This window comes from Gymnoscopelus microlampas (assembly GCF_963454915.1).
Source record: "Gymnoscopelus microlampas genome assembly, chromosome: 5".
Taxonomy (NCBI): Eukaryota; Metazoa; Chordata; class Actinopteri; order Myctophiformes; family Myctophidae; genus Gymnoscopelus; species Gymnoscopelus microlampas.
This window is the reverse complement of record NC_139942.1, coordinates 41,654,971-41,715,918: the sequence shown is the minus strand read 5'-3', so window position 1 is coordinate 41,715,918 and position 60,948 is coordinate 41,654,971. Positions and strand designations below refer to the sequence as shown.

General features: G+C 42.7%; 2 protein-coding genes across 2 annotated transcripts in view; both read right to left on the bottom strand.

Moving 5' to 3' along the window:
- Window positions 1-6,340: 6,340 nt before the first annotated feature.
- On the bottom strand, window positions 6,341-46,891 carry rem2 (RAS (RAD and GEM)-like GTP binding 2). Its single transcript, XM_084057112.1, has 6 exons — window positions 46,501-46,891; window positions 44,516-44,557; window positions 43,385-43,762; window positions 41,222-41,308; window positions 18,447-18,624; window positions 6,341-8,250 (listed from the first exon to the last, which is right to left on the bottom strand). The coding sequence occupies exons 1-6, from the start codon at window positions 46,510-46,512 to the stop codon at window positions 7,922-7,924; spliced, it is 1,026 nt and encodes a 341-aa protein (XP_083913238.1). The 5' UTR covers window positions 46,513-46,891; the 3' UTR covers window positions 6,341-7,921.
- A 1,892-nt stretch (window positions 46,892-48,783) lies between these two features.
- LOC311045109 (uncharacterized protein) overlaps window positions 48,784-60,948 on the bottom strand; it is a gene marked incomplete at both ends in the record, with an annotated part of 13,802 nt that continues 1,637 nt past the window's right edge. Inside the window, 4 exons of the mRNA XM_084056919.1 lie at window positions 48,784-48,846; window positions 50,643-50,828; window positions 52,430-52,621; window positions 59,756-60,422. Coding sequence (XP_083913045.1) covers window positions 48,784-48,846; window positions 50,643-50,828; window positions 52,430-52,621; window positions 59,756-60,422 — 1,108 coding nt within the window. The remainder of the gene's footprint in view (window positions 48,847-50,642; window positions 50,829-52,429; window positions 52,622-59,755; window positions 60,423-60,948) is intronic.

Here is a 60,948-nt window from a genome sequence, read left to right as displayed (position 1 = left end):
CCTATGTACTGTAAGTTAAAGCCTGATAAAAGTGTCAAACTCCCAAAATCTACCAGAATACTGGAAATTACATCTACTCTGTTAAAAAAATCCTGGGGGGACCCCCCCCCCCCCCTGGAAAAACATCTCCTGTTGTCAGACGGTCTGACTGAGGTTGGCAGGTATGCAGTATTCTAGAACATTGGTACACTTGCAGTGTGCCCCTTACAAAAACCTGCAGTATCTGACCACCAGATGGTAGTGTGGTGGGAAATAAAAACTCTCCTCCCTAGAAGGCAGTCATCCCTTTAGAGAAAACTACTAAAGTAGAATCAAATGGGGAGTTTGGCAGCCATATTGACAAATAGTTGTGTAATGTTCCTTCCTTCATAGGTGTTACAAGGTTGTGTTCCAAAACAGAGTCTGGGTGCTGTTATTGAACAAGTTGGCTCACTGGAAATACACCTTCCAACGCTACATGCCCCAGTCATTATGAAATGACAAATCCCATGAAATCCATTTTTTTGGCGGGTTTTCTGCCAAACTGAGCTTACAGAACACGTGGCTTTCCTTTTGCCATCTGACCTGCTTCAAATTAGAGACGACGTGACCCTTTGGTGGGGTGATATTCAAACAATAATTAGGGCAACACAACATTTATTTCCCTTGACATTAGAGCCACTTATAACTTTTGACTATATATCAAATTATATCCCATACAAATAAAAAGTTGCATGTAGGCTATAAGCAACAAATTCCACCCTAAACCTGACTGTAGACTCTCAGGTGTTTCCCTGCAAGAGGTTTTAATTTTGTATTTGGTAGGGTACAACCAGTGGTTGGATTTAGGCTACACGAAGGGGCTATATCAGAAAATGAAACGTTTGAGAATAATAGAGAAGACCATGGTTGAATCCAAATCACACGAGTAGGCTACTACCTACTAAACAGTGTGCTATTTTCAGCCTACTGTATACTAAACAGTTGTAACTCCCATCCGACGCATGTGAGACTCAGAGTTCCTGTTACTGGTGTTTATTCTTTGAAAACAACGTAGAACTGACAATACATACAGAAAAGACAAAAAACAAAACATCAAATTGGGCATTCTGACATTCACAATAATATACATGACTTTCAACAATTACTGACCACTTTGCCTGCTTGCACACGAATGGGGGTGGGGGTCGACTTGGATACTTCAGTCTTTCTGCAAAACCTTTGCTTTTCTCTTCTTTACATTCTTTTATTTCACTTTACTTTCTTCTATTTTACTTTAATGTCTTTCTTTCTGTTAAACTCTCCTTCTCTCCTCCTGCTCTCCCACAGTGGAATGAGAATGCTGCTCTCTTCTCCAGCACAACAGGTGTCACAAACATACTTGATTACAAAAAACACACAGATGTGACAAATGACCTAATTGGAAACTTACAACACATAGAACACACTTAGAGCGCCCCCAAGAGACATGTCACTAGAAGGACAAATACACAAAATAAAACAATGACCTGATGCCAGCAGTAACAACCGTGCTTTCACTTCGTTATATGCCACGTAGTGCTAGGAAAGTAGCCTACCCCATCTGGTGGTACTATTTAGTAGCCAGCTGTCGGACATACTAAAAAGTAATTTGGCATACTAAATGGTATGTTAGTAATAGTATGCGATTTCGGAGAGGGCCTAAAATTTTGACAAACTCTTTGGTGGCTCTGCCATGTGGATTCCGGCCACTGGTCAAACCCTACCAAATAATACAGTAAAGCCTGCAGAAGAGTTTAGTTTACTGTTAAACTAAACTCTTCTGCAGGCTTCTGCAGGCTTTACTGTTAAGGCAGGGTGGGATTTGTTGCTTATAAATGCTGCATTTATGTATTTGTATTTGTAGATTTTAGCGGCCTGAAAAACCTAGTCCTATGTTGCGCAAATGAGGCACCCCCACGTTAGGGCTATTGTTGATGGGTCTCATTTTGTACCATTTTCTGGTTGCCCAGGAAACGGAACAAGTCGAGTCACAACTGACGGCTGACGTGATGATGCAAGGCGTTAACCCACGCTGTGTATAAATCTCTGTATCTCTGTTTAAGCTTCAGGAGAATATATCTGGAACCAGACTTTTCCGGGTGCAGTACACTTTTCCGACGCTTGTTGCAGCGACGGTGAACCTGTGGCAGCCAGGAGCCCCGGGTCCAACCACCCACCCACCGTCCACCCATGCACCCACCGTCGGTTGACCCTCTAGGCTATAGGCAAATTTAATATAGGATGTAACATGCTATGGTAATTCAAAAGTTTTATAGTGGTGCTTTAACTAGAGTAGACCCATTGTCTTGAACCTATAGTCTTTAATGCTGTGACAGAATGTGTTTGTATAACCTACAGTATATTTTGTTTTTAATTCAAGTTCAAGCATGATATTCAGGTCTGTCTTCTCCTTGCTTGCTTTTTTGTTTAACATAGCGGTGTGTGTGTGTGTGTGTGTGTGTGTGTGTGTGTGTGTGTGTGTGTGTGTGTGTGTGTGTGTGTGTGTGTAATCAGATTTTGTGCACCAGGGAGCTAAAGCAAAGGAACTGTGACCTTTGACCCATCACTCTATGAAAATAAATAACATGGCCATGCTCCTCTCAATGCCACTCAATGTATAGGTGCCACGTTGCACCGCCATCACTACAGCCTCCACGTGTTCAGAGCGCTGATGGCAACCCACACACGCACGCATGTACACACACACACAAAGTTTTTTATTAGCTTACGGCTATCTTGTTACAGCCAGCTTATCTTGTTTTTGCTTTTGTTAGGCTGTCCCAATCTTTGATCTGTGAATCAGTGTGAGATTCCTCCAGCAGTGTTTCCTAAACAATAATTGTTTAGGAACGTTTATTAGCACGATATGTAATTATGATGAGGTATTATCATTCTACACCTACTGTATGTTGTTGTTCTACATACAGCCACCCAGTTGAATAAATTGCAGATTGAGGCTTTAACCTTTGCTCTTATGGAATATCCGAGACCATTAAAGGTTTATGGAAGATGCTTCTTAACACCAATTTACAATTTATAATGTAAGCAATAGAACATGTATTCTATTGCTCGTTTGGCCCACTCTAATCTAATCTTATAATAATCAGAACTTTAATCCATGAGGACAGCTAAGGACGGCTGAATATATATAAAGTGGGGAGCTTTAAACCTCATCTGGTGGTTTTTCACCTCTATTAGACGGCCTGTCTCCACATCCCTATAAAAAATATTATTTTGCCTCCCGGTTTAGTCTCCCGGTGTAGGCCTATACCCCACAAATGAGTCAGTGAAAGAGAGAGAGAGAGAGATTCTGTCACAATTTTAGAGTCTGATTCAATGTAATAGACTAGAGGATTCAAATCTAATTTGTTTCTCTTCTTTGTTGTCTGAGCTTTGGCATGTAACGCGGACAGATTTGAAGCCGGTCTATTATAGTTCAGCTACTGGCTAGTGTGACCAAATCCTCTTAACCACGTGAACCCTAGTGTCCCTATTCTGGGGCAACGGCTATTTTTTGGCAAAGATGTTTGGTGTGTAGAGGGAAAAAACAGAGGTCCTAGCATACATTTTAATTGTGCATTACATTCATACATTCACACACCGACCGATGGCAGAGGAAACCATGAAAGGCCCCAACCTGCTCATCAGGAGCAGTCAAAGATGAGTAAAAATACAACATAATGTATTTTGATACAAATTACAAATAGGCTACTGGGTCAAAACTGTATCACAATACAAATACAAAATACTGGTCAGAGAAATGTATTGGAGATACGTATTTTGAAAATACATGAAATGTACATTTTATAACGCAATGATTATAGTCAATTCATAAATTGATTGCAAAATATTCCAAATATTACATGTCATTGCCTATGTAAGAGTTTCTAAGAATAAATTGATCATACAAGCAGAGTGTTTTTCATGGTGTTTGGAGCAGGCAGCAAAATGTTTACCACTGTGTGTGAGAGCGCAGGCTAGAATGACCTTATCGTCGAAAGCTAGACAAGAACCATCTCTGGAGGCAGTTAGGGGTTCAGTGTCTTGCTCAAGGACACTTCGACACTCAGGGGGAGCTGGGGATTGAACCAGGAACAGTCCAATTCCCAAAGGGAGCCGCTGCCGCCCTACAAATTACTGTGTGGAATCCTCCACTCTCTCCTGCACTTCCTGTCTCTGTTTACTATCCTATCTGAATAAAGCATAAAAAAGCACAAATTAAAAGTCTTTTAAAAAAAAAAACTAATCGAGGATGATTGAGATACCAAAGGACTCCAGGACATATTGTTTCCTTGACAACAGTCTCCAAGCAACCATCCTTCCTCCATCTCCATCTCTCTTGCCCTCTCTCACTCTCTTGCTTTCCCCACGTCTCTCTCGTCCCCTCTGCCCCTTTGCCAGTCTTCAACAGTCCACCCATCCATGTACTGTATCTCTGTACCACCTGGATTTGAACCTCGGTCTGCCGCATGAGAAAACAATGATCTACCGTGCATCCCAAGGGAATCCCCCTTTGGCCAAGGGAGATATTAGGCTTCTGGACATCACATGAGGCAGGACTACTCTGTTTGTAAATCTGCTATTTTCACAGGGTTTTTTAGGTCTTCGGGCAGGACTACTCAGCTACATCCACTTGAGATAGTCACTATGCACATCAGAGTTTTAAACACTTAAGCCTTATATATTTCATCATACGACTAATAGTAAACAACACGTTGTGAACTTGTAGATCTTACATTTTTGATATAAGAAAGTGAAGAGGTTATAATAGACCTCATGACATCACCACAACAACAAAAAATATGTCCGGGTAGATAACGCCGGTGGCGTCGCATTGGAGCAATTTTATTCATTAACCTTATTTCTGGAAGAACAGGACACGTATAATTGTTACTGACCATTGTAAATATATTATTTTGTTATTTTAATCCACAGGTTGACAAACAAGACATAGCTAATGTTTTGGACACATTATTTTAGATTGTGAAAACGTCCATAGACATTCTACCAGGAAATACCCATCTGTTACAAACATTCACACATTGGGATCTGGTCAAAGAAATCCGCCAAACAGAGCGAATCAGGATGGATCCAAGGCTAGATCTGGTCTATAAGAAACAATATACCAACGGTAGGTTTTCCCTGCAGGGATCCAGGGGAATGGACATTTGTTTTTGGCATATCATGTTGAGTTAGGGTAGTCTGTTGTTGACAATCTGAATCGACTCTCTGCAAGGTCTTGTTTTCCTTTGAGACATTTGCCAGAATATATTTGAGTTTCTTATACAGTACATTACGTTATGGCTGTCTGATACGACAATGCGAATTGACTATCTACAAGGTCTTATTCTCCTTTGAGACAGTTGTCAGGACTGTTTGAGGATCCAGTATTTTTGTTTATTGCAGCCAAAGACTTTTTATAGTAATACTTCACCCCCAAATTCCCTTTTCTATTAACACATTCCCTGCCAGAGGTCTTTTTTTTTACTTCCCCCACTGCCAATGTTAAAAACAAAAAACACAGGAGCCGAGATACAGGATTTTAAAGTAATAAGTTAACCAAGGAGTGAATGGAGCTAGAAATCTTTGGATGGCTATATCTCTGGTTCTGTGTGGATAAATTGAAAAAAAAATAAAAAAATCCAATCACGGTTATACTCGGGACTGGCAGATAACGGGGTATTTTTCCAATCACGGTTATACTCGTGATTGGCAGGTAATGTGTTAATGATTCACCCCGTGAGGCTCCGAATTCATGTTGAATTTTCTTTTGTGTTGCATTCCTTCATGTTGAATGAAGAATAAAAAATTAAAGAGAATACTTGATGAATTGAAGAAAATATGGGTCCAAGGTTAACAACAGCAAAATATTCAAAATGTGTTGATAAACTGGGTTGGGTTCTTCATTATTCACCGTGAATGAATGAAACACAAACAAAGATTATCCATGAATTCATGGCTTCATGGGGTTAGTAATTGATAGAAACATTATAATTTTGTGGGTGAATTATGACTTTTATTTATTTTTTTCTGTGCCACTGACACAGCAGGAACGACCCAGAATCAGTGCATGAAACTCAAGTCAATCCAGTAGTGAGTTGCCCCCCCCTGTTCTTTTTTCACTCCCTCTCTTTATTTTTTACATCTTTTTACGGTTTTATTATTATTATAGTTATTATTATCACCTATGTTGCTTAATTGTGTGAAGGAAGCCAAACAAAAATAAGTTTTACTCTTATGTACCTGTACACAAGATGTAACACAACCTTGCTGTAATCAAGCTAACGGACAAAATGAGACATTCATTTAAAAACATTAAGAAACAAGAACAATCAATAAGGATGTTAAACAAAGTTCATTTATTCTCCTGGGAAAGACAAGAGTGTTTAGTAGACAGTGACAATGAGCATGTGACAGTGGTACTGCCACGCTGACAAGACCAAACGTTTCCAGAACGTTCTTTTTTTTCTCAAGCCATTTTCCCCCCTGTGTGGCCAGCCCCCACAGTGCTAGTCTAGTAGAATTATTGTAGCCTACAGTATCAAAACACGTGCTAATGCCAGAGGATAAAACAAAATACAAATAAACAAAACACCAGCAACACAAAAGGAAACATGAAACAGGTAGTTTAGTTTATTCTCAAATATTTCCACCATCTCTCGTCTGTGTTCCAGTGGCAACTGGCAACCTACTGTGCTAGGACTCACAATTGTCCAGGTCAGTAGGCTATTGTCTGTCTTTCTCTAATAGCCATTATGGCCCCCTCTCCTTATGTCCCCTCCCTCTCTCTCTCTCTGTGTAAAGGGTTCTTTGTGAAGATTAATCACTGTGGATTTGGTGATGTATGGCTTCGGCTTTAATTTCCACCCTGATATTAAATTCATGGTTGAGTTCATACTGTACATGTAAATCTTAAAGCGTTAGCAGTCGCCTATGGTCACACTTTCTCAAATCCAATGAGAACAATGTCCAGAGTCAATATCCAGCAGTACAAGGGGATTATGCAGTGTCAGGAAATCAGACACCGTAGTCCTCGGTATGACACAAGTCCATAGATGGGGTGTTTATGAATAAAGGGACTTGCCTTCGAAATGACAAGGTTAGATACTAGCAAGACTGTAGTTTAGCCACTGAGGTATCATAAATCCTGTAGCGTGTAATCCTAACAGGAGCCTATAGGGTCGTATAATCTCACCTCAGATCATCTACTCACCGTGGAACAGCATGCTATAAAAAAGAAATCAAGGTCTACGTTAAGTCTAGCTTAGATCACTACCATTTTCTACATAATCAGTGTGTGCCTCCTGGGTGCTTGTTTGTTCATGACTTTACTCGCTCCCACCTCCAGCCCACCCACAGTTTCCCCCATTTCTCAACAGTAAATCCGTCCACTCACCATCTTGATGTGGCTCGCTTGTTTACCTCCCGTTTTCTCTCTTCTCTCTCTTACAGAAGGGTAATGAACGTGCTCTGATTCATCCAGGCGAGCACATCTAATCAGGCTCACCTCTGTATCTCCCTGCATCTCTGTCTGATTCTCATTTGTTCTCCTCCAATCTATCTTCCGCCCCCGGCTTACCTAAAGGTATATGGATAAATATGATAAAGGCTCAGCCTTGATCAGTCCAGGTTGATTTCAGCCCTTTCTCTCCATATCTCCTTTGCACTGACATCTCAGACTCTGATTCTCAACCCCCCCCCCCCCCTGTCACTCATCCGCCGCATGCCCTTCGTTGGTATCACCGGAATTTCTATCAACGTCTCTCTGTCCTCCCCTCCTTCTACCACCTCCATCATACCTCCACCACCTTTTTCATCTGGCATGTGTGTGTGTGTGTGTGTGTGTGTGTGTGTGTGTGTGTGTGTGTATGTGTGTGTGTGTGCGTACGTTGGAGGTGGAGGGGCGTGTCATGTGGTCAAGTCACATGGCGCTGAGGTCGTGGCAGGAGCGTGACTTCTGCCGGAGGATCTTGCTGCCCCGGTGCCTGCTCATCTCCCGGTATCGCCCCCGGTCCCGGTCGCGGTCGCGGCCGTACGAGCGAGGCACCAGCCCGGCCAGGAAGCGCTTGGCCCTGCTGGTCAGACTCTCCCTGCGGCCCGACCCCGGGTCACCGTCGGTCCAGCCGGGACCCACACAGTCCCCCCTGGCCGCTCGCACCGCCCCCTCCAGCAGCTCAGTGGTGCCGTGTTCAAGCGAGGCCGACAGCTCCAGGTAGAGGCAGTCAAACATCATGGCACTGGAGTGGGCCTCTGGTACAGAGAACACAGAGAGAGAGAGAGAGAGGGGTGAGACAGCATGGCAGAGATAGAGGATAAAAGCAACAGAAAGCGAGCGAGAGAAGCAGAGGGAGAGAATTTTTTCTCCCCGTTTTCTTTAAAAAAAATGGATTTTTCTTTTTTGAATACAATGTGGGTATAAAATAGGGCTTAAGTGGTTAAAGATGTGGAAATAAACACAAACTGAAGCAGAGAGGTTTAGGGAGAAAAAGGGGAATAGAAAGACAAGAGAGCAGAAGAGAGAGAGGGACTGACAGAAAGAGTGATGAGGGAAGAAGGGGAATTAATTCACACAGAAGTGGCCCAGGATGGGACCATCATCTAAGTGCAGATGTGATCATACTGTACTGCCTGCTGCTGTGCTCAAACTCTCTTGGCTACGGCTCAAATGGGACAATGTTTTCCACCTCAATGTGACTTTCCCAGATAAAGACAAACGACTGCAGAATGTGCTGCTGACATTGGCCCCGTTTCTCAGTGAAACGCGGCCATTTCCCTGATCAAACAACGGTTCAGCGATAAAGGGAAGCTGATAGATATACATCCATGCAAAACAAACAAGCTGTATTGTATTGACATTGTCAGCGCAAATTTTCCCAACTGCCTTCCTCCTGGTGTGGTTGTTTCAGTGCTGTTTGTACAGGTAACAATTAGGGACCTCTGAAAACTGATAGCAAATATAATGAAGTTATGAATACACAAAAGACTCACAATGCATCCATATCAATGGACGATGATACATTAACATCTGTTGTTGTGTTAGCTCCACCGGTGTGGGGCACCGGCGCGCAACAAAGTATAACTCAGGCTTAAAGCAGAACACAAAAGCATTTGCTGTAATGACTGTGACTTTCCATGATTTAAAACAGATCTATGGTATTGAGCAGGTTAAGTGCTCCCTTTGGGGGTGGTGACATTGACTTGATGGCAAAAAAAGTGGCATATTGGATTAATACTCTCCAGAGTCTATCCCCTATGGGACTAAATAAATGCTGAAACTATGTTTAATGCCACGCTCAAATCTACTGTGAAAAGAGTCTATTAGCATCTAATGGACCCAAGCCATTTGAGAGGTAAACACATAACATGCATTGTGGGTGTGGAATGTAGCTCATCTACTCTGGTGAACAGATGCAGGACAAATAGAAGATCAGCATTAAAACAATAATAGAGTCTGCACACTATTAGATCCCACTGTTTATTGCAGATTGCAGCTCAACTTTCGATCCCTAAAATAATCTTCCTCTTGATATCCTGATGAAGACATTTTTTTACGGCGTGGCTTTGCAGGAGTCTAGCTGTCTGTAAGAGGGTTGGTTGCTATTTACGATGATGTCCGTGTGTCCGGAGCTAGTCTCACAGCCCGTTTGACCCATTAGCGCCAAATGTATTGTGGACACTCACTGCCAGTAGGCTGTACATGTACATAGTGTACGTTTTATACTTTTTGAAATATTTAACCTTGCCCAGATTTGGAGTCTTAAATCATAGATGTGTCATAAACACCTGTGAAGTCACAGGCGCTGCCACATGAAGTCTGAGATCCACATTGGAGCCACGCCATTCCCATGTGGATCCGGAGATCCATATCATTAGATCATTTTAACCTCTTGAACACCATCATCCCTATTCTGGGGTAACAATCCATTCACCAAAAATAGTAGATCTGCTATCTCACAACACGTCAGATTGGCTATTTTCGGTGAAGAGGTTTGGCAAACAGGGAAAACAGCTGGCCAAATACAGAGCTGTTATAGTATAGTATAGCACAATGGTTAAATTGCGTTTCTTTGCGAGCCATGGCTCACACCACACCACCACATTAACCTTGAGTCTTATATCCTCTCCTGTCTTTGAAGTTATGGTTCTTTTTAGGGCTGGGTCCACATTAATGTATTCATTTTTTGCATGCAAAATTATTCTTACGGAATATCTTGATCAAGTTTGTTTTGCCCCATGGGCCTTCAATTGAGTGATTTAATAGTGTGTCTGTCAATAAGAATCATGATCTAATATTTATATTTTCCTAGATTATATAGCTGCAGTGTGGATTTCAATCACTAAATCACCAAAAAAGTGTTATTTTATTCAATCTGACATGCACATTCTGCAACACTATGTGCACATCTGCACATATCTGCAGTTCAAAATTTTTTATTTTGTGTTCGTTTTGATAGTTCTGGTGCAAGCTTTGCCGATGCAGTGGTAGACACATAAATACAAATACTAAATTAAATTAAAACATCAACATTTATCAATACTTCTGTCCAGATTGATAAAAAAATCATGATTTCTGTAAGGAGATATTAGAAGGCATGTTAAGTGTAAACATGTACTGTAGCATGTAGCTTGAAACATCACACAGGCACTTTGTGTTTGCAATGAACGCAATGATCTACTGACAGTGGAGTCAAACTTTGTAAGCTGTTTTTTTAAGTCTATTTTGTTTTCTGCACAGCATCTGCCTTATTTGGTATTGGATGTGCGATTGTGCGTGTTCTTCCTCATTAAGCTGCTTTTGGAGGTGCAACAGAAATTTCAAAGTAAAAAAGTGATATCCCTTAGCCAGTCAAATATCTTAAAAGTAGGCAGGTATTAGCCTGGCATGGCCAGACTAATATCACTGCGTAGATATTAGTCTGGAATCTCTGTGTGGAACCTACGTCTCCAACAGGCAAATGAAAAAAATGCCTTTATGGTGATAAACCCGCCCCATATTTGCATACTGGTCCCTGATTGGTCCTCACAACTTCAGGGGCAGCGAAATCCAATCACAACCAAGCAGGGCCAGGTTTTGTTGCAGGCTCTACATTTTTATCTGTGTTACCACGAGTAGGATAGAAAACTAGATTTCTGCTGCGTAATAATCCAGCCGCACGACAGCTGTCAATCCACTACAACGCCTCGATAGCAAGTGAGGGGAGGGTGGAGCAGAGGAGACAATGTTTAGTAGGAAAAGACAAATCCCTAACCAGATCTGCAGGTCTTAGCATAATACCAATGACAGGTGATTGAATCGCGTCTTTACGACCCCGTTAAAGGGTGGTGGGAAATTGAATTGAGTGGAGTGGCGGGGGAGGAGAGGAGGGAGGTGAAGTGAGGAGAGAGAAGAGGAGAAAGACGGTGGTGGGAAATTGAATTGAATTGAGCGGAGAGGAGAGATGAGATAAGGGGGGAGGAGATGATGAAGAAAGGAGGCAGGGGGGAGGGGGATACACATGACCTGGGTGGGAGTAACATAAAGTTACAGGACAAACATGAGATTATTTAATTAGGGGTGCAACAATTAATCAAACTAGTCGATTTAATGGATAAAAAAAAGTTCTGAAGACATACTTCTTGATTATTTGATGAATCGTAAAAGTAATCGATTCGCAAAGAAAATAATCGAAAGTTGCAGCCATGCATTTAATGAAGAAGGTTGAGGCCAGGGGAGAGAACATACAGGATGTGAGGCCTCCTGCACAATGGTTCTGAACCAGCACCACAGGGGGCTCTCTCTCCATCGCTCACAGAATAACCTCTTGGATCCTAAACAGTCATGATTCAAATGTGCCCATTCTACTGAAGCAGCCTCACACTCCTCACTCCTCAGTCCTCGTCCTTCTTGAGTCACCTGCAGCAGGTGAAGAGTGGTGGAAAAAGTACTGAAGATATTTTACGTAAATAGAAGCAGCAATACCACAATACAAAAATACTCAGTATTTTAAAAGGCCTGTGTTTGAAATGTTACTTGAGTAAAAGTACAAAAGTATTGGTATCAAAATGTACTTAAAGTACCAAAAGTAAAAGTACAAAAATGTTTGAAAATAGCAGATCTACAAGCTCACAACGCGTTTTGATTTTCAAATAGCCTAGGTATAAAATAGGGCTGAAGTGGTTAATGTATGTTTTATAACATACATTCAGTATATCTGAAAAGGAACTAGTAACTCAAATTTTCAAATAAATGTAGTGGAGTAAAAGTATAATGTTTGCCTCTGAAATGTAGTGGAGTAGAAGTAAAAGTCCTAAAAAATGGAAATACTCCAGTAAAGTAAAAATACCCCAAAACTTTACTTAAGTACAGTACTTGAGTACATGTACTTAGTTACTTTACACCACTGCAGGTGACACAGTCAAGCATTAGCTTCTCCTGGACACCCTTTCTGACCTTGGTTATCCCTGGGAAAGCACTCAAGTGGTTGCCCTCGTACCCGACTGATCGGACCTGCCAGGTTTCATTAAGATGTTTGCTATCATCCCCCTCGCCTCGTTCCCAGCCTTACTCATCTGCGAAGAGAAAAGCCTGGTCACGACTTAAAGCAGAGAGTGTCTATATGGGCGGGACTTTTGTTGTACGTATTTCACCCGGAAACAATATTTTTCGACCAATCACAACACTCGTTTCATTCACGGAGAATGTAAACAGATTTGTAAAGCGCCAACGTCATTTCCTTGGGCGGTACTTCCGCCAAATTCCGGTACTTCCTTTTAGACACTTAACCGGCTAGGTCTTGCCCAGTGTGGAGTCCCCCAGGGGTGTGTACTTGGCCCCCTTTTTTTTCCTTTACACTTTTTTTCCCCCTTTACACAAGTTCTACTATCATCGTTCACTCTTCTGATTCTTCTGAATCTGTCCTGATTAGTATCCCAACCTGAAAATTTGTTTTCTGTTTACTAAAGAGATGGAGACCCCTGGAGGAAGAAATGCCTCAAATCGGCCTTATGGTGGCGCTATAACAGGCCGATTCGCATTTTTACCTATAACTGGAGCGGATTGGCTGAAACTTTGCACGCACACTTCCTGGAGACCTTTAATAGTGCCACCTGGAGGCTGATTTTTGCGAAACACATTTCTTGATATTACTCCTAAGGATTTTGTCTAAACATCACGCAAATCTGTACACATTATCTCTATAGTCATGTGATCAACACGGATCTGTCCGATTTTTCATAATCCATCCTGATTGGCTAAGATTGGCATCTAAAGTTTGCAGGAGTGGCTTGTTTTGAACAAAATGCCTCAAATCATAAACGCAGCGTCCAATTGCCATGCAACTTTGCACGCACATTACCACTAGGCCGAGGAACACATGCCACCATTTTCACATTGTTCTGTTATAGCGCCACCAGGAGGCTGAATTTAGCTAAACAATTATTTTGATTTTTCTTCTTCATGTACTTCATTACATCCAGTATTAGTATTGTCTTATTGTATTTTTATGTTGTGTTAACACAGTCTCTGTGGGACCCAGAGATGTCCCACCAACATTTCCCTGCTTGTACCTGTATGAGTAAGCGACAAGAAAATCCCTCTTGGTCTATTGATCCGTGTCGAACACTGAAAGCCGATCAACAAGCAATGCGCAACCCTAAGTATAATAGCAACAAAGTATAAATCGCCCTTAAAGGAGTCAGAGAGAACAGAGGGGAACATGCAGAGAGAACAGAGGGGAACATGCAGAGAGAACAGAGGGGAACATGCCGAGAGAACAGAGGGGAACATGCAGAGAGAGCAGAGGGATAGAATGCAGACTATAAGCGCAAGACCCAGAGAACATATTCATCACCAGCTGTCATATTAAAGTGGGACAGTGCTAACCCAGTTAGCCAGTGAATGTGTTCTCACCAAGTGACAGTGTGTGCGTGTACGTGAAAGTGAGAGAAAGAAGTCAAGTCTGTGAGCATAATATGCATGCAAGTACGAGAGAGAGCGAGAGAGAGCGAGAGAGAGAGTGTGTGTGTGTGTGTGGGTGTCCATGCCTGTGTGTGTGAATATATAGGCATGTGAGAGCAAGTGTGTGGGAGATAGTGCAAGAGTGTGAGTGAAAGTGAGAAAAAGAACTCAAGTCTGTGAGCATAAAATACATGTGAGTACAAGAGTGTTTGTGTGCATGCGCATGCACGTGTGAGCGCGCATGAGAGAGAGAAGCGGTGCACATACAGAGATAAAGAGACGGAGAATGGCATGGTGAGTAAGACAGCAGATAAACACGGGGAGGGGTGGAGGCAGTGGGGGTGAGTGGATAAGGGAATAAAAGTGTCACTGTGCACTCCAGGAATAGACTTTATGACCCGAGTCCATTTCAGCTGGGCATGAGACTAGGCCTGTACTGATGTACACCTGAAAGCTCAGCCCCTCCACATCCGCACTTACTGTACAGGCTCAGATATCAGATGTGTGTGTGTATGAGTTGAACATCCTTGTCGTCGGGGTGTCTCCGTAACAGAGATGCACCATTTCCATATTTGCTGACCACACACGCTGCTATTTTTATTTTTTAATAATATAGAATATGCTGAGCAAAGCTGTTGCATGCCTCCTATCCCACTAGTATACTGTAGTATGTACAGTAATATGGGGTCACTGTCGGGTGGAAACATTGTATATCTAAAACTTTTACTTTTCAGGAAATGGAGGGGGGGGGGGGGGCAGTGCCTGTCTTCCACTGACTAGGATGTATTTTGGGCATGTCTTATGTTGCACATTTATCAACAAAAAAAAGGATTTACAATCACAATGCCGTGTGAGCTTGTCTACAGCTAGCTACAGTAATCTACTTGACTTTTCCCCCACTTTTTTAAGCTACAGTAATCTATTTTACCTACTTCTGTGACGTCTGCGCCGGCAACGATTATAAGATATCAATACTTCAATATCAAATGAAAAATGTTATGTCACCATTACAATCATGGAAAAGTAACTTGGTAAACACAAGCTTCCTGAAAATCGACTACCAGATGATCTGAGACTCACGGCAACTCTGAAACAAATCCAGGCTAAAAGGCTTTTATGTACTCCACGCATTAAAAACAAACAAACAAAAACACCAGCCTTTCAGTTAATCAACACATGTCTGTTCTGATGCAAAATTAGGATTTTTGTTATTATAGATTAATCGTTTCTGATGGAGTATCGTAATATAGGTAGAATGGTAGACAGAGGTTTGTGACAGAGGTTTGTTTACTACGGACAAAAGTTCAACAGAAGGACAAATGCTTCTACTTGTTCCATCCCCCATCCCCAGTCCCATATGCATATGGGACTTAGTACTTACTTATGGATTATGGCATATAATGGACCTACATTTAGGCCTGTCACAATTATTACATAATCCCCTAAATCAGAATAATTTGAGATAATCGCAATTATTTTGCAATATCGATTCCATGTTGAAAAAAATATTTCCCAAAATAGTGGAAATAGCAGACCTACAAGCTCACAACGCATCACGTTGATAGCTTGTAGATCTATCTATTGTATCTGCCCGTGCAAAACAATGAAACCGTTAATCGCAATTATTTGTGTGACAATTAATCATCAAGTAAAATGTCATGATCGTAACAGCCATGCCCACATTATGAAATCTAAGTGAGAACACCTACATCAGAATGGCGTTTCGATGAAGCGTGGTACATATTGTTTGTGATTTTGAGGTGTTAAAGAAAGATGTTTGTAGAGGCATCAGTCTTCAATAACAAACCCTGGAACCCTCTCGAGGACCCCTGGTGTGTCCCCGGACCCCACTTTGAGAGCCACTGCTCTAACTCGGGCTCCTGTTCTCACACAGTTATGCATAATTTCCTTAGAGAGAGATTCCCCAACCCACCTCCCTTTCTCTGCCCCCCTTTCCCTCTTCACTGTTTTATCCCCCTCTATCCCCTCATTTCTAATTAATTCTTCATTCCTCTCATCATAGTTCTCATAGTGTCACCTGCAGCAGCCAAGAAGTAAGAAATTGTCTAGAGTGATGTGTGTGTGTCTGTCTGTCTGTCTGTCTGTCTGTCTGTCTGTCTGTCTGTCTGTCTGTCGGTCTGTGCATGCACGTGCGTGCAGGCTGGCAGTTCTGTACATCTGGTATGCGCACACTGATCCCCTCTCTTAAAGATAGTGACCCCCTGTGAGAGGGAGATAATCCAGAAATGAGACATCCCGTCTGAAAACACAACCTTGAGAGGGCAGAGAGCACAAGAACACACTCGGATGACATTTTGTTCGGGGATTAGACGGGGGACGAGGGGCTGTAGCAACGGTATTACTGTTATGTTCACAATGGAAGATGATGTGATTTTGTATGCCGGACAGGTGTGAAGGCAGTTACTTCAACACCAAATTGCTCCTGGGGCCACTTTTACACAATCTCCACTTTAGCACTTTCATTAACACCTGCAGTGCAACAGCACTGACGCTTCAAATCAAACACATGCTGTAGCCATTTAAAGAGCGAGTCGGTATTCTTGAAAATGCAGAGTGGCTGTCAGCAACATTTTAGTTTAGGTTTTATGGATTTGTTGCAAAACCAGACTTCATGTAAAATGTTACATCAAGAGGTAAGATGCCCTAATTGTTCAGGTTTAATGGATTTGTTGCAAACCAGACTTCATGTAAGCTGCCACAACCATCAACCTGAATAAGTATGAGTACAATGGTTCAGATGCATAAATTAAGAATGATCACATGGCTTCAAATCCAGGTCTTACTCTATGCTGTGACTGTTCCACCTCTTTCTCAGCTAGCTCGACTCTAACTAGCATTCTACCGCAATATGGGCCTACCGTATTTGAAATATTAATGAAATAAACACTCTATACACCTAGATACATAACCAGACAATTCAAGTACAAGTGGAAGGGTTCACCACGACTGTGTGGGTTCGAATCACGGTCATGTTAGGCTGTGCAACTCGCTTTTCTTGCACTGCACTGTAAAGCTTATGTGGAACACGGATTACATAAAGAGAGACGGCCTAATACCAAAATGCTTTATAATGTGCACCCGTTAACTTCAAGGCCTCCATCAAGTGCTGGCTGAATAGCAGTTGAACCTAATTAAAAACACCAATCAGTGGAGTTGTAGCAGGTTTCTATAACAGTACCCATGTTTTTTGCAATCATAGTAGTATAGTTGGAAATTGTATGAAGCAAAACAAAGAACAAAAAAACTAAAAACATGGCACTCAGTTTATACATGCACTCAAAGGAAGACAATGCATATACGTTCTGGAGCTTTTTTCTGTTTTGATAGATATGTACAAATATATGTGCATGCACTGTATAGTGTATATGCATTTCTGTCAATACAAACATAATTAAAAAAAAAATCAGGTGCAGCACGTGTTTCCTTTTCAGTTGATTTTTGAAGCCAAGACCATGATTTAGTGTTGCTATGGCCTGCCAAAGAGCGTGTGGGTACACAGATCTCAAAGAACAAGCCACTCTACAGTAATGATGACACTGATAGAGAAAGTGAGCTCTGGAATCCACGAGAGCCATTCATTTCTCTGTGAACGTTAGTATCCAAACAGCGCTCGTGATACCTCTTCTGGTTTCGATAATGATAGAGGAGAAATGATTTTGCTGATGAGATTGCTGCAGGGGTATTTGTCCTCGGCTACCGTGCACACAGAAACAAGAAATCCATTCTGCTGATCAAAGACAAAGCCTCAAGAGGCTCTCTAATGGAATTTGGACTTATGAGGTGACAAATGGCAAAACAGAAAGCAGGGGAGGGGATAAACACCCAAAGAAGAAAGGAAAGACTGAACAGAGAGACGGCCAATGGAGAAAGCATTTAAGAAAAAGCCTTTCTCTGGTATTCTCTAGGGCAGTGGTGCACAAACTGTGGGTTCAGGGTTTATCCCTGAGATAAATGTTGTTTATTATTGCTCTGTTCTATTTTAAAATGTAATATATCACTGTTATTTCATTATTGAACATTGTTGATTGCTGTTTTGATTGTTCAAGCACTTTGTAACTTTTTTTAAATAAGTGCTATACAAATTAAGTTTTATTATTATTATTATTATTATTATTATTATTATACATAGGCTATTTGAAAATAGCCAATCTACAAGCTCACAACGCGTCGCATCGCGACGCGTTGTGAGCTTGTAGATCTGCTATTTTCAAACATTTTTGTACTTTTGCTTTTGGTACTTTAAGTACATTTTGCTACCAATACTTTGGTACTTTTACTCAAGTCATCTTTTTACTCCAAACTTTTACTTGTAACAGAGTACTTCTACACTGCAGTATTGATACTTTTACTTAAGTAAAACATTTGAGTACTTTTTCCGCCACTGCCGGTAGGTATGTACACCCCAAGTATTGTGTGTCCATGTGACATACGATATATGGCCTGGATGACAGGTGTTGCATTACAGACTGGCGCTCCGCCCCCGACTCACCCTCTGTGCTGATCTCCCGGGAGCGGACAAGGTCACTCTTGTTGCCCACCAGGATGATTGGCGTGTGCGGGTGTGACTCCCTGAGGAGGAGACGGAGCTGCGCTGTACGGTGGAAGCTCCGCCTGTCAGTCACTGAGAAGACCAGGATACATACATCACACTGCAGCGTGGTCAGGTCCTAAACGAGGGGACACACACGGCAAACATGTGCAAATGTTAATCAAACAACATCATCATAACACATTATGCATCTATAGCAAATAGAACATTGGTTCTCAAAGTGGGGTCCGGGGACCCCCAGGGGTCCTTGAGGGAGTTCCAGGGGGTCCCCAGCTAAATGATAGATTTGGCACCAAATGGACCCTTATGGGTCTGTAACTCTGAGAGTGTACAAATGGAACCAAATGGACCCTAACAGGTCCATTTGGTTCCATTTGTACACTCTCAGAGTTAAATTAACATTGATTTTACAATATAAATTGGGGTCCAAGTGATAGAAATGCCATTAAATGGGGGTCCGTAGCCCTAAAGCATGTCAAACTGGGGGTCCTTGAAATTAAAATGGTTGAGAATCACTGCTAGAGCCGTAACAAAATCTTCTCTCATGGGGTTCCCTGGCATATCTTTTCAAATGGGGGTCCGCGGGCTAATAAGTGTCAATTTGGGGGTCCTTGACATGACAAAGTTTGAGAACCACTGAAATAGAATACATAAGAACATGACAGAAAATGGCAGCTCATTAAACCAATCCCCTTCGCTAAGCCTCGGCACTTTGTTGATGGCCAACAGGGTCAAGTGAGTCACCGAGTATCACTATTACACATGCCCCAGGTACAACGTTTAACCATGACCAGCATTGAAATAGTCTGCGTTCAAGGGGCCAGATATAGCGATGGGTGAATCAGTGGAAAATACAGCATTACTGAGTGTTAATTTACCTACCGAGTGTTAATTTAACTGTGTAACAATGGACCTGCATGGGATCCACAATTATTGTGTTAGATCTTCAAAGCCAGGTCCTACAGACAGTCTTCTCAAGTAACTATAACTCTCTCCTTACTGGCCTCCCGGCATGTGCACTTAAGCCTCTCCAAATGATCCAGAATGCCACAGCAAGCTTGGTCTTCAACCAGCCAAAATGTTCACATGTCTCCCCCTTCTCCACTCTCTCCATTGGCGCCCACACAGAGTACAAAACACTCATGTTGGCTTAAAAAGCAACCAAAGGTGGCACAGAGCGGGAGGGGTTGTATCAGGCTTTGAAGATATGGGGATATCTTCAAAGCCTGATGCAACCCTACCACCCCTCCCTCTCACTCAGATCAGCTAACACAGGGAAGCTGTCAGAACCTTCACTAAAACATCCGGGGCAACACTCCACACGTCCCATACTCTTCTCCCTTCTGGCTCCCAAACTGTGGAATGAACTCCCCATTGCAATTGGAACTGCAGACTCAATCCCAATCTTCCGCCGTAATCTGAAGACTCACCTCTTCAGACTCCACCTTAGCCTGTAGCACTTGCCCTAGCCTTGATGACCTTGCAGGCTTATGCAAAGGCTAAATGATTTAGATAGCATGTTATGTAGACAGATGCCAGGTCATTGTTGACCTGGAATCCTATAGTGTGTATAGCTTCAATGTATAGATTATAGATCTTTTGGATATTCTACTGTTAGACTGATGATAGGTTCTTGGTTTACCTATGATCCTAGATTATTATTTCTATGCATTTAATGTATTATCTTGTGTTGTCCTTGTTTACTGTAAATCGCTCTGGATTAAGAGCGTCTGCTAAATGCCTAAATTGTAAATGGCCTTTTATTGTGGCAGAACCCGAGGCTGCATTTACGGCAGCAAAACCAGAGCCAGAAGACCCCTAATATGTCATTCTACCCCATCAGAGGCCTTGAAATGGCCTCCAAAATTAACACTTGGCTTTGAACTTCATTAGCCTTTTAACAGTGGTTACCGGCATCGTGGCAGGGTGTCCTGTCACAGGCATTCAATCAGACAGTGCCGGTCTGCCAGGAGGTAAGAGCAGGGTTCCTTATCTCTCTATTAGTAATACACTCTCCCTCCATTTCTCAATCTCTCCCTATCTGCATTGCTCGCTACCGGTCTCCGTCCGCCCCTCTCTCTACACCTGACTCACTCTCTCTCTCTCTCGCACACGCGCACGCACGCACGCACGCACGCACGCACGCACGCACACACACACACACACACACACACACACACACACACACACACACACACACACACACACACACACACACACACACACACACACACACACACACACACACACACACACACACACACACACACACACACACACTCTTCCCTATCTCACTTTGTTACCCATTTGTCCTTTCTCTCTCTCCTCTCTTCCTTATCATCATTTTCCCTCTCATCCTTCCTCTCTCTCTCTCTCCTGATTTAGTAGGGGAACTATATGGTGGATGGTGAATGTCAAATGTGGGATTACATTTAGATTTTTCAAGTGGTCTTTCTCCTTTGGGAGGATTAGGTCTAGTATGTTTGTGTTGTGTGTATTTTTTTTGGAAACTACCTTAAAACTGTGTATATTTTGTACACTATCACAAGGTCCAGTCAATAATAGACACGATACAACTCTCTCCCAATACCAGAAACCAGAGTATCGAGACTCGCGGACACAGCAATGTCGTCAGGCGACATTTCATCTGTCTGACAGTAAATACGAGACTAACCAAGGACAAATGAATGTTTGTATTACTGCCATTCACTGACTGGAAACAACTGATATTCACTGACTGTATAACAACTGATATTCACTGACTGGATAACAACTGATATTCACTGACTGTAAAACAACTGACATTCACTGACTGTCTAAGAACTGATATTTGACTGACTGTATAACAACTGACATTCACTGACTGTCTAAGAACTGACATTCACTATCCTGGCTAAGTAGGTTGTTTCTGTATATTCTGTTACAACTAAAAGTCCTGTATTCAACTTTACTTGAGCAAAAGTACAAAAGTAAAAGGTACTTAAAGTACCAAAAGTAAAAGTAAAAGTACTCATTATGCAGAATTTCCTACGTCACAAGTGTTCAAAATGTAAACAAATCTTTTGAAAATAGCAGATCTACAAGCTCACACCGTGTCGCTTTGCGGCTCGTGATATATAGGGATAAAGTGGTTAATGCATGTTTTGTAATAAAAATCTACAAAGTAACTAGTAACTAAGGTTTTCAAGTTGTAGTGGAGTAATAAGTACAGTATTTGCCTCTGATATGTTGTGGAGTAGAAGTAAACGTACAGATTTTTTTAAATAATCCACTAAAGTAAAAATTCCTAAAATGTGTACTTAGTTACTTTCCACCACTGATAACAACTGACATTCACTGTCCTGGCTAAGTAAGTTGGAGAGGCTTATTGCCAGAGTGCGGGAGTCTATCTCTGTTTCACAATGCGCTAGACACCTGGCAGATGGATTGCTGAGGTGGAGCACAACACCTGCCATCAGCTCCCAGTACTTACCGCACAACTTGCCGCACCCAAGCCATGCTACTCATACGCTCAGTTGGCGGTGTCCGGGATCGAACCCATGACCTTGTGGTCCAAAGGCTCAGTGCTCTACCGACTGAACAACCCGGACAAATAACTGATATTCACTGACTGGATAACAACTGATATTCACTGACTGGACGACAGTTGAGTACAAAAAAATTAAATTGTGGTCCCTGAAAGTCACAAAATAAATCTACTGGTTATTGTCAATGAGGCAGCGTCAAAGAGCCAATAGAATACCGTAGATCACACTTGTTATGAAGACTACATTTCATGTTTTGGGAGTTCAACGCGTTCAAATCAGTGGGAATAACAGATACAACATCCCATGGTAATAATTTCTATTTCGTGGGCAGTTTTATCATTTAGACAGGACAACGGCAAGATGGGAAGCTGAGGGCAGCGAGGAGGAAGGACATGGAACACAGGTCTCCACAAGGAATCGAAGGGGACGTTGTAATTATGTCACTATCCAGTCTAGCAGAACACACCCCAAACCCCATTGGCCATATTCACAAGGCGGCCATTCATTCATTTATGTGTGATTAATCTCAATACTGGAAGCCAACTAAAAAGACAGAATTAAATCAAATACTCTTGGGCCGAATTCCAATTGAAAGACATTTTTATTGACTGAAAACTGTATTTTCTCCAAACAATGAACAATAGAGCCAGCCGTGATGAGCGATGAGTTGACAGAAATGGTATGGCAGCAATATAAACCGCTATAAGACCAGCAGTTTCACTATCCGCATGTAGGGCTTTTGAGACTGGGCTACGCCTAAATGTGTGTGCCGCATATGTCCTACATCCATGACACTGAAGGTGAATTCCAACCCTCCGGAGAGCTTTAGACATGTACAAATTTCACACATATCCTGTCTGGTGGCCAGCGGGGACCAGCCCAGCCCCCGAGAGCAGGAAATGCATGATGAGCCCCTGGCACTCTATCTCTCTGACAGAGTGCAGGGGGAAAACACAAAGAGCCAAGAAGAGACTAGAGGAGAGGGGCTACTGGCGCGGAAATGAGCTCGGCCACCTGTCACTGTCTGATCGAGTGATGGGAGGAGGAGTAGAAGGTGGAGGGGGAGAGAAACAACAAGAGAGAGAGAGAGAGTGCGAGAGAGGGACGCTATAAGCTTTGTAGGCATGAAGAGGAGGAACACAGAGTGAACATCGATTGTAGGCGTTGTGATGGAGGGCTCTTGGGAGGAAAACTGTAATAAAGTAACAAAGTGGCTTTTCGTCAAGCCGAGACACAGTAGTCTCTCAGGCCAGCCTTTCTCTTCCATAATAATTTAGCTCCAGACACAGTCTGTAATTCAGCCCTTTAAAATTTGAGAAGAGGAAGCCACCGGAAAAGCTCTTCAGACCGGAAGGTATTTAACAAATCATGACAAACGAAAATGTATTCCCCTCTGGAACATAACCGTGGCAGATGATTGCAACGCTAGCTGTGCATGGCTATTTTAAACCCGGCGATAGCTAGCATGGAAGATATGGCGACCACACCAATTAAAGGAGACACCGATGGACATAATCGATGTCTCTGCGGCAAGAAGGATCGCCATGCTTGGCATGGACTTTTTTCACAGCTAAACAAAAGAGCAAATGACGGGGTTGGTCATGTCTGATAAATGAGGCTTTTATAATGATTGTATTTAATCACCACTCCTTTGGGGTATTTTTGTCACTGTACATTTGTACATAATGTGAAATTCGTCCTCTGCTTTTACGCATCCTAACTATTAGGAACAGTGGGCACTATTAATACAGCACCCAGAGAGCAGTTGGTGGTTAATCGTGGACCTTCTGATTCTCAGACGGCCTCTAAACCCATTCAGCTATGGCCGACCCTACAACCTTTTACCACAAAAGGTAGGCAGACAGGCAAACATTGCGATGGTTTATCAAATACAGCAAACACAGGCCCTGTATTTTACATTTGTCACAGAATTCATTTAGCAAAGTTCCAAAACAGCTGAATCAAAAATATTTCCATTTCTGCTCAGCAGCTACTGTAGCTAGCCAATTAGTTTTCGAGTAGGAGTTATTTAAGAGACTGCACAGAGGATACTGAAGTGGGTAAATATTTAACTACAGATGGGTAGGTGGAGGCATTTGGGAATTGCCAAAGTGTCTATCTAGAAAGGCTTGAGACACAGTAACTCAAGGAGGAGGTCCATTCCCTCACTCTTCCCCCACTCGCTCTCCCTCTCTCTCTTGGCAGCTTCCCTCTGTTCACTGAGCAGGCCATCTGTTAATACCCACCCCACCCCTTATCCTCTCACACACACACACACACACACACACACACACACACACACACACACACACACACACACACACACACACACACACACACACACACACACACACACACACACACACACACACACACACACACACACACACACACACACACACACACACACACAATATATAAACAAATCATGTGCAATATTATAGTATCATACAAACAGACACTTCAGCAATGCAGCATATATATAAAATAAATAATTTAAGCTCAATGAATGAAATGCAAATAATAATAACATATGCACTTGGGGGGGCATTATTTGTAAACATGTATGCTCAGAATATTGGTCGCCATCACCGGTTAACTGTAGCACCATATCTATACAAATTTAATTGAATAACGTACAGGCAGACGCTCAGAGCAGAGATCTAAAGCCTGGTAAATCCAACTCAGTCAATGGTCATGTCTTTATTGATCATTTCTGCAATCAGGCTGGCAGATGTTATTGGTTCTCTGCGAAGTGCACTGGTTGATGAAATAACTGATTGACATGCTGACGGCAAAAGCGTAATTTTGTGTCCTTTGTTGACAACGATGGAATGTGGACGTTGTCGACTCAATAAGGTTCAACAAATTGAATTGTATGCCGACAGCCTTGAGAACCGCGATGCTTGCCCGAGTCAGTGCCCGCACCGAGCAATGCAATGGCCATGGCTGTTGACGGAGTGCCTGAGACTCAGTTGCATAGGTAGGGAATCCGTTATAATCCAGGTTGAAATTACACATGGTCAATTTCCAAGTTGATAACTTCATCAGCATACAGTAGAATGCAACAGGTCGCTTTTGGCATCAGCATGTGGATGCCAAAGGTATCTGACCAACCATCTAATGTCAGCCACCATGCATACTTGATTGTCCAAATCAACATTTCCATGTTTTATGTGGAGATGGTTATTCACAGATCCCTTATCTAACTTCCCTAACACACAGCACCTTCAAGCGCCTGAAGAGCTACAGTAGAACCAATAGACAAACTGTTGTGATACTGCTGCTCTCTGATTCTTGATTATTCCTTGTTTATTCATCTATTACTATTCTCATTGTTATGTTTACTATTATTACTATTGTTGCTGCCTGCAACACTGTCTGAGGAACAATACAATTATTTTACTCTTATGTAACTGTACACAAGATGTAACGATAAAGAAACCTTGAATGCTTTAACCTTAATACCTCCCCTCATTTTCATCCTGATAAATCATATACAGTATGTGCTTGTGCATGTGAATGCAACCATTAGTAAACACTAATTTAAAAGCTTCTGTGCACATACATTCACATACATGTTTTGATTTCCCTGTAGTTACTACAGCTTTCGTTTTTAAATGCTTTTTCATTTCAAGGAACAATTATGTTTATTAATTTCATTAGCTATTTTCACATTTCTGTCCAAGCTCAGAAGCAGGTCACTTCCGTTCACTTATAAATGCTCACCTAAACCTCTTCCCCCTTTTTATATCTCAAATTCTGCAGAGCCTCCCACCCACCCTGCTACTCTCCCTGTATACTCTCTCTAGCCTTTCCTCTCCGTAGGGCCCTGTAGGGGTTTGTCATACCCAGGAGCTATGGTAGGCCATCTTCGAAGCTTGCCCAACTCATCATCAAGTTCATCATCGAAGACTCCGCTTTGAAGACTCAGCTGAAGTCCCTGGCCCTTACTTTGGCTTCATTCATTTTGTTTTGTTTGTTTCATTCATTTTATGTTTTCTTCAATCAAATCCTAGTGTGGTCCTTGCTAGTGAAATCTGTCCTAAACAGACAGTTATTCATTTGTGTACACGGTTAAAGTGTACCCACCCAATCCTTAAAATGTACACAATTACACAGTATACGCTGACGCACACATGCGTATTTTACACCCACACACCTAGCACAGACATTATGCACACGCCACACACACAAACATGTTGTCCTGTTCACTCCGTCTTTGTCTTTGTATATATCTGTGTGCATGTCTTCCTTTGAGGCTGTCTGTGAATGTCTACTTTGTCCATGTGCATGCATGCAAGTATGCCTTTGTATGTGTGTGTGTGTGTGTGTGTGTGTGTGTGTGTGTGTGTGTGTGTGTGTGTGTGTGTGTGTGTGTGTGCGCGCATCCCACATCGCACAACTTATTCCCCAATGACTGGAACACCATCCCTGCTCTATTAAAATACTTCACAGCGGTTGATGCAGCAAGGTCAGCACAAAGCAGCTTAAAAGGTTCACATGGAAATGCGCCCTCGTCTACCCCCTCCCCACACACACAATGCAGGGCATGCTCAAAAATATGCAAACATATACAGACATAAATTATATCCAGTACATGGAAACACTATTAAGCAACCATGTTCCTTCTAGTCCTAGAGAATTCTATAATATAGAGCTCTCTACATACCAATCGTGTAGGAATTTTTAAATGCAAAGTAATAATAAATAAATGTGTACCTTTTAGTTAAAGTATTGCCAAGTACTGTATATTTGCACATACCTGGAATTCCCCCCTGTATTTAACCATCCTAACTATTAGGAGCAGTGGTCAACTATTGAACAGCGGTCAAGAGGTGCACGCACATCCATAAGTCGTCTATTTCAACGGGTGCTAGGTCAGAATAGATAACGTTGTAGAGAGGGAGAAGGTCCGCACGCCGTCTTAATGCTCCCAACTATATTTATTTAATGAGCGGTAAAAAAACGTTCTCGGCTTCTGCAGCCTTCGTCAGGTGTACTCTAACTATTGAACAGCGGCATGGGAAAAGTTGAAGTTCAGTGTCCTGCTCAAAGATACTTTAAGCCAGGAGTAGCCTGGGATCAAACGGCCGCCACACAAATATGAAGGGCTGCCCCAGAGCTTGGATTGGTTCTACAGATTTGTTTTTACTCTCTAATTGTTTCCACACAGGTTAAACATTGAACACTGGGAGATTGTCCTCAGTCTCGAATTGAGTGAATCATTTAGTGACTGACTTGTGAGTCTAAATTTCCTATAGAAAACAGATACTACAGACAGGAGCCTCTGTCTGCCTCCCATCACGTTACTCTTCTTGGCTATGGTTACACTGGTCTTTTCATGCGACTTCTGGAATCAGTGGCAATGCAATGAAAGCTCTGTGATCAGATAGCAGTTCGGATATCATTCATGATCCCGTGCAATATAAAAAGCTGAAGATAAAATCTCTGGAAAATGGCATTTAGTTTTCCGTCATACTTCAGTTCTTGTGTAAATATATCTAACCCTTATAAGTCATGCTGCTCCTTACACCACACAAGTGACCAAAGTGGTTTGAATGACCGAATAAAATCCGCTCTCACACTACAGTGGGACTAAAAAATCTAATCTACGGTAATCTAAAACTAGGAAATGTGCTCAGCAAAGTGCAGACTAAGAAGGTAGCTTGTCCACAAAGTCTTATGGTGCCATGGACACTGCCACATCGCCTTTTGGGAAAAGGCAAAGTTTTGTATTTTTATATTAAAAACAATATCATAGCAAAGCATGCCATGTATTCTCTATGTGACCAGCATAAAAAAACAAAGTGTAGACCAGCTGAGTCTGAGGAGACAAACCAATGGTTGGCATGACCTGGGGAGGTCGACCGCAATCTCTCTAGTTTTCAAGATATCTTGTTTGGAACCGAAGTGTTGGATAGGCAGATGGACGGATGGATGGAGAGACCAACAGCTATCGTCATCCTTAGAGCCCCGTCGCTAGTTGGTCTATAAACAGTAAAATACTATGTATTCCGGTACAATGTCAAAATAAAACCAAACAAAAAAAACATAGTATACCAGTAGAAGAGCAACGTGGTTATCATTGCTTATTTACTGGTGTAGAATGTGTACTTAATGGTTTTGTTACTGTGTACTAACTAACAGCAAGTGGTAGTGTGCTCTGGTGCCTGGCAGAGTTCCTGCCTTGCCAGGGAGGAAGGCACCCCATAGAGTATAATATAGCACTATGGCTCATTCCCCGTATCTGGGAGGGTCAACAATATCCAGCACCTCGTCGAGAAAGAAATGCTTCAGCCTGACCTATCCATCCTCTGCGGCACACACTGAAAAGGCATCCGCCCTCCGTTGGTGCTCTCTTACCAGCAAGCGAGCACGATATGGGCAGGAGGCTCTGTGGGTGAATGTCAGACCTGTCCTGCGTGCACTGGAACAAGACAAGCCTCATAAAGAGCATGGACTCAAAATCTGACAGAGGTTCACTCCTCCCGGGGTCCAGAACAATAGAGGGTAAAGGAAAGCGAGTCGGTGTCTGGCACCAGTAATAATCAGTGTGTCAATAGCGGCTCACAGGGTACCGACGGCACCACAGCAATAGGCTGTTGCCTATATTGAATAAATGGAGCAGTCCAGGTGCAGTGCAGCATTAAACGATTTGAGGAGTGCAGACCAACAAGGAGCTGAAAACAGCAGAGCCTACAGGCTCACAACGCGTCGCATTATGTTCCAAAGAGATTTGGTGTGAATTTGGCAAAAACTGTGCTGTTAAGATACCTTATTAAAACTATGTAGTGTGCATATCAAAAAACAAGTTATCGCATAACATGTGATATGTCTTACTTTTATTTTCCGGAACCAATTTTCTGACAAAGGTCACAGTCATTAAGAAATAATGTTTTTTCCAACGCTGTTCTACCCGGCTCTCATTGGGCCTGATTCATTAAGTGGTTCGTAGTGCCTAAATAATAGTAACTAATGGGTTGTGTAGATTCTTTGAGCACAATCTTACGTGCGATTCATGAAAGCAAGTGTACAGCCTTGATTTGTGTGCATCGCAGGTGTTCCTCATTTTTGTCTGAAAGTCAGAGGCACGTCCATGTGGAGAATCATTTGCATTGCTCCACGCCCCATTCAAGACCATAAAAGGCAGCCGGAAACATCCTGTCAGAATAAAACGTCACCACTCCTCAAAAAACGCAGCGGGACGCACCCGCAACTTGTAGATCAGTGCAAGCAACGTTAATAAAGTAAATAGCCGACTCTCACGTGTAATGAGAGTTAAGTTTACAAAGTTTAACCTCACGACCAGAGGCTAATAAAACTATGCTGAGGTATTAAGATGATGCCGATTTTTTTTTATCAGAGCTTTATTGATTACTGAGGGGAATCTGTCCTTTGGACGAACCGTCCACTGTCCTACATCGGAATAATGGACAGATTTCATCCATACTGTATCGTCATCAGATGGTAAGACTCATGTGATGCGATCAATATCATAAATTAATAGGAGTTGGAGTTGGCATGAAAGCCCAATAGGTGAAACTGTGGCCACACGGCAAACACGCAGAGGGATCTAACAATTCGTGTTCTAAATGAGTCAACTGAAAATAAATACAAATCGGTTGAATTTGCATCATGTCTATAATAAGCATAAAAGCAATTGATCGTTTGACACATTTTTTGTTTGTTTTTTTATATGTGACTAATGTTGGACACATACATATTTTATTTGACGTTTGGCACTATAGTAAGTGATTTTGCATGAAGAATAAGGCCTTCTAATGACGTACGCATTTGGTCCCAGATTTATGAATCAGACTCATCAGAATCAGAAATTCCTATACGTGTAAAATCTGGGCGTAAACAGCTTAGTGAATCAGGCCCATTGACTTCAATGTGTCAGTGGTTCTCAAACATGTTCATGTCAAGGACCCCCAAAATGATATGTATTTGGCTGCGGACCCCCATCTCCAAAAAATATTTTGTGCCAGGGATTTTGCAAGAATAGCAGATCTACAAGCTCATAGCGTGGCACTCTGTGTACTATGAGCTTGTACAAGACGCTATATTAACTGATTTCGCTGAGGACCCCCTGGTACCCCCCAAGGACCCCTGTGCTCTGTGTGACCATGTTCAATATTTCTTGTTCTCCCCAGAAGAGCAGGAAGGGTCATCAGCTGACATGGCACAACTGGGCCTTATTGCCTATATAGTCTAGTCACAGCACTCTCGCTCTTTCCCCGGAGGACGTCCGCCACCTTTTGCGTTGCTGGGTTACTTCAGTTCACACGCTTCAGCACATTACTCACTCACTCATACATTACACTGACCAGACTTTAACCCATTAAAACTGGGAAAGCATCTCTTTTACACTTTGGGTGTTCACAAATAGCAGATATACAAGCTCATAGCGCGTCACTTCGTGAGCTGCTATTTTTGAAGAATAGTGAACATTTTTGCAAATCTTTGAATATATATATATTTTTGAGCAAACATTTTTAAGTCAAATCTTTGCTTCTGGGGGTCCCCGGTACAAAATATTTTGAGATGGGGGTCGGCATCCAAATACATATACTTTTGGGGGTCCTTGACATGAAAAAGTTTGAACAACACTGATATAGCAACATACGTTTTTCAGAAAACTGTTAGGATTTAGAAGACATTTTTTAGAATGGGCCTCAGGTCCTAATGGGTTAATGCAGCCCAGCATTATCAGATGTTATTTGTATCGCTGTACTCTTATCTGTACTCTACCTATCATGTGTGTCGCCCTCGTTGCTAAAATAAATGTTTATCTTTTCGTATATTAGAATAGAGGTTTAGCAAAGAAGTCACATTTATGTGATAGTTATCTTTTCTGATCTCTTGTTCAGTCTCTCTACTAATGGAGATGGGTAGATTTTAGGACAGTCCAGCAGCTCCAGAGAATGCAGGCCAGGAGTGATCAATAAGGTAATAAATGAAGAAGATGAAGGAAATAAAATTGGTGTGTGCAGCAACTGAGGCCCAGACCACCATGCTCTGAAAGTCACAATAAAGTGTTGTTGGGTTCTCTCTGTCTCTCTCTCTCTCTCTCTGGATTGCATATTACTGAGGCCATCTCTCGGCTCCAACCTGTACTGTCCCCATCCTGTGTGTCAAGCTTGCTGCTGGTGCTGCTACACCCAATAAAGGTTTACTCTTATCTTAGAAGTCGCATAGACGTCACATTTGCATTATCTTTTCTTATCTCTTGTCCAGTCTCCATCTCTCTCTCTCTCTACACTCCCCTAAGGATGCATATTACTGAGGCCATCTGGCTTGCACTGGGCAGCCCGCACCCCCCCCCCACACACACACACACACAGCCAGCCGGCAAGTTGACCTCACATGCAGCAAGTGACTGCATCTGTGGACACCTGACCTCAGAGCACAGCCGAACAAACACAGATGATGTTGACTGGCCTTAATCCTCCATTAACATACATGATTACACGTGTAGTCCGCATTCACAACAAAGCACACCAAACACACATTCTAGATTGATCTGATGATGTCCTGCGTTATTCACGGACTGTCGTCTAGTCTATACTCTGTACACAGACAAACCTAGACAAATAAAAAAAGACTCCTCCTCGCCCTTTCCTATGTAATCCACCTCACAGAGATGGACAAACACCGGCCTGAATGGGTAGCAGCAGGTCACAGGGTCGATCACAGGTTCAACACTTAACCCCTAACTGACCCCCCCCCTCCCCCTCCTTGTGCTCCTCTGTGAGCAGCACTCCGCTGGGTGAAGCTGAAAAACTGAATTTCTCCCGAGGGATAAAGTAGGTCTAATTATTTTTATTACCCTAATGTACAGCAGCCTCACAATACCTGAATGCTACAGCAACCAGCATGGTTTAGGGCTGAAAACAGGTGACAACTAGATAAAGTGCTCCTCGGAGCACAGGTCTCCGCCAGGTCAGATACGTTATTGTGGCCTCCTGGTGGCGCTATAATAGGCCAATGTGAAAAGGGTGCCATTTATTCTTAGGTCGTTCACGGCAATCGGACACTGCATTCATGGTTTGAAGCATTTTGTTCCAAAAATGTGTTTTGCTAAATTAGACCTGCTGGTGGCGCTATAACAGGCCAATGTGAAAAGGGTGGCATTTGTTCCTCAGCCTAGTGGGAATGTGCGTGTGAAATTTCATGGAAATCGCATGCTGCGTTCATGGTTTGAGGCAGTTTGTTCAAAACGGAGCAATCCTGCAAACTTTGGATGGCAACCTTAACCAATAAGGATGGAATATGGGAAATCGGACAGATCAGGGTTGATCACATGACTATAGAGATACTGTGTACCGATTTGCATGACGTTTGGTTAAAAACTGTAGGAATAATGTGAAAAAATGGGTTTTGCACAAATCGGCCTCCTGGTGGCGCTATAACAGGCCCATGTGAAAAACTTGAGGCAGAGGTTCTGAATTGGCATCCAGGGAGTGTGTGTGCACAGTTTCGCAGCGACCGGGCCAACGGTGCCGGAGATTTGGTGGTAACACACGGACGGACACACGGACGGACGGACGGACACACGGACGGAGGGTAAAACATACTCTCTCGCCATGCCTTACGGCCTGGCGGAGACAATGAACAAAAGTCGTATAACTTTAGTACTGATCAGAAATATAGAAATTAATATGAATTTGAATGTTCAATACATTTCAATAAATAGAAGGTCGGAAGGGGGTGGGGCACATTAGCCACTTTTCCCACAACGAATAGTGCAAACAGGAAATGTTAAAACTTTTTTTTTTTTTTTTTTTGAAAATCGTCGCCAATAATGACAGATCTCCACTTCTTGTAGAGGCAGAGAAGGGTTTCAGGCACAAGTTCAACTTCTTCCAAGGTGCATGGAGAAAAAAAAAAAGCTAAAGAGGTCAAAACTCCAGCAACACTTGTATATAGAACACCTTTATTGTTAGACCAATGCGTTGGTCTAACAATAAAGTTGTTCTATATACTACAGGGGTTTCTGCAGTTTTGACATCTTTAGGTCTCTTTCTCCTCATCTCTGTTTCTTTTGCTGCATTTAGCAGATGGCGCAGCCATGTTTACAGCAGGCAACAGGAAGCGAGCCATTTTCTTTTACTCCATGGGGCCTTTGTGATAAAGGAAAGGGGAGACGTCTTTACTTTAATCTGTAATCTAAGAAAGAAGCACACCGAAACACCACAATTATCTTTCTCCAAATTACATCCTGGAAGATTCTAAATCTGTAGTCTACATCAGTGGTTCTCAAACTTTTTCATGTCAAGGACCCCCAAATTGACACTTATTACCCCGCGGACCCCCATTTGAAAAGATAAGCCCAATAAGAGAAGGTTTTTACGGCTCTCTAGCAGTGATTCTCAACCATTTTAATTTCAAGGAACCCCAGTTTAACATGCATTAGGCTACGGACCCCCATAATGGCATTTATACCTCTGGGACCCCAATTCACATTGTAAAACCAATGTTAATTTAACTCTGAGAGTGTACAAATGGAACCAAATGGACCCTAACGGGTCCATTTGGTTCCATTTGTACACTCTCAGAGTTACAGACCCATAAGGGTCCATTTGGTTCCTGTCCATCATTTAGCTGGGGACCCCCTGGAACCCCCTCAAGTACCCCTGGGGGTCCCCGGACGCCACTTTGAGAACCAATGGTCTACATAAATAAACTGACTCTTAAGTTGCTGTAGTGTACACTGACTTCACTGAGACAAATTCCTTTGTATGTGCAACCATACCTGGCAATAACAATAATTCTGATTCTAATGATTTGCTTCAAGTCAATAAATGGATTATTAAATTTTTTCTCAGAAGCTCTAAGATTTGAACTGTGTTTTGGTCAAACGGGGAGCAATAACTTTCTGGGAATTAAAAAGGGGGCATTCAACGTCTGGGCATTAGATAAAATGCGGGCGTTGTATTTTTGCCATCATAAAAACAAGAGCTTCTGTGTTCCAGCATGCATCTGCCACAACATTACAGTAAATAAATACAGATGCTTCTGCATGTAACAAATCAAAAAACTGACTTATGTAAATGCCATTTTATAAATGCCATTTACGTTATTAATTAGATAAAACATTGCACACTGTTTGAAGCTCCAAAAACGTACTTTATTACTGGTGCAACGTTTCGACCTTTTAGGTCTTCATCATCTTTTTTTTCCCTTTTGCCTGATGAAGACCTAAAAGGTCGAAACATTGCACCAGTAATAAAGTACGTTTTTGGAGCTTCAAACAGTGTGCAGGTGTTTTATATTCTCCTTGATTCTTGCCTTGATGCCTTGATGTCCAGCACCTGGCCTAAATGCAGGCATAAGATGTGCACACAATCTCCTCTGTGAACTGTTCATTTTAGTTATTCCCATATTAACGTAGATTCGAGGCCACTACAGGGTGTTTTATGCTATTTTTGTAAATGCTAAATGCAAGAGCTCATCTAATGCAACACCCAGTTGATCTCCCTACAAGATCAACTGATATGTTGGATGACTGCCTCCCTGCCCTGATTATGCTGTTTGATGCCCTTGGCTGTGCCCTGTTAAAGATATTGTTGGCAAATGCATACCAGAACAAGCACCACTTGTATCTCTCTCTCTCACACACACACACACACGTTCGTCCTGTGGTCTTCATGTAATAAGGCAAACACTTCCTTCGACTGTAAACAAACAATAAAACACGCTATACACACACACACACACACACACACACACACACACACACACACACACACACACACACACACACACACACACACACACACACACACACACACACACACACACACACACACACACACACACACACACACCTTGATTCGTGGCTAAAAAAGACCATACTTTACTGGCCTATATTTCTCCAGGCCTCAGTGTGCACCTCAGGTTGACTACTTTAAGTATTTTAATTAGGAACAATCAAGTGATAATTTACACCAACAGTATGTAGACAGACTGCACCCCCTGGCAGGATTGAATGGACACACACACACAGGCTTGTATGCACGGGCACATAAGCAGATAGCAACATACATGCATATTATTTATGCTGACACACACACACACACACACACACACACACACACACACACACACACACACACACACACACACACACACACACACACACACACACACACACACACACACACACACACACACACACACACACACACACACACACACACACACTAGACTGTGACCCAGATTTGCACAGGAACACAGAAACGTGGTACATAGGTGATGAGCATGAAGGTTACACATACGCTACAGGAGGGTGAGAGATTCCCTCGAGTCATCAACGACCTCACTCCATCCTGTTTGTCCTCTCTACACACCGATCGGGGATTGGCCATTTTAAGTGATGTACTGGTTAAGCAGCCAATGGTACACATGGCCGCTATAGCAGAGGACGTTAGGCCTGCTGGGTCAGGGCCAATGCTTGCATATCTATTTTAGGAAAGTGGATGATTTATTTAAAACTTTTCTCAGTGACGTCAACAACACTCTACGTTCCAGCGTCTGGCGCTGTGTGTGTGTGTGTGTGTGTGTGTGTGTGTGTGTGTGTGTGTGTGTGTGCGCGCACACGGGCGTGTGTGAGAGAGAGCATGTACCGTATACACATGTCTGTGCACCAAATGCCTTTGTTTTATTTCTGAGTAAGACGTGTGCTTGTGGGCACAAATGTTTCTAACGCCACAATTAAGAATAACGCCACAGTTAAGAACTGCCCGGGGAGGAAGACTCCTAAATTTAGCTGTTAAAAAAATAAAGCCAGCTCAACAACTCTAACTCATGCACAAGGTGTGAAATCAGCGCTGATTTGAGACCAGCGACCCTTGGAGGACCAGAGTGACGCAGCTAAAATGTCACGTTATTTCTGTCCCTTTAGCCTGTTGTTTAGAATGTGAGCACTGAGGCAAAGCATGGGCACTTCCTCTGGGCGCTGACTGTTCTAACGTGATCTGATGCTTGAGCGTCTGAGAGAGTCAATGTGTATGAGAGAGAAACTGTAAGACAGTGTGTGCATATACAGTATGTGTGTGTAAGCATTATAGTGTTTGTGTGTTCATGTGAGTGCATGTTTGTGTGTGAGTTTATGCTTGCACTTAAGCTAGTGTTGTTATGGTAACGTGGGTGTAGGGGAGCCACCCAAAAGACAACATTTGTGTGTGTGTGTGTGTGTGTGTGTGCGTGCGTGCGTGCGTGCGTGCGTGCGTGCGTGCGTGCGTGCGTGCGTGCGTGTGGTCAAAAGCCCAGGACCCTGCCTCTGGGGATTGCAGTGCACACAAACACAGACAAATGCACACAATGACAAAGAAAAAAGGTCTTTGGAGTGTTTTGTAAATGTATTAAAATAAAAGACTGAAATATTTTTTTTACATCTATTTCTTCACTTGGTGGTTGGTTAGGGCAAAGCAAATGTATTGGTACTAGATGTTCAAGCCATTACTGGCCTTGATTTTCAGCTGCTTTCAGGCTCCCATTGTTCGTGACAAACTTGTTCAAGCTCAGCCAGGTTGGATGCAAAAGATGCTCTTTTGGTTTCAGGACGGGAGTTTTCCCTAAGCTGCTCCTGTGTATTCTTGGCGGTACACTTTGGGTCATCGTCTTATATCTTGTAAACTTTCGCCCCATCCTGAGATCGTTAACACACTAAGGACTTGCTACCAAACCCCCCAAAAATAATGTAAGGACAAAACCATTGCTGCTGCCAGTGGAACGGAGCTCAAGGACTTCAAATATCTTGGTGCCTGGACTTCCTCGACAGAATAGTATCTAAAAGCCAGGAGGACACTTGCCTGGAATACCTTATATGGGATGAAGAGAAAGATCTCAAGAGGCGGCTGTTCATGTTCACAGTGGAATCAGTACTTCTGGCATTTCTATGAGCCTCAAGAAGAAACTTCAGACCTCTCAAAAATAAATTGGTTAGAGTGATCTTTAAGTTGCATCCTAAAACTCATCTTCTCCCTGCCCACTTCACCAGTCTTGGGTGGCTTAGAGTGGAGGAGAGAGTATCCCAGTATATATCCCAGGAGAGTATCCCAGTATTTAAATTGTGTTTAGTTCACAGGATTAGAAGTAATGTAGCACCCAAATATTTGCATGACTACTTTTCCAATGTTAGTGATACTGGTATTCCACCAGAGGTAGCCCTACTGATTTTAGACCCTGCCGTTTTTACAGCAATATGGCAAAAACCTCTTTCCTAAACTTGGCAGCAATTCAGTGGAATGATTTACCTTCCAACCTACCTTCAGTTCCTTTGAAAACCTTTAATTCTCATTAAAAAGATGGTTATCCAATAACACAACTTCATTTTAAACCAAGTACTGATCATATAGATTAAGATTTATTTTATGTTCAGTTATCACTGTTTTGTATTGGTATTGTTTCTCCCTGCGTGTTCACCAAAAGGACCACAATGGAAACAAGCCTTCGGGCCTTCTTGTGTATTTATCCTTTTGAATGCATTTTCAATAAACTGCTCAATCAATCATAATGTACAGGGCTGAGACATGGACGTTCACAGTACAGCAGGAAAAAGGCCCTGGATGGCATCTACACAAGAATGCTATGAATGGCACTCGATGTAACATGGGCGGCACCACATGAGAAATGTAGACCTCTATGGAGGCCTCCCGCGAGTCACGGACAAGGTCGGGAAGAGAAGGATGAGGCTGGCAGTGCACTGTGTCAGGCACCCAGGAACTGGTAGCGAGCAAGCTGACACTGTGGGAGCCAACCCAAAGTGCAGCTCAGAGGGGAAAGAGGCACACCACCTAGCCTGGGATCAATACCATTTTCGGGTTTCTGATCCGGTCGGAGCAGAAATAACTTTACGTCATCATTACGTCATCAGGTGGCCGGAACCAGTGACCGGAACCACCGGCGCTGTGCATCTCCAAAATGATCTCCAAAATGATTTCCAAAATGATTTAAAACGATTTAAAAGTTTAAAACTTGTTTAGTTTGGTATAATCGTTTCGTTTGGTATAATAATCGTTTGGTATGTCAAAAAAAAACAATGCGACGCCAACTGGAACCAACCACCAGAACCACAATTATTTTTTTCCTTTTTTCTAAACCGGATCACACAGCTAGTTTTAGAACGAATACCAGGCTTTCCTCCGAGGTGGAAAGTCTGGTGGCGCACCACCTATGTAGGCACACTGCATCGTGACAGCGGGGCTAGCAACACTGCAGAGCTCAATACCCTGATGCTAGACAGGAGGGAGTGCAGGGCAGCAATCCAGGAGTCCTGAGTTGGTGTTAGCTAATCCGCACTCACATTGGAAAAGGATTTCTGAATCCAGCTTTCCCACTACCAGTCTTCCAGTCCCTGTAGGGTTCATACAGTTCCATTGGGTACCTTGAATTCAGTACCCAATGGTATTTTCTTTTTCAATTATTAGAAAAATGTGATTAGTCTCAGTTCACCAAGTCCAAACGTATCAATGTTTTCTGTTGTAACAAACCTGTATGAAAATTATTATTTACACTCAGGAATTACACACAACACCATTCAGCAAAAAACACAAAACAAGAGTCTAAGTCAAACATAAAACTTGAAAGGTTCTGAAAACTTTCCATATCCTGCATATTTGTGTGTGTGTGTGTGTGTGTGTGTGTGTGTGTGTGTGTGTGTGTGTGTGTGTGTGTGTGTGTGTGTGTGTGTGTGTGTGTGTGTGTGTGTGTGTGTGTGTGTGTGTGTGTGTGTGTGTGCCAATGCGTGTGGATTGTGTCCAAGTTCCTCACACTGGCGCGCGTCTATTTGGCACTGCAGATGATACCCTGCTTGGTTTTAACACGTACAGAATAATGATGTAATTAACTCTGAAAGATTCAACAACCACGAGTGAAAAGAGCTCGGAGGTCGGGGTGGTGAAGAAACGACACACAGACAAGAAAAGCTGTAAGGAGGCTGGACGGACAGTGAGCAAGTGTAAAGCGAGAGGGCGAGTTCCTGATATAAGCCACAATTTAACAGGCGACAAACAAGTTGACTGTAGGCATGCATGGGCCATATTGACATGTAAAATGTCACAATATTTTGGACCAAATACCTCAATATCAATAATATGATGATATTTTGGTGACGGCAATCGCTGCTTTCAGAAGATATTCACCAACAAAAAAGCTTTAGAATGAATTATTAGTGATGTGGATATGATTAACAAACAGCTACAGTACAGACATTCATTGTTCATTACACTGAACTAGAACAGTATCACTTTACTGTAATGAAGCCTTTAAGATAAGGAAAATACTATATTAACCACTTATACCCTATGTACTTCAGTTGAGCCCCAGGGGTCTACTGGTAATAATTAGCCCTATTTCATTCCACAGGGGAAATTCAGTTTTCAGCTTCACCCAGCTGAGTGCTGCCCACAGAGGAGCGCAGAGGGGGGGGCAGTTAATTCCCTTATGCTACATGTCCGTCACAGCATTAAAGGATCATACCTGCTTCAATACAAGTCATAATCTGTTCACAGCTTTGGCTATATATCATGGCATATACGTTTCTTGCTCAGGGGCGCATTGCCGGGCCAGGCATCGAACCTGGGACCTTCTGCCTCCCAGGCGGGCTGTCTATCCATTCAGCTTATGGCCGCCCTTGTCTACGCCAAATATGTTTGCTGAAAATAGAAGATCGATTGTAGGTCTGATATTTTCGCCAAATGTTTGCCTATGATCACACGCCCAGAATAGGAATGCTAGGGTTCATGTGGTTAAAAGCTAAGCTGTATGAAAATGATAACCAAAATCCCAGACGATATATCTAATCTCATATCACAGGATCAATATTGTATCAATATTATCACACATGATGTGGAGAAGATTAGAGTTGCAGGACAGGCAGGTGGAAAGGATCATAAAAAACAAGAACCAAAGAACTGCAGTCAATTGAAGAAATGAAGACTTGATGCCACTGACGCAAGCCTTCAGTGGAGCTCAATGTGGCTCTTGTGTAAATAATTTATCCTTAAGGGGGGGGGTGGCAGCCCCTGAAGGCTGAGTGGACATCTGGAATGTGAAAAATAAGCATCCCTGATGCGTTGTTCAAAGAGCGTGCTAATGAGAGAGCTCGCCACATTAGCGATTATGACTGTACGCCTCTCTTGATTTTGCAGTAAAGTTTTCACCAGCTGCTCTGCATCTCTTCTGCTGCCTGGTGCCGATAAAGCTTTTCCCATACAAAAATCGCCAATGCAGAACCATTCATTCACATGATTTACAGCATAAATGTGGCGACGGATGGTTAAATCTCGGCGCCTTGCCCCAAGTCTCTACCCGCCACTGGTATGACCGGACATAGTCAAGTCAAAATTTACAATATCGTGAGTGAACCACATAAGATTAAAACAAAAAGCTCAGCTGTGGCCTCAGGGGTCATTGTTGCTTCAGACATTCAAGCATAAAAGTGAACACACAAGCAGATGTAGCCTTGCACACAAACAAGGTTTGATTTGTAATAAAAAAAAGAAAACACACAAAAACAGAAGGGGTGACATTTTCTGAACTTAAGCCCTCTATACTTCGTCGTAAAACAATCAGCTACATGCTCACAAGATGTGAGCCTTGTAGATCTGCTAATTTCACTATTTTTTTATAAAAAAAAATATATATACATTTATTTTTTTCCCATTATCAAACAGTCTACATTTCCCCAAAGGAAATGCACGTACTTAGTCTGACCAGAATCAGGGATAAAGTATATCCCCACCAGCCATGAAACATTATGACCAGAGGGGTGAATGTCAAAATGTTCCCCCATCCCTATAAGCAAATTAAACCACTGCTTCCTTTGCGCGCGCACACACGATAAGAGAAAATAACAGCCTTTTCTCCATTTCTAAATTTAATGTATTCAATTCTTATTTGAAACTTGGCCTCAGTAACAAGGAACATCTCAGGTGCAACATAGTGACTGGGCATAAGGTTGTTTTTTTTTAACTGTATATTTTTCAAATTTTTAGCAAACTCAGCATAAACAACCATGGGAGGGAACCAAGGAGGAACAAGGTGGAAGGAGCCTGCTGGTTGGTCGGTCAGGGACCAATCAGAAAGCTGACAAAGAGTCAAATAACTGTGATTAGACGATTATGTAATACTTGCGACAGGCCTAAATGGAATGCAGTGCTGTTGACATCAACTCACCTGTTTCCAGTTGTCATAGACCACGATTTTGCTGTCCTCGTCGTCGACTGTCACGCTTCGCTCGTAGCCTTCTCCTGGGAACAAACACTGGGTGTCACACAAAGGACTACACACACACACACACCACACACACACACAACAAACACACACACAAACTGCCGCTAGAGCATCAAAGCTCATGGATTGTATGACTCCAATATGCCTCCTCTATGTCATAGGTTTTCAACCTTTTTTAATTTCAAGGACTGGGGGGTCCTTGATATGATGGTTAAGTGTCTTGCTCAGGGACACTTCGACACATTGCCGGGGCCGGGAATCGAACTTTGGACCTTCCAGGCAGCCTCTCCACCCATTCAGCTATGGCCGCCCAAAAGTATTTCACTACCTACTGTAAGTATCTACTGCAGTATCAAACAAGAAAGGAAATGGCAGCTGCACTTACAAATATGACTGGCCTGGAAGTACAGTAAACAAGATCCTTTCTACCAGAGCAGTTTTGATTTTGAATATGATATAATCTGCTCTTGAAATACTGTGTGTGAAATACTATACTTTTATGACATGCATGCTAATATATATTGTAAGGTATGCACTGCAGCCAATAGAATATTCTAGAACACCATGTCATCAGCAGATGGGAGACATCTCAGCACTCTAAGCTGATTGACTATGGGCCATGGGTAGAATTCCCTGATAACATACACCCCACTGTAAAGATGAGTGCGTTCCTTCAGAGAGAGGGGGCGGCCTTATATTTTTCCATTTATGATGCATGAATCTGCATGTACTACAAGGGCAGTAATGGGTAGTGCACGGTGTGAGTCAGCGTAGCGAGGGGGCGAAGAGAGAACGCCCCGGCCGTCACTCAGGGACAGTGATTGATTGACTGATTGGTTGGTTAGTTGGATGGCAGAGGACTGGCACTGATTATCCCCGCTGTTCCACTGCTGACAGACACATTGATTGAGAAAGGTCAGGGGTGAGTGGAGAGGGCCCCCTTGATTCGGCTCTGGGGGAGGAGGGGAGGGGTCCCCTCCTCCCCCAGAGCCAAATCAACAACTGACAATATTCAAACGGTGTCCATTCTGCTCTTACGTCATAATCAGGGGGTCGTCGGGTCAATGGCATTTTGTTTTACACAGGGTGTCTTAAGGGCTTAATGCTACATGTCCGTCACAGCATGAAAAGGTCATACCTGCTTCAATACATGTCATTATTTGTTCACAGATTTGGCCAAATATCGTTCACAAACATAGACATTATCCCCATTCATTTCTGTAATTCTACATTTTGCATTTGTTTACATTTTCTCCAAAGTCATTAAAACTTTACAGAACGTATTAGGCATTTCCCAGGAACTATTTTCAGGTAGACTTTTCAACTCAATCTGCGCTTTAAAAGGCACTAAAGCACAACGATAATATAACTGACAAAACAATTGAATACGGCCGCAATGATATTTAATGTGGGGGATTACCTATCTCATGCAAGTTTCAATTCCCTGCAGATTGATTTTCATACTGTATTGAAATTTATGGAATCTAATGGCTTTAAGGATCCGATTGGATCCATTTCTGTTGCCTGATATTAAACAACATGAACAAATACCAGTCAATATTTTAACAATACAATATTTTAAGTTTATAACTATACAATTACTTCCTAGAAAGGTCTTAGTTATATAGCCTACAGTACAAAGCAACCTCCTTAATGATGGTTAATAACGTATTGTACTTTCATGCCAGTGGTCATTTGTTGCTGACAATGAGTAGACATCAGAATTTTGACCCTGAACACTTCAGTTATTGACGCAACTGTCTGGATCAGATCAATGACACGTGACTTATGTTTTTGGGTAGATCTTCCCTTTGAAACTGTAAAGGTTGAGGAAGGGCAGATCAATTTAAACGATTCATGGCCTTGGCTGTGGCAGGTTCTCTGAACTATGTCATCGGCAAGAAGGCCTCATTCAGTCTTTTTGTATATGTACTGTACACGTACACAAACAATTCATTGGCTGGTTGGAATCACTTTAACCCCCAGAAGATTAGATTACTGTATGTGATTGTTGCTCTGCAAGGGTGAGTGGAAATGGAGACATATCGAAGATCATATATATATATATATATATATATATATATATATATATAATATACCGTACACACAAACACAGTCCCTCTGCAGGCCATTACCTGCAGTCTCAGAGTCTATAGACAGCGACCTGTCCGACTGGCCAGCCAGGGACATGGCCAGCAACGACTTCCCCACGCCGGCCTGTCCCAGAAGCACCATCCTAAGCGCCCCTCCATGGCTTTGGTAACACGACGGTGAGGTGGAGGCACTAGCCGATGCCGTCAGCTGCCCGAACGACTCGTCCCGGGGGAGCGTCGTGTCGCTGATGGGCAGGGTGGCGGGCTCGTCCAGCGCCGGGATCCAATCGCAGTCGTCCGACACGGCCTCCTCCCGCCTCAGCTGGTGCTTGATTGGCAGAGGCGTGCTCCCCCGGCGTAGAGGGGGCGCAGTGGTGAGAAACATGCTGTACTGGAGGGAAAGAAGAGATATATGTAAGGCTACACGGCCCATTTGCCATGACCCAAATGCCACTGTTATCCAGTGTTCCTAGTACCTGCATGCTCAAAATGGAATGGTGGTAAAGCCTGATTTATCCTTAGTTGCCCGCCGGTGTCGCACAACGAAAACAGCAGATCTACAAGCTCTACAACGCATTGCACTGCCATATGGTGTGAGCTTGTAGATTGGCTATCATTGATGTGCTTCACCCATGTGCAACTAAGTGTAACTCAGGCAAAACAGGCTGCCAGTGTGCCTGTAATACAGACTGTTCATGTAGACTATGTTATTCACTGTGGGAGGGATGGTGGATGTATGCGTTGGGGGCAGGGATGCACGTGCGTGTGTGTGTCTAGGGGAAGGTAATATAAAAGGAGGTGAGAGGGATAGGGCTTCAGATTAAGCGAGAAGAGGCAGTGAGCGACAGTGGTAGAGATAAAACATGCAGAGATGCTAAACAGTAGGCTAAATGACTGAAGCTAGGACACTAGAGGAGTGATGTTCACAATGAGAAATGACAAGAAGGGAGAGTGAAAGAACGAAGTGAGTGACAATTTTACAATTGAGTCATTTAGCAGAAGTGCGGAGTGAAAGTAAAGAAAAAGAAAAAAACAGAGGAGAAAGACGGAGCAATAGTGCATGTGACCAGCTTGGCGAGTTTGTGGTATACAGTGATGGATGCCAGGGCTGCAGAATGCATTAGGATGGAATTGGGTCAAAAACATTCAGTCCTGCCTGAGTCTGACCCCCAGCCTCTTCTGTCCCCTGCCACACAAAAACACCCCATCTGTAAGTCGGTCTGACTCTGCACATACATGTAGAGCCTTTTATCATTTTGATGTCAACGGTCAAGTGTGTAAGTGTAAGCCATGGCCCATGGGACCACACACGGTCAAGTGTGTAAGCCATGGGAGAGATGGAACGTTTATAATGTGAGCTGATTATGCTGTCGTTTTTTTTGTTGTTGCTGTAAATCTCTATTGTTTCTGTGATTTGACAGGTCTCATCATATGGGTCTTCTGTAGTTTGATAGAATCGTTTGATCGTCATGTTTTTCATACTGCAAAAAGTGGCATTGGGAAAATGCTTTTGATAAAGCGGTCTTAAAAATTAAAAAAAATCTCTCTCTCTCTAATACACACAAGAATGCATACTATCCTATATGGTTTCTCATAACAAGCTACAGCTATTTTCCCTGGAACAACCGTGTGTCTCATTAGTGTGAGTACAGCGGGTCAAGTCAGAAACGACCCCTATCAATATTAATACAACACTTAATCTGGTAGTAGCAGCGCCCTGGCTGTCTGTGGCCCAAAAGCAGGTGGTTTTGCCTGTGGCTTAATTTGCTGCACGTTTGTTCGGTCACTCATTCACACACTTGAGTAACTGAAGCTATACCACAAAGAGGGCCAGCACCAATTACGCTAATTAAAAGAACCTAATCAATTAGTCATGGCTTTTTATTGTCAGTGGTGCTGGGGGGAGCTGTATAGGAAGAGGCAGATGCTCTCACAGGGGTGAGGGTGAAGCGTGTCATGGGGTTAATCTAGCTCACTAGCTGGCTTGCGAAAAACATCACAATTCTAGCCTACTACTCTAGGGCAAGGGTAGGCAACCTTAGGCAAGGGTGACAACATTGGCACAGGGGAGGGGGCACACTGGCATGTGTGAGAGAGAGGTTTTTTCTTTTTAAATTAAGTATTTAAAAAAAAGAGTTTAGTCAGTTACCCCTCACATCTATATACAAATTACATCCTGACCTGCACATCATTCTACATTCATTCAAACTCCTAACTCTGACTGGGGAGGGTTTCTGGGAGATAGGTGGTTTATTGAGTCTAATGATCATTAAATCCTGATAGAAAAAATATTTCTAAAAATAAAAAAAATAAAGGTTCATATGTATAGCCTATGGACAATAAAAATCAGTTGGAATATTTAATTTTGATGTGGTGTCATAATTAAACTTAATGTTGATATGGCACACTGACTATCACGAAAAAACGTTGCCGACCCCTGCTCTAGTTGTTACAGTAAAGCCCAATTCGCCCATTATGCCAGGAGTAAAGCTCCCCTGCCCTGAGCGCACAGACTGAACTGAACCTACAGTATTACATGGCAATCATTCATTTCTCCAAAAAGGCGTTCACACATCACTAGAAGGTGTTTACACGTCATTAGAATATTAAATAATAAAATACTTTAAAAACTGTGGGAAATTATCATATTCCATGGTGGCACATATTTATCACCTATTGAAATAAAACCTGGTTGTAAACCAACATTCCACGTGTTAAGCGGTACCGGTACAATCCATTCAGCCTTTATTTAAAATTCTTGGAGAGATCATTGAGGGAGAGCCTCGTTTACAATGATGCCGAGATTACAGTTACACACACATAATATAAATATAAATAACATAAAGCACAACAAATACAAACAATGTTGATAACAAACAGTTAAACGGTTGCGTATTGACAGCAATCACACAGACACATAATGTGGCACCGTGGCAGGGTTAACAAAAACAAAAAGTATGCATGCAAACAAAGTGGTGTGAGCTGGTGATTCTCAGGGCTACTATATAGAGTAGGGTGTGTACCTGCATGCGGTGCACGGTGCACCGCTGAGGTAAACTCTTCTACACACTATGGGCTAACACGGACACATGAGCTACATTAACGGTGAAAATATCGGAGTTGTCTTACCTGGTCTGTCATGGTTATTATAACGTCTTCGCTTCACAAAACAAGTGCTCATCAGTTAATGACCACCCATCTCAGGTCATCGTCTGTGATAGATAAGACTTTCACAACGCGAGGAAGAAGAACAACAGCAGACGGTGGACAAAAGAAACGTGCAAAAAAATATCATTTAACATGGTGTTGTTGTTTATCTTATAGCCCGCCCGCCGGCGCGTAAATCCTCCTCCTGAGACTTTAAGCGTCTGCGAGCCGTGCGTGGAAAATAGGTAGACATAGGCCACACCTGCTGCCTATTAGGAATACATATGCTGCTACTCCTTCACAAGGTAACGATCGAGATGCTCCCTCATCTTCTCTTCTCGCATACCTGCTCTGCTCTGCTCTCTCTCTACCATCTTCTCTGTGTGTGTGTGTGTGTGTGTGTGTGTGTGTGTGTGTGTGTGTGTGTGCGCGCGCGCGTGCGTGCGTGCGTGCGTGCGTGTGTGTGTGTGTCTCTCTCTCTCTCTCTCCCCCTCTCTCGCTCTCTCATAAAGTGTGCATCGTGGGCGCGTCCTTGCATGAGAAAGGATGCCTTGGAGTGTGTCTGTCTCTCGACCACAGTCTATGGTCTCGGCAACTGAATCATCATTGTCCGCTGTGACTGTGAGTCGGTCCGTGCTGCACCCATAGAGCTTTTTTACACACGATGCAACACTTCCTTGACCACCTTTTTGAAAACGGTGGATTTTGCCGGTGCATTTTTTTTTACGGAGAAAGTAAATCGATGTTGTCGATTCTGGACGTGAACTGGCCGCTAGAGGGAGGCAAATTATTGGATTAAGGAATCGGGGGAGGGAGGGAAGAGAGGAGAGGGTTGAAGAAGAGAGGAGGGGTTTAGGTTCCATTGAAGTTGGATAGGTGTAGGTGGGAGAGGGAGATGTAGTAGATGTACAGTAGAAGTAAACAGAGAGAGCAGGGTCTAGCACAGTGGTTCTCCAACATTTCCATGTCAAGGACCACCAGATTGATATGCATTTGGCCGCAAACACCCCACCTGAAGATATTTTGTGCCAGGGGACCCCATAAGAAGATTTGTCAACAACTTTTGAAAATAGCAGATCTACAAGCTCACAACGCATTGTACCATGACGCGCTGTGAGCTTGTAGATCTGCGATTTTCGAATAGCCACACAAAAATGTATCTCTTCCTCATTTTGCCGGGGACCTTCTGGAAACCCCTGTCACGGTCCCGTGGGCGTCTCCCAGACCCAACTTTAAGAACCATTGATCTAGAGCAGGGGTCTTCAACCTTTTCAGGCCAAGGACCCCCTAGCTGAGAGAGAGAGGAAGCAGGGAACCCCTACCCTATATTGTATAAAATTGTGTTTCAGATACACCTTTTCTGCTCTTTTTTCCCTCTATACCTATAACTCTTTGCCAAAAATAGCCGATCTACAAGCTCGTAGATCTGCTATTTTGGGCTAAAGTTCTCCTCAGAAAAGGGATGCTATGGTTCAAGTGGTTCATGTAAAAAAAAATAATAATCATACCACACAAAAATTTGGCGGACCCCCTGTAGTAACTCTGAGGACCCCCTAGGGGTCCCGGACCCCCTGTTGAAGACCCCTGATCTAGAGAACACTAAGTCCAATACATTACCACCAGCTCTGTGAGTAGGAGGAGATCAGGAGAGGTTGAGTGAGGACAGACAACAAGTGACATGAAGATACCTGTCTGTGCGTAGGTTGAAGCCACTTATTAGAAGGGCCATCTGAGTGCCATCTTCCTGTAGTACTGTACTGAAAGTACTGTACTTAGATACAATTTTGAGCTACTTTTACTTTACTGGAGTATTTCCAATTTCAATACTTTTACTTCTACTTCAAACATCTCAGAGGCAAATATTGTACTTTTTACAATTATTTGAAAACTTTAGTTACTTTGTAGATTTGAATGATTATTACAAAATATACATTAACCACTTTTTTAAACTTTGGCTATTTGAAAATAGCTGATCTACAAGCTCACAACGCGTCGTGCCGCGACCCTAACCCTAACCTTATTTCCAAAAGATTTTAATACATTTTATACATATGATACCTTATGAAACGATCATAATCTCTGCATAATGGGTTTTTTTTTTTTACTTTTGGCTCTTTATTTTTGATGCCAATACTTTTGTACTTTTACTCAAGTAAATTTGTATTACCAGACTTTTGCTTGTAACGGAGTATTTTTACATTGCAGTATTGATACTTTTACTTAAGTAAAGAAATTGAGTATTTTTTCCAGCACTGAAGGATATCCTCAAGTGGACGTGCGGGGGACGAGAGTAGAGCACAATGATGGAAAGAGGGACAGGTTGTGTAACTGAGACAGCATGAAATTCAAATGAGGAAAGAGAAACATGAGAAAGAATACAAGGGGGTGCCCCACGGAGCGCATATCTCTGCCTGGCCAGGTGGCCTACCCAGGGCTGTGTAAGAGGCATAGTGTGACATTGCAGGGATGATGTGTGGCATGGATTCAAGTAACTGTACTTTACTAGGCATAGGTGTATATATGTTGACAGTGTAATGTATCATTAGAGCGTAAAGCTGTCAGCCTATATGATGCCGTCATTATTTGAGCTACAGCGTGGCGAAATAAATGCAACCGCTTGTGGTTGACCCTATGGGTCAAAGTGAAATCACTTTGGGCTCTGTGTAAAGGCCCTCACCCAAGGCCCTCACCCAAGTACTGTATGATTCAAATTGGGGGTCATTTGAACAATGCATTCAAATCTAGCAATTTGTGTGAGCTTAGGACAAAGTCTGTAGGAGTGGCAAAAGGTGTGTTTTGAAGAAATTGCATAATGTTAGGCTGAAATAGGCATTGCCTATATACAGTATATGGAGAGTTACTTCATGAATCAAGGAATACAGGGGAAAATACATTTTGAATGTATGACCTACACTGTATGGTCAGGGGCACTATGAGGCCAATTTGAAAAATAAGGAGTATCAGGGGAGGGAAGAGAGCAGAGTATTGTGTGAGAGTACAGTAGAATATTTTGTGAACTATGCCTCTTGAGAGCGTGCCAGCAGCAAACATAAGACAAACGTGGAAGTAACTATGCCTCTTGAGAGCGTGCCAGCAGCAAACATAAGACAAACGTGGAAGAGAAGCCACTAAATGTAGTAAGTAGCATGCTAGGTACTGTACCATGCCACTGGAAAAGCTGCTGCCCGGATCTACAAGCCTTACACATATAGTTTCACAACAAAGAAGGGAAAAAAAGTGCTGAAACCACAAAATCATTGGCAGAGCCTACATGTAACATGCATAGTTGTTTCAGAACAATGGATAGCGCCACCATTGTTTCAGAACCATGGACAGTGCTTTTAGGCTGTGTGTGGCCGTTTCAGAACCATGGATAGTGCTAGGCTGTGTGTAGGCCTACTGTAGTCATTCACTTGAAACTTTGTTGCAATATCGCAGATATTTCGGGGCAGTTTCGGGTTGTTGTTGCAATACTTGATATAGTGGGCTGTGTGTGTGTGTGTGTGTGTGTGTGTGTGTGTGTGTGTGTGTGTGTGTGTGTGTGCGCGTGTGCGTGTGCGTGTGCGTGCGCGTGCGGGCGTGCGTGTCTAAATGCTGGACCACTTAATGAGCAGTCTCTAAAAGACTTGAGTGGCAAAACAAAACTGACCACTTAAGCCCCATTTTTTTTTTTTATGAAAAATGAAATGCCCACGGATCACCAGTTTGACACCCATGTTCTATATTGTCTGAATCAACTTTGTTTGTGTTCGTTAGTCAGGATGAGCATTATATATCATTTATAGCATTATATATCATTATAAAAGAGTAACTTGTAAGTCAATGAGGAGCATATTTTGAATTATCAATTGCTAATCAATGGAGCAATAACTTTAGATTTATTTTCCACCTTTGGAGCTACATCATGGCAAGGTAACTACACAACCCAAACTTCTACCAAAGTGGTCTTGCCCTTTAAGGCTAAAAGGATAACACAAAAAAAGCCCTGGGGACTTGTTTCCATTGTGTTCCTATGTATTCAATTCATCAACATAGCATAAGAATAACACAATAATACATGTCATCAACAAATAATATGAAAATATGCAACACTCGGGGGGTGGCAATTGCCATCTGGTCTGTACCTGTACTTGACAGTGGAGGCAGTGAGCCAGATTGTGATGGATGTGAAGCGGGGACTCGATGTTGGCCATGTAGAACTGGATCATCATTCTCTGTGGCAGGTTGAATTTCTTCAACTGCCGCAGGAAGAACTTCCTCTGCTGGGCCCTCTTGGTGATGGAGGTGATGTTCTCCTCCCACTTGTGGTCCTGTGAAATGATTGTTCCCAGGAATTAGAATGACTCCAGTTTAGTCACACAGGGCTCTTTCTGAAGTCTACTATGACCTCTACAGTCTTAGCTTAAAGGAGCACTTCACCCATTTATAACCCTATCTTCACATAATTGATCCTCACTAATGCTCATTATGAGATGGCACCATTTCTGTCTGTGGACACTTCAGAAACCTGCCTGTCAGAGACATCATCAATGGGGATTCCAAGCTAACAGAAACTACAGCCTTTCTCTTCCTGGAAAGTTAACATGCTGAAATAGCAGACTTTGTTCTTGCATTAATAACTATACAAAATAAAAGTTTGAAATCTTGTTTGAAATGACCTGCATACCGATGATGTCATGCTCTGTAAAGCAACTTTGAGCTGCATTTCATGTCATGAAAGGTGCTATACAAAAAGTGTATTATTATTATTATTATTATTATTATTATTATTATTAGTGAGGACCAATTATATGAAGATAGGTTGAAAATGGGTGAAGTGCTCCTTTAAGCTTGTTCTGCCCACACCAGGAAGCCAGGTGGCCATCCTCCCATCTGTAGGCAGACTTGTCTCCATTGGAGATTAAGCTCCCAAGCTTTGGAATGACCCCCACCCGACCTCAGTCAGGACCGCAGATTCTCTCTTCAGACTGCACCTCCCCCCTACACTCCTTATTTCCTTGTATCACTACTTATTGCCTAATTCAATACATGTTAGTTATGCTATGCAGATGTATGTTGGTTACTTGATTCACATGTGCTATGTATTGTAAGTTATTTTGTTTTTTATTTTTAATTGGTTTGATGTTTACCTGCTATCCTAGTGACTTTAGTTTGTAGCACTTACAGTATTTTATTGACTGTTTACCCAGTTGTTCGACGACTACGATTCATACCATTTACTGCAATCTTGCATTTTGTAAGTCGTTCTGGATAGGAGTGTCTGCTAAATGCTTCCATTTTCAATTGAGTATCAGTGAGGGTTGTGACGTCCACGCATTTCAGGAGCATGACTGATTGGTGCCTGGATGTGCAGTTGTTGGTGTACAGAGAGAATAGCAGGGGGAGTGTGTAAGACACGGCAGTGCTCCAGTGCTGGTGGACCAGGTGGTCAGGACATGTTTACCCAGCCACACGTATGGCTTCCTGTCTGTTAGGACGGTGGTTTTCGAAGTGGGGAATCAGGCAGTGAAGACATATGAATAACAACACAGATATAAAAAAAAATCCACTAAAAGCAAGAGAGGAAAAAATAGGTCATGAGCTGTTCTTTAAAGCTATCCACAGAGGCTGCCTGTCTTAGGTGTGATGGGAGTTTATTCCAAGCCGTCGCCCTGTAGAAACAATGCTGCTTCACCGTGTTTTTTATTCGCCATTTTAGGCACTTTGAGCAGGTCAGTACTAGAAGACCTGAGGGGGCGGTTTGGGACACAATAGGCATGCAATCAAAGAGGTATAAAGGTGCCAGACCAATGAGTGGTTTACAAACAAGTAAAATAATCAAAAAAATCTATCCTAAAAACAACCGCGAGCTAATGTAGTGATGCTAAAACTGGAGTAATATGTTCTCATAGACCAGGGCCCAGAGGAATACCTCGACACATAGACCAGGGCCCATAGGAATACCACGACACATAGACCAGGGCCCAGAGGAATACCTTGACACATAGACCAGGGCCCAGAGGGATACCTCGACACATAGACCAGGGCCTGAAGGCATACCTTGACACGTAGACCAGGGCCCAGAGGGATACCTCGACACATAGACCAGGGCCTGAAGGAATACCTTGACACATAGACCAGAGCCCAGAGGGATAACTTGACACATAGACCAGGGCCAGTCAGAATCAGAATCAATGTTTATTGTCACATCACATGTCTTAGTTGTGCAGGCCCATCAATGCAGTTAAAAGATGGATAGAGAATTCGAGCATAGAAGAGATAAAGCGCATAAAATATAATCAATCTGTATAATAAATTAAGGGACTGCATGTAGTCAACATGCATAATAAATAAAGAGTCATGCAATGTATGTAAAGGAGAGTCCATTTAAAACACAGTTCAGGTCAGTCTGTGCAGTGGCAACAGGCTTAGCTCTTATTCAGCAGTCTAATTGCTGCTAGATAGAAACTGTTCAGGAGTCTGGTGTTCTAGCTCCTAATGCTCCTGTACAGTGATCTTCTGATAGCAGATGGCCTCTCTATCGACTAAGCTACAGTCTCTGACACCTCTAGCTGTCAGAGGGGTTTCAAGCAGGGCCCAAATGCAGGACAAAGTAGGCAGAATGCAGGGGGGTAAACCAAGTTTTAATTATTCTATACACAGGACCATCTCAGACACGGGTACAGGCAGAATACACAGGGTAGTTACCGAACAAACAGGGTAACGAACAGGTTCAGACAGTCTAACATAACCGGATGATCAAACATAGACTAAACAGAGAGCAGGACTTATACAGCACACACACACACACACACACACACACACACACACACACACACACACACACACACACACACACACACACACACACACACACACACACACACACACACACACACACACACACACACACACACACACACACACACACACCCACACACACACACAGGCTATCAAGATAAGTGAACACAATGCACAATCAACACCGGTGTAACACATGATGGGAGGGTCACGTGATGTAAACAAAAGCACATGATGAATGAAGAGAAGACAAGAAAGAGCATCATAACACCTGTGGAGAAATGCAGGGGAAAGCAAAATAAAAACACAAGGATAGAGAAAGCAGAACAACCGCACAACGGCACAAGAACATAACATGGCAGGAGCTGAGGGATAGACACATATCGTTACAGGCGGATGAAGTACCACTCCCTGTTGACTGTGTCATCTACAGAGGCCCAGTAAGCAAACTGTAGGAGGTATAGAGGCGGGTGGCTGATGGACTATACATCACGTAACATGGGTGTCCACTGAGGTCAAGGTGACTTGTCTGTAGTCATTAAGGACTGTGATTCATTTTTGGAAACAGGGATGATGATGGATTCCTTGCATTCAACCAGAGAGGCCATTAAATATGTCAGTTGTCAGGTGGTCAGCACAGTATTTCAGTGTAGAGGGGGAGACAGCCTTGTTCAGCCGCCTTGCATGGATTCTGCCTTTTGAGGCCATGGCACTCCAAGTGGGCTTGCAAGAATTAACGGTCACAAATGGAGACTGATCTGATCGCTTTGAATGATGTAGATATACATCTCTCTGAGATGGAGAGAGGTGTGATGGAAGGGGTGGGTAGGGTGGCTGCAGGGCGTGTTGTCTCTGTTCGGGCTGGGGAGTTGACAGGCGATGTGTTGGGGTGGAGCTCCTGTGTGGGTGGGTCATCCAATGTCAAGACTGAACTGAAGGTTATCCATAATGTGGGGGGTTTTGGTCTTGGAGTTGGTGATCTGAGGATGAGTCGTTGGCTGAGAACTGGTGTTCCAACAAGGTTCCGCCTTCCAAGGTTCCAAACGTATATTAACACCTCCTGTATGTAATGACATCAATTGGAGATTCATTCATTTTTCCCCACAAAATCATGGCTTACCATGATTTTGAAATGCATAAAAGTCATCCAGTTCTCATGACATTCAAAGTATCTATAATTGATCTATCACCAATGAGCTACAGTACACTTGCACAGTTCTCTGGAAATCCGTTTGAGAGAAAGCCTGTATTTCTTGGGACAACACCCACTTATGCAGACCAAACAGCAACCAAACTGTATGTGGACTTGTTAGTAATTGAGCTAAGAAAGCCAATGAAGAACATGAAAGGTCAGCAACCCAATTGAGCAACACAGGCTGCACTGTTACTCTGTGGCACATGAGTTGAATAGTGTTTCTGAGGAAATGGTGCCACATGGAAACTATTATGTTCTGAAGAACTACAATATAAACTCACTGCCAATTATGGTTGGCAGCTTTAGAAAACAGAATGAGAACGGAAGGCAGCTCTCAAAGTGCCCGTGGAGCATAATCTGCCGACTTAATTAAGTCTCGTCAGGACATCTGAGCTAGCTAGCGACTAATGCTGTGTGAAAGGATCGTAGCCTGGCTCAATGACATAGATAAGTGCGCTCATTAGCCACAAAAGCCGGTGTCGGCTATTACTACACGCTGCATGGCATGCTCCACACAGTACAAGGAAGGAACGCTCCGGTCTATCAATAGAATGGGTAATAGTACTGTCGTACATTGTCGTCGTGAGGGGGGGGGGCTGCTTAGGGGACTTAAGCATGGCATATATTGTGCCAAGCCTCTTACTTTCATTTCTTTATTTAAAAAATCATCTATTACTCAGGAGAGAGTGAAACAAAGATTATGCTGATTATACCAGGATTATGGGTGATGTGGTATTAAGTCTGAAGATTATGGCTGATGTGGTATTTAGTCTGAAGACTATGACAGCACTGCTGGCTCATAGTGTTTGTCTCGACTCGCCCTCATTTGCTCCCAATGTGTACATGTACTGATCCATCACTCACATAGCAGCTCCACAGCAGTTGCAGTTTGGCAGGAGGGAGTCCAGGCCACATTGACAAACTTTACATGATCATTATTTATGGTGAGAATAGTGCCCCGTGCCAAACAGGACAATGTGGTATTGCAGGTGAAAGTGCTTTATAAGCCAGAGAGAAGTTAGTTGGAGGCTTGATTTAGGCTCAAACCTTTTGAAAAACGTTTGAGGGACATAAACAACATGATATCAAATATATATATATTTTTTTTAATTCATGGTGTAGATCCTTTAAGATTCAATAGTTTTCCTCAACACAATATATGCGTGTCATTTCCTTTAGTTAATCCCAGAGTGCTTCAGATTGATCAAAATTCACAAGACCTTCTGCAGGGGAGGATGCCCCCAGACCCCCCCCCTCCCCTACAGTAGCGACACGTCTCATCTTAAACAATGCTAGAAATGCCCCATTGAAGGAGGTTACAGGGTCAAGAGGTAACCACTATCCACTATAAACTTCTGATTGACTGTGCTGAAACGGAAGTCTGTGGTTGGTCAATTCATATGTCTGTCAAGCATTTTTGTTGTCCTAGGTGGTGGTCCTTAACTACTTTTAAATAGTAGTAGTAGTAGTAGTGTCCCAGACGTTCGATATCGATCTAATTGTGTGGCCACTGCGAGACTAATTGATGGCTGACCATGAGATGATACCAGAAAGATCATAGAATAAATGTTATTCTTTCTTCGCTAAAGGTCTTGATTGTTGACAGAATTGTTGAATTATTATCTGTGTACAGACTGCACACTGTAGGTCATCTTAATAGTGCTGATAACTCTGTGTGTGTGCGTGTGTGCGTGCACGTGTGTGTGTGTGTGTGTGTGTGTGTGTGTGTGTGTGTGTGTGTGTGTGTGTGTGTGTGTGTGTGTGTGTGTGTGTGTGTGTGTGTGTGTGTGTGTGTGTGTGTGTGTGTGTGTGTGTGTGTGAGGCCATCCATCTCCATTTACACCATTGCAAAACAAACTCATTATCTAATCTTCCAATTCACTTCAAACAAAACCTCCCAATGAATGTCAATCCCTGCTTTGCCCAAGTTTCAAATATGAATAGCCCCAGAACAACAAAAAATCCAATTACTTGTTGAAAGTCAATTTGTCAAAGAAAGCCCTCGGTCACTGTAAATACATGGCATGCCCTTTACTCTGTCATATTAAACCAGCCCGGATACAGATGGGCTGCACTTGTTAAGATGCAATTTCCCCATTCACCGGGTGATGTATTCCCTTTGTCAGAGATCCATTTAATAAGCATTTCTGTGCAAGGTTAGTGGTAGAATCATGAATTTAGATACCAGTGGTCTGGCATGTTTATTTCATGACTATGACTCAAGGTATACTTGACATTACTGCTGACCATTTTCTAAAGCTTACCATGGTTTGTTTGACTTTTGAGGAAGTAATTGGATTCCATTCATTTCAGTACGGTATAAAAATCAACTTGCAGAGACAGACTTGAATGTTACAGTAATACAATATAACTAGCACATTGTCTCTGTCGGGTGGATTATGTTACTTTTCAGGATTCAAAAAAATAATAAATAGCAGAAGTAGCAGATCTACAGGCTCAAAACACGTCGTAACTTTTGTAGCTTGTAGCTTTAACCATATACAGAAAACTCCTAATAACAGGTTAACTAGATCAACAACGTTATTTTTAAGTATTTATTAACTGTAAAATACATAAATACATTTCCGTTACATTTTCGGTGCCTACGTATGGAATAAAAATAATGTTTAATAGTGTTTAGAGAAGTTGTCAATGAACACATTTAAAGATTATATCAAAAATAACTTGAAAAAGTTACACAGTATTTGTTAGAAGTTACACAGTATTACTTTAAAATGAACCATATTTGTCATCAAGCCTATGCTTGTTTTGACTGTCCTCATCTGCCTGCCTGGTATGTGTGTGTTCTTAATCTGTATGTTACTTTGTCTCTCTAGTCCTACTGTGCTGATGGTTACAGCATTTCTCTCGTCTCATTACTTGCCTAACTGTGTCTTATCTGCTAATGCTTATGTCTTAAGCGTAAGTGTTGTAATCGCTCTTATACTGGCTTTTAAATGCTTGCATGCTTTTATGGCTTTCTTTCTGTTTATGGACATTTTAACATCTGGTCAAGGACTTTGTTTGAAAATGAGCTGTCTCGCTAAGACTGGCACATTTACAGTGATGTTGTAAAACCAAATATCCGCCTAACCCTTTTGTAACCCTTTTTTGTTACCCTTTTTCACCGGTGCCAATTTTCCAAGTGATCCTGGGCGCTACACTCCCCCCACCAGCCTAGGGAGCCCAGGGCCGAGCTCATGCCTCCTTCAATGCATGAGAGCCAACTGACCATCTTGTCACCTGACAGGGGGGAGTTTCCCCATAGGACGTAGCGCGTGAAAGGAACACGTTATTCCAACCAGTTCCCTTCTCCTCCATCAGGCGCCCCGGCTGTCATGGGGGAGGCGGTATAGCGACCAGGATTACTACATGTTTTTGTGAGGGTATTGACTACCCTAGGAGACACGGGGAGAACATGCAAACTCCACACGTGTTTTCTGCTTGTAGATCTTCTTCTGTACTATATGTTCTTCTTCTGTACTACAGGTCTGGTCACCCAGAACAGGGTGACCAGACCTGATGACCAGTGCTGACTTAGAACAGAAGAAAACATGAACAAATGCAAATTTTAAACGAAATCCATTAACATGAAACTGGTCTGTGTTTAGATATGATATGGCCAAACCTACAGTATGACTAGACAATGACATATTGATATTGATACTGGTATAGTCCTTTAAAAAGAGAGAGATGTGGATTCACTATAGTGTAATATGGTCTAGTAAAGTGGTTTCGAGGCTGTATTTCTTGTGGTAATTCACTGGATGCCATGTCATAAAAAAGCCCTAAAGAGACTTAGTGGTTTGGTTGTGTAAAACGCTCCGTGGGGAATTGGATTTCTGTTGGCCTGGATGGGTGTTGTCTGTCACTGTGGGGCCAGCAGCAGCCTCCTACAGTAAGTGGAAATGAGCTGTGGGGTCGGGGTTCAGATCTCAGGAGGAGGAACATGTTCTAAAGCACACTTTTGGCTCTTTTTTGACTACAAAGGGTAACCCAGCCTCCATTAGCTGAAACCCTGCAGAACCCGTGAAGTTCTGTGATGTTTTCTGTTTACATTTCCATTCTATCCAGAACCACACCTTAAGTAGGAATTTAATACACAGGACCACAATGGAAACAAGCCCTTAGGGATTTTTTTGTTATCCTTTCAGCATCATTGTAATCGCACCACTGTACCATTTGCAAACTGCTAATTAAGTATTCAATCAATACGTCATAAAAACAAACTCGTTAAAAAAAGCGAGGATATAGCAGATCTACAAGCTCACTATGTATCGCGATGCAACGCATTGTGAGCTTGTAGAGAAATATAAAAGATGTTTGGAGGTACTAACTACAGTAAGTTGGCCCACTGGAAGCTTGCGCAATAAATGTGGCGCTGATCAGTCCAGCAGTTTGTGAGATTAGCTCCGGACAAACAGACAGATTTATAGACTAGCCTCCTTACAGAGCCATGCTGTAAAAAGAGCAAGTGACTTGCTGACACTGTAGACACAGAAAGAAAAAATAATGGAAATCTTGATGTGCACTCACGCAGAGAAGTGACACCATTACCATTATTTATGAGCAATATTTCAGCAAGATTGGTCTTCCTTTAAGTTCTTACACTGATGCATCATGCTGATACAGGCACGCTCAAGCGACCCAGAAATGTTGTTAAGGTGTTAAAATGTCATTGTGATTCCAGGCACGCACTTTCTTACACTATCAGCCAGCCAACTCACCCTCATGTAACCTGTCGGCGCCAAGAATGTGAGTTGCTTAGAGACTCTGGCTTGACGATCAGAAACATAAGCAGCTGGCTTCAGTTTTATTGCACATGATACATCCCATTTTATGACGCACTGTCATCTGTCTGAGAGCCTAGCTCACACACTTCCCCTAGAGAGGTCGCTATGTATAGAGCAGAGAGGTTGTGTGTGGTCTGAACAATGTGTCGAAGCAAACACAATCTGTTCTGTTATTTTTAGGTGATAGACTGTATATTGTGCAATATTGTGACAATGTATGTATTTGTTGTGCTTACTTTTACTACAAATTACTATACATATACTATACATATATATTACACACACACACACACACACACACACACACACACACACACACACACACACACACACACACACACACACACACACGTACAGTACAGTACAGTATATATATTGTGTCTGTGTGCGCTTGTTAATTTCACTGAGTCAACCTATGGTTGAAGGTCTGGTGAGTAAATGAGTTCTCAGTAATTAGGGGATGTGGTACTTGTGGTAGGTGTGGGGGTGGTGCGGGCGCTATACGCCAACCCTGTGGTTTGCTCCCCCGGTGGAAGGATGACGGCAGTAGGGCACGGAGCTGACGGACGGCCGGCCGTGACAGGAGGAAGTAAAGGGGTGGGTTCCAGCACGGAGCCAGGCACACCAACAAAATGGCAGACAGGGACGCCACCTCCCACAGCAATGACACCTCTGTCTCCATGTCCTCATCCGTTGCAGGGCAGGTGGGCGACGAAGACAGCGGTGACCCTGTTGAACTAAAGACTGAGGACACCGCACTCACTGGTCTGCTGATGGGAGAGGCCGCTGAGCTAACATGAGGTGACATGACATTAACGAACTCAAGAGCATAATAGGGCAGCCAGCTAATTGCGAATACCAGTGTTGAGCCAATTAGCAGAGCGGTGGCTTTCTTGTTACGGCGGTCGGCCGCCAGCGTCCCTCTGCTGCAGTGGAGGTGGGTGACGATGAGGCCACAGTTGATTGCGATACAGAGGAGAGGGGCAACATAGTAGACCAGGAAGGCAGGGACCAGGAATCCCAGCCATTGGCCGCGGTCTACAGACCATGTACAACCACCGTCAAAGTGGATGTAGGTGACCTTAGGTAAAGCCATGGTCACAGAGACCAGCCAGATTACAGCCACTGCGACTGCACTGAAAGACAGAAAGAGAGAGAGAGAGAGAGAATTTGTGCTTCAGATCAAATGATTGCCTTCTGTTATATAATATTGTGTGAATTTATAGTATATCTCACCTAAAGCTGCACTATGTAACTTTCCTCTTTGCACCCAGTTTGACATTTTTACAATTGAGCTAATAGAGCCTGTCTGCTTGCTCAGGAGATAAATTGAATCTTGGCCATCAGGTCAAACTTTGTGTCAGATCCTGTGTCTAGGTGAGACATGACCTTTGACACGATCTAAATGGCTCAATAGAAGAGCAGGGAGACAAAATACAACCACCCCAATTGTATATAGTTATTGTATTAACATACTCTATACAGATTGGACAAAATGAAGTTTCATTCATAAAAGAAAGTGACATAGAGCCGCTTTAAATGAATTCAAATAAATATGTTTGCTTTTGAAAAAACTGAATTATTTGGTCATGGACTCGATTGGAATTAAATTTCTTCTGGTTTTGCGAGAAGAGGTCTCGAATTCTCTTCGGTCTTGGTCTG

Excerpts from the sequence above, each read along its gene's own strand:
- rem2 (XM_084057112.1), bottom strand. Across the intron at positions 41,309-43,384 it reads TGCAGAGGGACTGTGTTTGT|TGTTTGTTCCCAGGAGAAGG; the intron begins GTGTACGGTATA and ends TGTGACACCCAG. Across the intron at positions 8,251-18,446 it reads CCGGGAGATCAGCACAGAGG|AGGCCCACTCCAGTGCCATG; the intron begins GTGAGTCGGGGG and ends TCTCTGTACCAG.